At 38.9% G+C, this 54,487-nt stretch overlaps 9 protein-coding genes across 9 annotated transcripts; 4 read left to right on the plus strand and 5 right to left on the minus strand.

The window, feature by feature from the left end:
• Positions 1–4,295: 4,295 nt before the first annotated feature.
• Positions 4,296–6,960, plus strand: LOC101292114. The gene is made up of 4 exons (XM_004298079.1): positions 4,296–5,391; positions 5,465–5,730; positions 6,057–6,260; positions 6,372–6,960. The coding sequence occupies exons 1-4, from the start codon at positions 4,296–4,298 to the stop codon at positions 6,501–6,503; spliced, it is 1,698 nt and encodes a 565-aa protein (XP_004298127.1). The 3' UTR covers positions 6,504–6,960.
• A 113-nt stretch (positions 6,961–7,073) lies between these two features.
• Positions 7,074–8,536, minus strand: LOC101309722 (protein FAM179B-like). The gene is made up of 5 exons (XM_004296793.1): positions 8,327–8,536; positions 8,132–8,238; positions 7,891–8,038; positions 7,609–7,803; positions 7,074–7,519 (listed from the first exon to the last, which is right to left on the minus strand). The coding sequence occupies exons 1-5, from the start codon at positions 8,534–8,536 to the stop codon at positions 7,286–7,288; spliced, it is 894 nt and encodes a 297-aa protein (XP_004296841.1). The 3' UTR covers positions 7,074–7,285.
• Positions 8,537–9,246: 710 nt separating this feature from the next.
• Positions 9,247–12,998, minus strand: LOC101310018 (pentatricopeptide repeat-containing protein At3g06920-like). The gene is made up of 3 exons (XM_004296794.1): positions 12,963–12,998; positions 9,999–12,841; positions 9,247–9,513 (listed from the first exon to the last, which is right to left on the minus strand). Exons 1-2 carry the CDS (start codon positions 12,979–12,981, stop codon positions 10,170–10,172), a joined length of 2,691 nt encoding a protein of 896 aa, XP_004296842.1. The 5' UTR covers positions 12,982–12,998; the 3' UTR covers positions 9,247–9,513; positions 9,999–10,169.
• Positions 12,999–13,867: 869 nt separating this feature from the next.
• Positions 13,868–18,929, plus strand: LOC101292406. Its single transcript, XM_004298080.1, has 13 exons — positions 13,868–14,073; positions 14,177–14,360; positions 14,446–14,514; positions 14,607–14,705; positions 15,061–15,140; positions 15,230–16,061; positions 16,483–17,162; positions 17,488–17,572; positions 17,693–17,744; positions 17,861–17,910; positions 18,200–18,247; positions 18,362–18,549; positions 18,643–18,929. Exons 1-12 carry the CDS (start codon positions 13,868–13,870, stop codon positions 18,536–18,538), a joined length of 2,562 nt encoding a protein of 853 aa, XP_004298128.1. The 3' UTR covers positions 18,539–18,549; positions 18,643–18,929.
• A 1,328-nt stretch (positions 18,930–20,257) lies between these two features.
• On the plus strand, positions 20,258–24,330 carry LOC101310309 (ubiquitin-like-specific protease ESD4-like). The gene is made up of 9 exons (XM_004296795.1): positions 20,258–21,142; positions 21,234–21,313; positions 21,394–21,487; positions 21,635–21,733; positions 21,899–21,991; positions 22,072–22,191; positions 22,863–22,966; positions 23,069–23,141; positions 23,917–24,330. The coding sequence occupies exons 1-9, from the start codon at positions 20,327–20,329 to the stop codon at positions 23,977–23,979; spliced, it is 1,542 nt and encodes a 513-aa protein (XP_004296843.1). The 5' UTR covers positions 20,258–20,326; the 3' UTR covers positions 23,980–24,330.
• A 1,400-nt stretch (positions 24,331–25,730) lies between these two features.
• On the minus strand, positions 25,731–31,832 carry LOC101310597. The gene is made up of 14 exons (XM_004296796.1): positions 31,496–31,832; positions 31,148–31,405; positions 30,857–31,075; positions 29,584–29,772; positions 29,293–29,397; positions 29,128–29,205; positions 28,873–28,954; positions 28,450–28,612; positions 27,988–28,323; positions 27,500–27,718; positions 27,211–27,371; positions 26,705–27,135; positions 26,539–26,604; positions 25,731–26,253 (listed from the first exon to the last, which is right to left on the minus strand). The coding sequence occupies exons 2-14, from the start codon at positions 31,346–31,348 to the stop codon at positions 26,071–26,073; spliced, it is 2,433 nt and encodes an 810-aa protein (XP_004296844.1). The 5' UTR covers positions 31,349–31,405; positions 31,496–31,832; the 3' UTR covers positions 25,731–26,070.
• A 5,106-nt stretch (positions 31,833–36,938) lies between these two features.
• On the plus strand, positions 36,939–37,896 carry LOC101292697 (universal stress protein YxiE-like). Its single transcript, XM_004298081.1, has 4 exons — positions 36,939–37,116; positions 37,208–37,302; positions 37,379–37,500; positions 37,609–37,896. The coding sequence occupies exons 1-4, from the start codon at positions 36,939–36,941 to the stop codon at positions 37,703–37,705; spliced, it is 492 nt and encodes a 163-aa protein (XP_004298129.1). The 3' UTR covers positions 37,706–37,896.
• Positions 37,897–42,680: 4,784 nt separating this feature from the next.
• On the minus strand, positions 42,681–44,361 carry LOC101310889 (probable disease resistance protein At5g66900-like). The gene is made up of 4 exons (XM_004296797.1): positions 43,567–44,361; positions 43,295–43,379; positions 43,095–43,178; positions 42,681–42,740 (listed from the first exon to the last, which is right to left on the minus strand). Exons 1-2 carry the CDS (start codon positions 44,102–44,104, stop codon positions 43,354–43,356), a joined length of 564 nt encoding a protein of 187 aa, XP_004296845.1. The 5' UTR covers positions 44,105–44,361; the 3' UTR covers positions 42,681–42,740; positions 43,095–43,178; positions 43,295–43,353.
• Positions 44,191–45,565, minus strand: LOC101292995 (putative disease resistance protein RGA3-like). The gene is made up of 2 exons (XM_004298082.1): positions 44,303–45,565; positions 44,191–44,238 (listed from the first exon to the last, which is right to left on the minus strand). Exons 1-2 carry the CDS (start codon positions 45,563–45,565, stop codon positions 44,191–44,193), a joined length of 1,311 nt encoding a protein of 436 aa, XP_004298130.1.
• Between the last annotated feature and the right edge of the window lie 8,922 nt (positions 45,566–54,487).

The raw sequence follows: 54,487 nt of genomic DNA on the forward strand, positions 1-54,487 counted from the left end.
CTAGAGCACACATTCACGAAACCTATATTTTCTACACAGCTTTTTCTTCTTCTCTCTACCATATATATATAACCCAAACCTTAGCACCTTGAATCATTAAATCAGCCGAACCTAGCTGCCCTCTTTTTCATCTAGATCCGAATCACCTCAATGCCATAACAACTTTCTAAATCTAAATTGTATAGAAAAGGAACTAACCTTAAACAGCCTATATCCTAATAAACTGAAAATATATTTGAAAATACATTCCAAATATATCTAGAACTAACCATATAAAAGATGAGAAATATAGAAGGAAATCCCAACCTATATGGCAAGAGACCTTCCGAATAGGAAACTTCAATATCTTCTCTTTGTCACTAGCTTGGAAATCTTTGAACTCCATCAACTCATGAAGGCCAATATATCTTCACATTATGTATATAGTAATAGGGTTTCCATAGTAATAATCTGATATCTTTGTTTGGTATCCATTTGTTTCCAAATATCCACTGCTGAACCTGACCCAATTCTCCACCTTAATCCTTGTAATAACCTCCCGAGCTGTCAGGAGTGCTCCACCATGAAAGAGATGGGAGTGGTACCCATTTCAGTAGAAAAGAAGTCCCCATCTGCAAGTAGAGGGCATAAAGCTTTGCAATCAAAGAGCTCGGATTCTGTCTCAAACGCCAACCCTGCTTAGCCAGCATAGTTAAGTTGAGCTAATGCAGATTCTTGAATCCCAAACCACCTTATTCTTGAGGCGTGCCATATTTTAAATGTGCACGAAAAGTGATTTACATTATATTGGCATGGCCAAGATATAATTAGTGTACCCGAAGGCACAACAATGGTCATGTGGCTTTAGCATGTAGAAATTAACCAAACCAACTCAGACAATGAGAGGAATGTAAGTTAGATAGATTTTGAGATGAAATGCCAGTGATTTTAGTAAGCAAATAAATTTTTCACTATACTATTGGATTGGATGCAAAGTTGGATCCAATAGTATAACCACGGTTAGTCACACATGTTTGAAAAATAAAGGTTGTCTATTACGGACACACAACAAATTTTCCAGTCTTTGCTAAATGTTCATTGATTCTAGTAGGGTAGATGATCAGGGTTTATTAAAACTAAAATGGTATCTTCTCGCCACGAGCCACTGCTTCATAAGCAGTGACATCAAATGGCAACAACCCTACTCAAAGCTTGTTGCCTAATGTGCAGTTATCCGAGGCATGTTAGCCAGTTGTAAATCCAGCTGGAACTTGGTTTAGGGATGCAAATAAGAAAAAACCATTGAAAAGAGAATTGTATATATATAGATCTCCTGTGAGTCACCTGAGTTTAGCACCACTGCACTCAATACATTGCTGAAAGTGGTTTGTTACAAGTAACTAATGAAGAACTGACCATTCTATTAGTTCATGACCTTGACTATAGAATCTGCTACATGTAGTGAAACGAAAGGATGACGAATATGTAAGAACCATTGTTCTTCCTTCTTTCCTCCTTTTTTTTCTTTTATCACTTGAAACTATGAAAAGTAGTTTCGTTACTTGTCATCTCAAAGCCATTCTATAATATAATCATGTATGATCGAAGTAATTACCAGAATAACAGACAGCAACCAAAGAGCACCTTACACATCAAAGATTCATAACAATATATTTCTTATTACCTGATCACAATTATCGAAGCTCTAGTACCACTTCAATGTCAAAATACTTTTACATAGAATCCTAGTAATCCTAGGATGGCATGAGGCCGAGGTAACAATCACCATAGATCTAACTACAACTCCAACTCGGGTTCATCGGCACCCTCCTCCTCATCATTATAATCATCTTCATCATCGTCTGCCTTCAGATGTTCAGTATAATCATCGTCAAATTCAAATATATTCTCTTCGTCTTCCTCATCACCATCACTTTCATCTTCATCCTCACCCTTTTCAGGTTTCATCTTTCCTTGGCATCCCTTTCCTGTTCCATCTTCTCGATCCGATCCAAGTACAGCTCTTCCTTCTTCCTGTCCCACTCAACTTTGTCCCTGCTTACCTCCCTCACGTTCGAACCGCTAGTCAGTTCTCTAGGAAACATACTCGGCACCAAGTACTGTGAGAAAGAGTTGATTTATTTGTTACCCTTTCGCCTCTTATCTTTCCCTGCAGTCTGGTCAAGATAATACTCTGTCGTCTCCTCCAGCCACCCCAGGCTCTCTTTGATCAACAAAATCTCTTCCTCGTTGTTTTTCCTCTTATTTGACAAGGATGTTAAAATCGGAGGCATCAGGTAGGTTAATATCAGGAAACAACACAAAGGGTTCCTCTTTAGCACGTCCAAAGCCACCTCGTCCAAAACCACCTCGACCTCTAAATGCCATTTGAGCAGCTTGTGAAGGTTGGAGGAGATTCCGGCAAATTGGGTAGTTGATAGCCGGGTTTTAATCGTGGCGGCGTTACTTCGGCCAAGAAATTGGAATACGTGTGATTGAGTACGTGCGGTTCTGTAAAGAAGGAAGTCATAGAAGCTGACCTCGTTTACATATTAGGGCGACATTCACTATACTTTTTCCCAAAAGATGATGTGGGAGTGTCGATGTCGTTAAAGATAGCAAAGTCATAAAGTCTCTAGCCAGTAACATACACCATCCAATGAAAAAAGAACTTCAAGATGAGATAACAAAAGAGAAATTGGAAGCAACAAACCAATGTCAGAGAATATTGGCAGAGCCAGAACTTGTCTTTTGTTATTTCATCTTCAATTTGTTAATCCTTAACTATGATCCTCTTCAACTCGTAAAACGAAACAAGTTTTATAAAAACAAGTAGAATTGAATGTTTATAAAGTTGTTTTTTTCGATGAAGATGTTTATAAAGTTGTTACTATAAAAGGAAGGTCACGTTCTAGCTTTGCATTTTAAATAAAAATGTCTTGCGGTTTAGAAACTTGTGGCACTATGAGGTGCTCAAGCTGGTGATGAATCTTGGGGACTGTGATGTGTATGTAACTTTAGTGTATGTAACTACTGGTTAGTTGCGCCGTTACAAAATTTGACATGATCGTGGACGAATGATCGAGATGGTTTATGTTAAGAATTTGGAATCACATGGTGAAAATTTTAGATGTTTGGTGCATAACGAAATCTTAGCTTTGCCAAGATCATTGCTTCATCCGTATATTGTCTTCTCTCTGCTTATCCAGGTCTGTACCTGAGGGCCTGAGAGGCCACCGCCTCAGGCATCACAAATTCGAGGGCACCAAAAAAAATTATATATATGTATATATATAATTTTTATAAAAATCTTAGATTTTTTCTTCTTTCTTGATTTCTCGTGTTCATTATACTTGACTGATATTAGAATACTTTATAATTTCATATTCAAGATTGTAAATTTACTGTTTATACGTATCTTGTAATCGGTGAAATTTCTTTTTACAATGGTCATTGTTTTTTTTTTTTTTTTTCGTATGACCATTAGAGGGTACCATTAATTCTCAAGATTCGTCTCAGGTTTTCAAATCCAAGTCCGGCTCTGTGCTTATCTACCTTATCATAACTTCTGATGCAGCGGAAATATAAACGTTGGAATCCACCAACGGCGACTTGAATCCACAAGTCGAGTTTTCCCGAATCCACAAGAAAGTTTTCTGGAATCCACTATAAAGATTGAGAAAGAAAGATTGAGAAAATCTCAAAGGTTTTTATTAATATCAAAAAGCTGACGACTACAACTGATAAATGCTCCTTATATATGAGCAAATAAACTGTAGGACAACTAATAACAAAGCCTAAAAGCCTATGGATTAAAAGAAAACCAAATCCAAAACAAACTATTAAAAATAATTACTGAAAACAAGTAAATCTGCATTTTTGAAGCCTAAACAGACTCGGATGGCCTAAAAAGCCCATACGTCATGGCGAAGCGACGAGTTTGGTTCGTTGGGCCGTTCCGCTTCCAGAAATGTATCATAATGGTCAATCAGACACCAAACACCAAATCTGGAGCAAACCGAGTTTAGACTTGTTTCGATCGATTTGCTCTTCAATCTTTATCGTCATCTGTTCTATGTCAACTTCAAATACCTAACGCTATTCTCATAGATCCCAAAATGTCTTGTAACTCTTTACTTATTCTTTTAGACACAACTTGTAAACGGAAATTCTTCGGTACATGGTCATATTTTACACATTTTACATTAGAGGATTTACCCAATAACAAAAATGTGAAAAATATTAACAGCGACACCGTTGCCACGATGCATAAATACAAATCAAGACGAAAGATTCGAACCTTCATTTCATCTCCAATGGCGGGTGCGCGTCTTTGCGCCACCTTCCCTTCTCTCGCACACCCCATCTTACCCGCCATCGCGCCGCCCAAAATTCCGTTATCCGCCTCCGTTTCCCTACCATCCAAACCCACTCGCCGCAAGAACTACTTACGCCCCAAAATTCTCAAAACCCTAAACCCTAAACCCGACCCGAAACCCGCAACCCCTATCCATCCCGAACACCCCATAGCTGAATCTCCGGTAAACCAGTCCCAGGACAGCCACGAGCGAGGCGACGTCGTTTTGGGAGGAGGAGGAGCTGAAGTTGAGGAATTAACGGCGTCGGAGACGACGGCGGAGCTCAGTGGCATTATTGGTAAATTTTCTGCGAGAGATGTGCTAAAATATGGGGGCTATTTTGTTGGGCTGTTTGTGATACAGACTGTTGTGTCTGTTTTGTTATTGGGAGATAGTGATCCTGATGAGGATAGGAAGTCTAAGAGTTTAGGCAAATCGAATTTGAATTCGAGTTCCGGGGATGAAATCGGCAATGTGGTTGGGTTTGATGAGTCTAAATTGGGAGAGAAGATTGAAGAGATTAGAGCAATGGCGAGGAAAGCGCGGAAGATTGAGAAGAATGAGGCCAAGGGAAGTGATGGTGGTGAAGATGATGTGTTTTCGGTGTCGAAGAACAAAATGGGGATTGAAAAGGAGGTTGGGAATAAGTTGGTTAGCTTGCAGAAGAGGTTGGGTAAGAAAAGGGAGAAGCTGCCGGATTCGTTTGTGAATTTTATGGAAATGGCTGCGAGGTTTGAAGATGGGGCGAGGAAGGGTAATGAGAATGGGAAAGAGGGGAATGGGGCGTTGATGTTTAAAAAGAAGCTGAAGTTTAAGACTCCGACTGCTGAGGTGAATAGGGATCCGAAGGGTTTTGGAGGTGAGAAAGAGGATGATGGTGCTGTTAAGAATAAGAGAGGTTCTGGTGGCGTAGATGAAGTTGGGAGAAATGCAAGTGTTGGTATTGATGGTATGGAATTGCTGGAAGCTGAAGGTAAGCAGAATTTGGAGAAAGAAACTGGGAGGTTAGGTGAAGGACATGACAGAGAAGCTGGAGATATGGAACCACAAAATGGTAAAGCTGTTAAATTGCATAAATACACAATCTGTTCTTAGTTTGGTTTGGTTATTGATTTGTTGAATTTTAGGTACCATCCACAGGACAATACAAGAGAGGTCATCTTCAGAACATGTAAAATCAATCAAACCAAGAGGATTCGGGAAGAAAAACCCTGCAAGCTTCAAGAAAAAAATTCAGGGAACTACAGTAAAGTCTGATGGTCCTGCTGTGCTGAGTTTGAATAGTGGCTCAAAACAGAAAGAAATCGAAAAACAAGCACTGGCTAACAAAGCCAGCAGCAAGAAATCAAACAATGAAACTGATCCCTGGTGGTTGCATCTTCCTTATGTTCTAGTATGTAGTCAACTTCTCTTAGTCTTTACTATACTGTTTTTCCTACATGTACTATTTTAGAAATTGTCTTCACAATCATGGTTAACGTTTTAGCAATTGGACTTTGTTACATTTAACCAAGTTGTCATGGCCAGCCATTTCACTTCACTTAGTCATTACTCATTACTGACTCAATTTTTGGTTTATGCATCAATTCTTTGCTTATTTTCGTAATCTTTTCACTCCTTCCAGCCGCTACTCTATTCATTGAATTTTTTTTTTGTGTGCTTGGTATAAGCATTTTATGTCTCCAACTAACCATCAGAATGTCCTGTATCCTATGTCAGGTAATTTTTATGCGTAGAGGTTCTGATGGGCAAGGAGGGCTTTTTAGCATAGAACTCAATTCTCAGTCCCCAAAAGGGAGTGATGCTTCCTACACTGTTGCTTTTGAGGACCGTGGTGATGCCCATAACTTCTGTTTCCTATTGGAATCCTGTTTTGAAGATCAAGATGATTTCACGGCCAATGCTGCTCCTTTACCAAATAAAGTAAGAATTTCTGAACATAAGATCAGTATGCGCAACACTTGAGCATGCTTTGTTACATTTATTAAGAATCATCAGTGCCTAGATGAGTAAGGGACTTTTTTATTTTTTCAGGAACTTCATAAGGCTATAAAATCAGATGGCATGAAGGTAATTGTTGTAAAGAAGGGGCAGCTTAAGCTGTATGCCGGGCAACCTTTTGCTGAAGTTGAAATTGCTTTGCGCTCTTTGGTCATACAAAACTGAAGTGCTTGCAATTTTTTTTGTTCCTCCGTCTAGTTCTTCTCCAATCAGGATGGCTTTTGATTATAGAGTTCCTATCATTCTTGATGTCAAAATGCCCTTGGTCAAAGTTCCACAATATCAAGTGAAGGATGATCAGATTAAACCAAGAGTGCATCGTTTCTGTGTGGTTATGGATATACAAAGAATATATGATGAACCCCAGTTGCAGCAAAGATATCACGAAGGGTGCAGTTGTGGCTCATAGAGATCTTCCCATAAATGTTTCCTCTTATTTTATATGATCTCAGTAGGGAAATATTTCTAACATAGAATTAGTGTGTTCATCATATAGTTGGGAATAGAGATTTACTTAGAGTTAGATGAGTTCAATTTGTCATTGTACATTGTTCTACTCTTGTAGAGATGGAGAAACACTGCGGCCTTTTGGGGATGAAGATTTTGGACTACAGTTTTGATGAATGTTATGGCTGTTTTATGGGTCTGATTTTGTTGGTGAAATGCTACAATGTCTCTTATTATTCTTTTTATTCAGTTAATTCAAGTAGCATCTTTTTGGGTAAGATGAATATTGCAAACATTGAAATCTACTGATTGTATTTGTTGAGTGCACACAAAAACAGTACATTCAAACTTCACAAGACCAAAACAACTTCATTATAAAAAAAGAAATCCATCCACTTGAAATGTGTGAAAACAGCTTCTATATGAAACTGGAAATAGCACTCCTCTATTATAGCTGGCTGCTACCACCAGAATAACCACTTCACACTGGAAACTTGAAGTCACTGAGAAGAAGTAAACTTGACCATGGCATGAGCATGAATTGGTGTCAAATTTAATTCACAAAAGCTCAGCCATACCTCCTGCTTCTCCTCTTCATTCTCAGTGTAGGCATTGTAGACCGAAGTCATAATACTCCTTGCTGCTTCTCTTGCCTCAGGCAGCCTATCATTCAGGGAATCTGCCCCCATTTTAACTAGAGCAGCCAGCCCATAATCTTTCATTCCTTCCAGCCCCTGAAATCAATAGAACAATCCTATTTGTTTTAGAAGAAAGATATGCTTAAAGTGACAATTGCACAATTCTAATCTCTTAGTATTATTACCATCTTAGAGACACAGGTTGAGATGGATATGGCAGCTTTGGCCCTGACTTTGAGGTGAGCATGGGTGACATAGGCTTTAAGCCTATTAAGCAGAGGCAGAGGAGTCAAGGACTTCACCATTGTGATTAGCGCCTTGTCTGCCTCTTCACAAACAAACCTCTTATCTTGTGAAGCTTTCAGCAGCAACTGCAGAAGCTGCAATCAAGCAAATCGAAATGTTATCAGAACACAATAGTAATACGATCAAAACTGAGAAAGTAAAACAAAAGTTTTGGTACACACCAATTGATCAAATGCATCAGAGGTGGTGGAGTCAAGCAATCTGTCACCGAAGGCATTGAAGATATCGGCCGAAGCCATGATGGAGGTCTTGATCAGAGCACTCCTCGGATTCTTCATGGACTTAACCAACACCACCATCACTTTCTCTCTGCATATAATCATCATACATATGTCAACAAAACCATAAATCTCAAAATCTCAAATATACAATAGAACAGGAAACAAAGAAAGAAACACTTACAGGGTAGGCACCAAAAGATCAGAGTGAAACAGAGCAAAACGCCTAGCATTGTTCAGGGACTCGCAGACTTTAATCCAATCCTTCGAGTCCAGTCCTCCAATCAAGCTCTGGTATTCATTGCAAAATCAATTGGGTATGCTCTAAATATTGGACAAGGGTCTAAATAAAAATGGAAACCCCAAAATTATAACATACCTGAATGTTGGAATCAGGGTCTGAAATGGGTTTGAGATTCTCAGAGGAGATGTAGTCAATGGTGGCTTCAGCGGCTACCGGAAGCGGAGCCTTGTTTTCGTCATTGAGGCCCAAATCAGATTTCTTTTGGGTGGGAACAGCAACTTTGGTTGGCTTTATGGGTCTATCCGGTGTGGTTGGGAGAGCATTGTCGATGGGTCTGAGCGCCATTGCCATGAGATCAGAGACAAACAGAGAAAAGAGGCAAAGTGTAAGAGATGGGGATGCGAATGTGTTTGGGTTTTGATAATGAAGAGAGGGATTGATTGATGGAGAATTGCAGATAAAGAAAGTGAATTTATGTCGTTGCTGCTATGTTTGAAATTTTTGAATTTTGAAAAAGAGGGAGAGAGACCCGTTGAGACATTCTCTTCTCTTTTGTAACGGTTACATAAGAAACCCGGACGCGTGGCATTATAACATTTACTGTTAAGATTTTACCATTGAAATTTGATGTCAATGAATTGCTCCAAAGTTACTCTCCACAGTTGCTAAAACTTCTTTTTTGGTTCTTCTAAAAAAAAAAAATAAGGTCTGAACAGTTGCTATACCTTCAGTAAAACGAGTAGCTATATTTAGCAACGAATTTTGAGTAGGAATTTGTACCTCTTACTAATGTCACTGATTATGTTCATTGTTGTAACTTGGTATGTATCCAATTGAAATTTCTGAGAGTTTGGGGAGACGAAACCCTTTCCACCGGAAAAGAGTAAAATGTCGCGCGCAGTTGCAGATTAAAGACTTCGGTTCAACAGCTGTATATGGAATACTAGTGTGATGATACTGAAGATTATTGTTCATGGTAATGGGAAAGGAAACTGGCTTTGCAGATGAGCATATCACTTGTGACTTATCTATGCTAAAGATTACAAAAAGATTGTAAAGAATATATATATAAATACAAAATTGTCCTGCATGGTTGGGAGGAAGTTCTACATTTACAGTTGCTTCAGAGCACTTCATGTTGCTACCAGCTATTCTCAAATAATATCCAGAATTAGTAGAAAGGCTCTGAAATCAAGCACCACTGGTTCTCGTCTTCTGGACACAAACTCATGTCCATGGAATAAGGGTTGCAGCTGTTATCTGCAACTGCAGTTCTTACTGTCAATACTCAGATTCCTGGAATCCAGCAACTGAAAGTCTACCTGCATTCACCAGTGTTTGGTCAATACACGTATCAGGGGATCTTGAGAAAATAAAAAAAAAACTCCCGATACAATATCAACACTAGAGACCACGTAGGTTTCTTGAGAAATTATTACCAGTTGAAAAAATAAAAATATATCTACCAGACCAATGCCAAACCGCTTTTACTGATACTATGGGTCACTTTATGAATCAAACAAAAAAGGGATAGGTTTGATCAGCCTGGTCTTGACTGGTGAATCCAATGAAAAAAAAAAAAAACCTTACTGTGTGCCTGTGCCAATAGACATCAATCATTGATCAAACATACACTTGACACACAGTATCCTACAGTTTTAAAGGTTACACACGACTGGAACATTCATCTACTAAGAGCATTGTCATCAACTATAATTCAAGGAATGACATAATGATATCCCCGAAAGTAAATTATACTGCAGTTATATGATTTCGACAACGCCATTCTAAATCCAAAAGGAGTTACCTTTGCAGGGAGTCGCTCCAATCTGTTTTTGAGTTGATGGAATGGAGACTTCAGACAAGATATCTTTCATTTCCTAGTATCTGCCCATCAGCATGAAGGAGAAGACCCTTTTTACCACCAAGTGAGACACAACTAGTGACCCCACTCCAGTAAATTGCAGAATATCCAATGTCACCATGATCTTGATGAATGCTGAGACTTTGCAGTTTCCCTCAGTACAGCACCCACTATTGCTGCTTGTTCAAGGCATTCAGCTTTGTGCAGCGCATCCAATAGAACAACACATGTCTTGGTATTAATAGTACAGCCTTTCCGCCGGGTTTCCTCAAAAAGTGCATATGCTTCCATTGCCTTATCTCCACTGCTTAAACCTTCTATCATAGCATTATAACAAACAGAATCTGGAATACCACCACTAGCCTTAAACCTCTCAAAAAGCCCAGTAGCATCCCTTATGTTCCCAGCGTTTGCAAGTCCAGAGATCATGGTAGCGTAGGTGACTGCGTTGGGATCTATTCCCTGTTTCTTCATTTCTTGCCAGTACACAAAAGCCTTGTTGAATTTTCTAACTCGACAAAGACCGTTTATGAGAATATTATAAGTATAACGGTTGGGTGTACAGTTCATATTTTTCATAGATTGAAAGGATACAATTGCTTCATCAATTTCACCAGCTTTAACAAGTGCATCGAGCAAGCAATTATAGGTATACACGTTAGGTGACAAACCTTTTTGCATCAACTCTTCCATGATTAGATATGCTTCATCAATTCTCCCCACCTTCCCAAACCCATCGACAAGACTAGTATAAACAACAACATTCAATTCTATTCCTTTCGACTTTGCTTCTTCAAAAAGCATGTACGCTTCATCAAGTCTATCAATCTTGGCAAGCCCATCAATCACAGAACCATAAGTTACAACAGTGGGTTGCTGACCCTTACTTTTCATTTCCTCCAGAAGCTGATATGCTTTATTCACCTTTCCACATTTGCAGAATCCATCAATGATGGCATTGTAAGCTCGAGTGTCCAATTCACAACCTTGTTCTTTCATCGCATGAAATAATTTATAGGTTTCATTTGCAAAACCCGCTTTGACAAGGCCATGAATTAAGATTGAATAGCTCCTCACATCAGGAATGAATCCTCTAGCCTTAATCTCCTCAAATACAGATCTACCTTTCTCTGTTTCACCAGCCTTGAAAACACAATCCATGTAGGTATTAAGGAGCATCAGGTCGGGAGAGCAGCCCCTACGCACCATTTCTTTATATATTTTGTGACCATCCTCCTTCCTCCCACACTTGAAGAAGTTCCTGATGAGGGATGTGTAAGCTATAGCATTTGGAATCTGATCAGAATCTAGCATCTTCTCATAAAGTCTATAAGCATCATTCACTCTTCCACGTCTTCCCAAGCCATCTATAAGAGAACAAAATGTCACTGCATCTGGCATGAAAACTTTATGATCCATTCCTTCAAATATAGAACATGCTTCATCAAGTTTCTGTGCTTTACAGAGTCGGTCAATCATTATGTTTGCAGTCATCACATTAGGATATAAGCCAGCTTCTTTCATATCATCCTGAACCTGCAGAGCGGCCTCAACATTACCTGCCCTGCAAAGCATGTCTACTAAAATGTTATATGTTGAAATATTGGGTGCTGCATCTGTCTTCATCTCATTAAAAACCCTCAACGCTTCTTCAGATCTCCCCTTCTTCCCTAGGCAAGTGAGAACACAATTATACGCAATTACACTCGGAATGCACCCCTTCTTTTTTTGCCTCTCAAATAAGCTGTATGCTTCATCAAACTTTCCAACAGAGCCATAGCCCATGATCATGGTGTTATAAGCATACACACAAGGTACTTTCCTGTTGGCATCCATCTCCTCAAACAGCTCTACAGCCTCATTTAGTTTCTCAGCTTTGCAGAGCACACCTATCATGCTCGTATATGTCACATCATCGGGCATCAAACCATTCATTCTCATTTCATGAAAAAATTTCCAGGCCATATCCACCTTACCCACCTTGCCAAAGCAGTCTATGCAAACATTATAAAGAACAATGTCTGCATTACAAGAGTTGCTCTTCATCTCATCCAACAAGGAGAGGGCAGCGTCAACTCGGCCTTCCTTGGCAAAGACACGAATAAGAGTTGTAAATAAATGCACAGTAACTTCATAGCCTAGCTCCTGCATTTGATGAAAGAGCTTCAGCATTAGATCAGATTCAGGAATTGTCGACAGAGCTCCAATCAGAGTTGTATAGGCTGAAAATGCCGGGCAGAATTTGAACTTCCTCATGGTTTGCAGTAGATCAAAAGCTTCTCTCAGTTTCTGTGACCTGACACAGCTTGAAACTAACTCTATACATGCATTATTTGATGGACCAATTCCGGCAATACTCATTTCTTCCAGAACTTGATCCAAGCTCTTAAAATTCCTACTCCTGGCCATGACCAGGAGAAGTGAGTTGTACACTTCTGGACAGTGTGCTTGATCTGTTTGTTTCTCACACCAGCGGAAATAATTAATTGCTTGACCGACATCTTTCAGCCTCCTTAAGACTCCAATAACTAATTCTGGTTGAGGTTTTTCGTCAAGTGCAGACAGAGCATTCTCAAGGGCAGGTCCCCAAGGACCACCCTCCAGGACTTGGCACACAACATCAACTACTTGTCTCACACCCTCCACTTTCCCAGAATTATCATGATTAACCCCACCAACCGAGGAACCAACTTTCCCATCAACTCCAGAAGAAGTCCCATTTGGCAAGGACGAAAACCTCTTGGAAAAATTGTAAATGCTACAGAATCCATCTAAATGACGTATTCCTGCATAAAAGAAATGTGTTATACATGTCACCAGAATAAGAAAAACGAAGAGCATCAAAACACAAAGAAACTTGAGATCTTACTAAACAGAACATAAAGCATCCCAACACGTCAAAGTTACCTTGGTTTCTTAGGAGCATCTTCACTAATTCATCCCCAAATCTGATACAATGCCCCCTTTCCTTCCAAATCTACATTGAGAATCAACACAAATTAGCCATGTCAGAGGAAAGCTACTTAAGTAACACACAGCAAGCCACTCCCTTTAATTTGTTTATACACCTTTAGACACAAACAATAAACACTAAAACCAAAAGAAAAAGGCAAACCATGAATACAATACGAACTACAAAAGCACTGCAATGGCAAATGCACCATTTCAAAAATCAAAAACAAAATTTAAACTGATGGGCATTTCTAATTCATACCCAATTAACCTCCAGTCATTTCCTCTTCCTATTTCATGAGAAATTGTGGGGAAAAAAAAAAAAAACTTTAATTCCAAAAAACACGAAATTCTAACCATTTCAATTTCTAAAACTATATCCCAGCTATAGAAACGTCTGAAAAGAATATTTAAGGACTTGAAAATTTCACATACCAGACAATCCTGAGGCGAAAGGGGTTTAGGGTTTAACCAGTCTGATGAGAGTGATAGAGTTCCTCTAGTTTCCAAGAACAAAGACGATGACGACTTTCAACTTTGAAAGCAGGATCGAAACGGCGTCGTATCGCCTACGCGGATTAATAAAACTTCGGGTCGGGTCGGGCCGGTTTAAACCCAGGCCCGGATCCAGTTTCCGGAGAGGTGGTTTTGTTCTGGTTTTACCAACTGGTCCTGACTCCTGAAGAAGAAGAAACAGAAACGGCTTCTCTGATCTTCACCATCATCACTCACTAGTATCACATTCTCTCTCATGAAATTCATATAATCTCCGATTGGGGGCAAAATTGGAAGCAAAATACCCTAGCAGCAGCACCAGCAACGCGGCGGCGGCGACGCGGTGCTTCGGGCCGCAGATGAAAATGACGATACAGCCCTCGCAGCAGCACTCGGACAACGACCGGAGCAGCGGCGAGCTCCGCGCCCTGGACTGCAACCTCACCTCCCTTTGCGACCACATCCAGACCGACGGTTTCAACTCCGGCGCCTTCTCCGACGTCCTCGTCCTGGCCTTGGGCTCCACCTACCACCTCCACCGCCTCATCCTCTCCCGCAGCCCCTACTTCAGGTCTCAATTTACCTAAATGCCCTTTCCGTCACTGGTTTCTGTGATTTTGGCTCTGTTTTGTTTTGAAAATAGTGTCAGATTCTTGTGATATTATTATTGATAGGAAGATGCTTCATGGACCTTGGAAAGAAGCCAATGCTCCGGTTGTGACATTGCACGTGGATGACAAGAATATCAATGCGGAGGCGATCACGACGGCTCTGGCTTACTTGTATGGCCACCACCCCAAGCTGAGCGACACCAATGCGTTTCGAGTACTAGCTGCTGCTTCTTTTCTTGATCTTCAGGTATCACATTATGGTTACGACTGCGCTTCCTGATGAGTTGTGATGCCTGGAATTTGTGTGTGATTGGTTTGTATTTTGGATGCAGGATTTGTGTGCAATATGCACTGACTTTATTATATCGGAACTGTGGACTTCGAACTTCTTAGCATATCAGGTTTTGAAAATTCTTGTGCTGCCAGTCTTTGTGATCGAGCTACACAGTATGTATCTCTATTATGTTAACAGTGAGTTTCCTGATGCTTTCAGGTGTTTGCGGAGGGGCAAGATTATGGCATACATGGAGAACGAGTAAGAAATGCTTGCTGGGGGTACCTTTGTCAAAGCGGGGCCATGGAGTTGAAAGAGGTAAAAGAACATTTCTGCATAGTTGTATCTTGTGGGTATTAGTAGTCGTCTGCTTCTCTTTTTCATGTTTTCTTCAGTTTTAATGCAATAATTTGAGCAAAGTTGAGAGAAAGATCGCACACAAAAAAAATGAGAGAGAGAAGGACAATTAAGAATACTGGGAAACACATTCTCTTCATTTCATAAGCATATTTATCATTTTCCTCATGCTTACAGAGATATGGTTTATGTTCTCTCAGTTTGCTCTTTATGTGATTCATGTTGTTAGTTATTGTTGTTTTCCTAGGGTTAATGTATGTATCGAGTGTCTTCATGCATACTAATGCTCTGCATTTGTATTTCCTATCATGGACAGGTGCTTCCAAGACTTTCTTCTCAAACATTGCTTGCATTGCTCACCTCTGACGAGCTCTGGGTACCCAGTGAAGAGAAACGGTAGGGAGCATTGATGGTTTCGAACCGGATTTAATTGTTCACAGCTTGAATTCCTATTAAAATTTATATGTTTTCTTTTTCATGAAAAGGTTTGAACTGGCTCTATGCACATTTCTTTCAAAGGGTGCTCAATGCAAACAGGAAGACTATGATCATGGAAGTTCCGGTTCAGAGACAGGGACGGATGCTCATTCTGATTCCTCTAAAGCAAAGGGAAAGAATCTGACTGATAGCTTCACTAGTAAAAGGTTGGAGTCTGAATTGGGGCGCTTAACTCTAAAAGATAATTTAGAGGGACATAATACAGCTCGTAAACTTCTGATAGAGCTTGCAGACTGTGTAGTTGACTTCCAAACAGGAAGTTCAAATGCCAAACAGCAAGTGCAACAAGTTTGTTACCCTCAGTCAAATTTCGAGCCAGGATACAACTGCAGCATGGGAGGTCCTTCATCATTTAATACATTTTCCGACATGGATGCAATGAGAACATCATGTTATGCGGAAGTGCCTATTGGTATTGGAGTAAGTAGATTGGGGGAAAATGGAGGAGCTATGGAGGGGCCATCTGATGAAGGGTCATGCTACCATTTGAATAACAATAATTGGCTTGGCAGGGACCAGTCAAGGCAATGCTCGTCAATGAACTCTTCAAGTAGTGAGCTAATGCCAAATGATTGGGGAAGATGTGGCATGCCTCCTCTTTCATGGGGTGGCAGGGTTGTAGGCAGAAGACAGCTTAAAGGTTACGGTAAACGTGACTTTGGGGTTGGTGGGGAGGAGTATGATGCATTTGTAAATATATTTGAAGGAGGTTCTCTTCTATACTGCAACATGTCTTTTGAGGCACTATTGAATGTAAGAAAGCAACTTGAGGAAATGGGTTTCCCTTGCAAAGCTGTGAATGATAGTCTTTGGCTGCAGGTATATTTCTGCTCACTGTGTTTACTTTTGTTTTTCTTATTGCGATAGAAAGAATATGCTAATGAAAAGAGGTCGTACTTCCTTTTGTTCACTTTGCACTAGAAATGGCTCGGTGTCAATCTATTTCATAAAGCAGCTGTAGTTACGTATTTTCAATATTCCTCACCTCGTATTCATATTGCCTGGTCTAGTAGGCCATTCAAACTCTTATATAAACTATTGTACTTAGAAATCACTTCAGCAAATATAATGTCTAATGGGCCTGCAGAGTAGCCCCAAGGACTCTCTGGCCATCACCACATTCAAACATCTTGTTTGTTAGGTTTTTGCATGCTTTTCACGTGGTTGGATTACTTATATGTCCAGTAGTATAATACCTATTGCTTCCTTGATTACTTATAGTTGGTATGTTATCATATAGATGCTATTGAGCCAGAGAGTTCAAGAAATTGGCGCTGATACACGCAAAAGTTGCTGTCTTACAAGCGTAGCATGCAGTTGCAGACAGCAATTTTCTTTCCCACATGGAGGTACCACCGGGTACTATATGCAAGAGCATAATCAGAGTAACTCTTCCGGTGTATATGTCGCCGAGTCTGCTTCAGGTGAAGGAAATGGCCTCTTCAGGCCTGTACGTGTGCATGTCAGGGGTCCTATTGATGGCCTTGCAGGTATTGGACGTGGAACCACATTTGTCCCAACAGCCACTTGGCCTCCAACTCGATTCGTCTTTTCTCGTGTGCCATTTGGCATAGGCAACAGAAACGGCCAGCAGTCTCTTGCCAATGATGACTCAGAGGCTAGAGCTGATCACAATGCAGAGCTGTCAGGAGATGGATTGACAGCTTTGGTTGGGCTAAGCCAAGGAGGTAACAGTGCAGGTAATGCTCATGTAGAGCAAACAGAGACAGGCTATGAGATGGATATGCAAAGCCGAATGCCTGGAACCTCCATGTCAGTGCCAAGTTCTAGTGGTCCACCTGTGCAGATGGTAGAGCCATCAGACCAAGCACTTGGAATTGAGTGGGATAATGCAAACAGTTCCTCCATTTCATTGGATATGAAAACACCCTTAAGTCACTTCCCTCCGTTCCGCTTTGGGTATGTGCTCCTTTCTATTTGTGTTACAGTTTCTGCAGATACAATATTCTTGCTTAGGTGACCCATGCCAGATCTTCACTCTTGAAACATTGTAATATAAATTCTTTTGGGTGTCTAGGTTGCTTTCATATAATCTCCTAGCTCAGATAGCTTGTTGTATTCATTATGCTTAGGATTGGATTGTGTGTAATGGCAGTGTGTCTGCTCAATTCCTAAGTATGATCAGTCATCATGTTATATTATCCATCGTACTACTCAAAAACCAATCCCTCTTTATGCCTCTACCCTACCTTGCCACTTCACTTCTTGCTCCCATGTTCTGCAGGGTGCAATTTGAGGATGTACACAGACTCAGTGATGGCCAAGTCAAGCACTCATCAGAAGTCTTTTATGCTGGTTCTCTATGGAAGGTGTGTGTATACAAACATTTGTCTTTCACTATGAGCTGGTTAAGATCTACTATGTTATGACTTTTTAAATCTCGTTTTTCATGATCTAAGAGAGATTGGATTTGTTGTTCAAATTTATAGATTAGTGTTCAGGCTTTTAATGACGAGGACCCTCAAGGACGCCGAACACTTGGTACTGTTCTAAGCATTGATATACATCAGCAGCATTTTTTGCTCACCTGTCTAAGTTTTATATGAATAAATTTGCTTAAGTGAGCTGAATGAAGTCTGTATAATATGTTGTTTCAGGATTATTTATCCACCGACGTAAAGCTGAGATTACTGATCCGTATAGAAAGGTTAGCTTAGTCTTGATTGTTTTAGCATATGGGTTAATTAGAGAGATGAGTGCTGCTTCCTATCTACTTATATGTGCATTACTGGCAAAGAAGTAGATTGTATTCTTCTCACATTACAATCATGATCAATCTACTTCTGTATATCACTGGCAAATAAATAGGACTTTGAGAGGAGCCACCAAGGAAATTGCTGGCTATTATAGTGTCAATCTATTATATACGTTTATTTGACATTCAATATCTGATTATAAAGTTGCTGATTGAGGTTTTTAATGGTGTGCCAAAACAGGTGCAGATGTATGTCGATTCTCGTGAAAAGGTTACTGCCCGCTACCAGGTAATATCTGGTAGTGAACAAAATGATTGTCGGTCTTATACCTGTTCTTGTTATGCCAGACTATAGTATATACTGACTCTGTTCTTCTTTTGGCCTCTGTAACATATAATGCAGCTAATATGTCCATCAAAGAGGGAAGTCATGGTGTTTGGAAGCTTCAAGCAAACAGGCACACTTTTACCAAAGGCTCCAAAGGGCTGGGGCTGGCGAACAGCTCTGTTATTTGATGAGCTCGCCGATCTTCTCCAAAATGGGGCCTTAAGAGTGGCTGCAGTGGTGCAGCTTTTATGAAATTAAACTAGGTATTTCATTAGAAAAATCATCCGGAATGAGATTTAAACTATCTCCTTGCAAGGTGAGTTTTTTACTGATACCTTTTTATTTTTGTGTTTCAGTCCTAGCTAAATAACTCGGCTTCACTACACTGGCAGATGGATGGCCCTTTATGGCCTTGAATAGTTTTGGTTTGCTATTATGCTCTATATGCACAGTTATCACCAAATAGGCTTTTCATGTAGTAGATGTAGTTCTGTAAATTAACATCATATAGACGGAAGGACCATTACCTCTGTATTAGTTTCATAATGTTCGAGTAAACAAGTTATGTATGTATTTGCTTTGGTGTGTCATGAACTCTAGTGATGGTCTTAAGAAGATTCAAGTGGAAGGAGATTTTAAAGTCCCTATCGATGTCAATAACAATTATACGACCTTTTTTTCTGGGACAATCTTGATGTCAATAACAAGAGAAGAACTGTGATATGAAAATAGTGGTTGAAAAATCGAAAGCGGCAACTAAATTCATGAAAAGTGTTGAGTATAGAGACTATCGAAATTTCTCACCGTATAACAAGTAATGGTAACTCAGCTTACTGAAATGTTTCGACATTTGTTTCGCAACAAAATCATCATAATCCAATCACCCAAACTTTAAGATGTGCTTGATTGTAATGTGTTCTTCTAATGCTATTGAATAACTGCATTAAGAGAGCGCACTACAAATCTAAACACAGCCTAAAGCTCTCGAGTGCTTTTGCGAAGGTCGAGTCTTCATGAACCTCTTCGAGATGTTGAATCTTAACAACACCACCAAACAAATCATAGGCACAGTGACTGCAGGTAATTTACACATGTTTTGTTGGTCTGATAAGTTAGTTCTAGCAGGATGTTATATGCTTGGTATTCACACAAAAAGAAAAACTATCTTCATGTGGTTAGAATGTAAGTAGAACACATCAATATTGTGATATGCAAAAGAGTAAAATCTAAATATGTGAAGTGGAAATTTTATAGAAACACATAATGAGTAATTTCGAACTAATATTAATTTTACGTATTTGATCTTAAAAAACAATAGATAATCTTTTAGATTTGATCATTGTTTAACTGGTTGAGTTTACGGTCGTTTAATTCCTAACATGATTTTTTTAGGTGTTCAATTAATTGAGGTGGCTATCTAAACATGTTTCTAAAACTATAACACCGCCTATGTATATGATCTATCTTCCGTACACTTTCTATAAAGAAAACAAATGTACGACATTTGCATTAACGTTATGTATATTATATTTCCGGCTATAAATGTGAGATTAGTTTTGCTCAGTCCCACACCTTTTGATCCCTGTAACATCTCTTTATGGACATGATCCACGACTAGAAGGACACAATTGATCATATTTGCTAGAAACAAAGAACAACAAATTGATCATGTTCTTCATGAACTGTACTCACTGCAAATTACGATAAGGACCAAAACTACAAGCCCAAAACATAAAGACTTGGGAAAGCAAACTTCAATGAACTGAGGTCAAAGTTGTAATCCCACTCATGCATAAGAGCGTTACAATTATTATACTGGGTTCCTATCACAACCCCTAAAAATCAAGTCCTTGACAACTCTCTCTCTCTCTCTCTCTCTCAATTCGAACCATTTCTCTCTGTTCTTTTCCATTTGCAAAACCTTAGGGTTTGGTTCTTCCCCCAATTCGCGTCACATTTAGGGTTTAGCTTCCTCCGATCAAACTCATCCAAACCCCACCGGCAGATGAGCCTTTCAATTTCTAGGGTTTTCGAGTTCCAATGGGAGCCCTAGCCAGAAATCGCACACGCATAGACGAGTGTCTGACCTCGAATTGCACCCAACCTTCTCCCTTTTCCCCCAATTCCCGCATTTCAAAGCGACCCAGGTTATTCTCCTCCTTCTCCTCCTCCTCTCCGCCGACCCAAACTCCGACCCGACCCGTTTCCAACAGCGCCGTCGCCAGAGTCTCTCGCTACCCGGCCGCGCAACCGTTGCGGCGAGTTCTCGCGCCGTGTCCCGGAAAGTTCAGCTCTTCCTTGAGCCGAGTGGTTTATGCACCGGAGGAGCATTATTCCGGCGACGACGAAGCCATGGGCAATGTTTTGGACCGGAATCTGTTGAGCCGTTATAACAATGCGAAAAAAGAGGCGCTGGCTACGATTCTGAGCCGGAATAAGGAGAAGGAGAAGGAGGTGATTCGATTGGATGAGGAAGAGGATGAGCAACAGAATCGGGTTTCGGATGATTCGAGCATTGAGGAAGTGGTGGATTTAGGGGAGGATGATGAGCCGGATGTGCAGGAATTGGAGAGGAAGACGGCGGTGGTGAAGCAGCAGCCGTCGGCTTCTTCTGTGGCTTCGGATTTTACTACATTGACGATGAATGGTTCGAGTTTGAGAGTGGAGGAGAGTGCGGAGAAGATGAGGGAGTTGCTGTCCCTTGATCCCGAGGATTTGCCGAGGTATAAGAAGATGATTGAGGAGTTAGAGAGGCAGAGGGCGCCGAAATTGAAACAGTTGGGGTTTGAGATTCAGGTTACTGAGAGTAAGAGGGCCCTGTTTGAGTCTTTGCGGCCGAAGAAGAAACCGGTGGAGGTGAGTTTCTGTTTGTTTTCGTGTTCAGTAAGGTTTTTGTGGTTTGAAGATTGTATGTAGGTTTTGATTTGATAATGTGTGATTGTATCAGGAGGCGCCTCTCGAACCTTTTATCCCTCTCAAAGAGGAGGAAAAGGCTGTGGTGGATCGAGCATTTTCTCCTGCAAATCGGTATGAATCAGTGTATACATGGTTTCTTGTTACGAGTGGTGTGTATGTAACTGTAAGTGTCTGTTTATTACTTAATGCAGGAGGAAGATCCTTGTAACTCATGAGAACTCAAACATACAAATTACTGGGGAACTTTTGCAGTGCCTTAGACCATGTGCATGGTTGAATGATGAGGTGATTGTTTAGGTTACAGTCTTACGAACTGTTATTGATTATGTCAAAAAAGTTTCTGTCTTCGTTAGTCTTGGTTTTGATGTAGTGGACTTTATTGGCAAGCTAATCTGGTTATTTAATTAATGGTGTGCATTCTCTGCTTTCTAGGTCATAAACGTCTACCTTGAGTTGCTGAAGGAGAGGGAAAAGAGAGATCCAAAGAAGTTCTTGAAATGTCATTTTTTCAACACATTTTTCTACAAAAAGGTTTGTGATTTGCACTCTGCCTCTTTGTCGTGTGTTTATAATTAGTTTCTGTAAGTTCATTTGTTACTTGATTCATTCTCCTTTTTATATATCAAATTGGTTTTATTGGTAGTGATTGGATAGTGATGTGTACTGAATAACTTTTCACTGGATTGTATGATGCAGTTAATAGGTGGAAGAAGTGGCTATGATTATAAAGCTGTCAGAAGATGGACTACCCAAAGAAAGCTAGGATACAGCCTCATTGACTGTGACAAAGTATATTCATTTTAGACCCTCTTCCTTGCTCATATATTCAAGTTGAGTGTCCTGTTTATGTCTGAAGTGATTTCTTGCAGATATTTGTCCCCATTCACAAAGAAATACATTGGTGCTTGGCTGTGATCAACAAAGCAGATCAGAAGTTCCAGTATTTGGATTCGCTCAGAGGGCGTGATACAAAAGTGATGCAACTATTGGTATGCATTGAAGCTTTTGTTCGGCTTTTGGTGTGATTATTGAGTCCTTGACACCTTTTTGGTGGGTGTGGGTGTGGGTGTGGGGATGTCATTGTTGCTTTATCTGTGTTGGTATTTTTCACTTCCATGACTCCAATATTGACTGAGTTTGCAAATATAAAAGATAAACTTTTATGTCGACGCCCTGCATGTAGACTTTGGGAAGACATGACTCCCCGTTGCATATGAATCTTTACATAGGACAATGAAACTGATTAAAGCATAAAAACTTTGTCTTTGTGCTGTCTAGGAAAGTAGATTAATTGACCACTTGATTTCTTACTGAAACAAAGTATATCCTTGTCAGGATTTTCTCTATGTATGAATAACATGATGACCGTCCCTTTGACTCCTCATTTTTGATAGCCTTGTCAAGATCATATTTAATGCTTTCGTAGTCAGAATTTCTTCCTTGTTGTTCATGTTCATTTGTTTACTTAGTTTGACAGTTTGTTAGGGGGCTCATTTAGCAAGGTTGTGTACAGTTTGAACCTGTACATAAGAACCCTTTATGTCTCCTTGTTTTTTTTTTCTCTAATTCCAAAGAAATAGTATTTTGATATGGAGTTCCAAATGGTTATAGTTTAGCTTATAACGTAGTGAGATTGATGTTGACTGTTTATGCTTGGCAGGCTAAATACTACGTTGATGAAGTGAAGGACAAGAGTGGGAAAGACATTGATGTGAGTTCTTGGAAATTTGAATGTATCGAGGACCTTCCCGAGCAGGAGAATGGGTAGGCATCCTTTTGAAACTTAAATACCAAAATTCTTTGTGAAGTTGATAATTGAGCAAAAGAGACTTCTGCCTGATGAAATATTTTTCATGATTTTAACAGGTTTGATTGTGGCGTATTTATGATCAAGTATGCTGACTTTTACAGCAGGGGCTTGGATCTGTGTTTCCACCAGGTAAGGCACACGTAAAGATGCTTTAGTTGCCCGGAAACTTACATGTGTATATGCTTTTCTCTCTCGCATAAAATATCTGTTTTGTTTTGGTAGTATTCATGTATTTTCCTGCACTAGCTCTTAAACATTACCAAGGTTCTAAAAATCGGTCTGGGTGGCCGCCTAGGCGGTGCCTAGACGCTCGACGGTGGCTGCCCGTCTTGATTTCAAGCAAATCGTGTGGTCTGGGCGGCTGTCCGATTTTCGATTGATTACTCGGGCTGGGCGGCGATTACTCGGGCTGGGCGGGTGGGCGGGCTGGCGGGACGGGATTCTCTCAACTGGAAATCGTCTTCGATATTGTCCATGTCCATGAGAGATAGGAACCTTTGGAGCCTGAGTTGAAGACGATAGAGAAGAAGATGAAGGACAAGGTTTAGGATATAGTTTATTAGGTGATTAAAAATTATTTAATATTATATTAAATGATTATTTAAGTAAATAATTGCTTGTTATAATAATTATAGGCATTATTTATATAATTATCTATTATTAAAAATAAAATAAATACAAAAATATAAATCCGATTAATCCCCGATTAATCTTTTGGGCGCTGTCCGCCCGACTAGCGCCTAGCGTTTTTTAGAACCTTGAACATTACTAATGGCTGATTACATGTTGACCGTTTTCCTAGGGCGAAAACACTGTCTTTGTTTCCTTAACTTATATTGATGAGCCGTATTATATTATCAAATCTCATTTAGTATGATTTATCTTTCTACTCTTGTCCTTGCAGAAACACATGCCATATTTTCGATTGAGGACAGCCAAGGAGGTTCTACAATTAAGAGCCGACTGATTTGTCAAGGAGGTTCATTGTCAAATAGGTTAATGACGGATGCCTGCATCTTCTTCACAATGTTGATGCTGCTAAAGTGGGAGCTTCAGCGTTTGTTTGCATGATTTTGAGATTTGCCCTTGTGGAGGTGATTGCTGTCAAGACATTGTTAGTAGAGTACAAAGCAAATTGCATATAGCCTAGGTATACAAGTGCGCGAGCCATGATGTGTCAGTGTCCCGAGTTGCAAGTGTTTGGAATTGTATCTTGTCACTTGTAAAGTGTTGGATTTGATCTAACAATGTAACACAAGTTTTTTGAGGGAATGCCTATTCTATAAAAAAAAAAAAAGGTGGTAAGATTTGAACATTTATCTTTATGTTGTCAATCTGTGTTAAAATTCCATTGGTCCTCTAAATTGAGTTGCTTGACACAAATAACTAGTTTTTACACCACCAATTTTTGCCAGTGTATTCTCCTTCAAAGCACTATGAAGGGAAAACCAACGAAATATGCCAATCCTGAAAACTAATTGAGCTCTCCGGTCTCTCCCAGAAGCAAGGCACAAGAGAATTTGACCTTCAGGATTACTCAGCCACGCCACCAAAGTCTATTTAAGAAGGCAAAGGCAAGGAAATATGCTAACCCTGAAAACTTAAGGCTTAAACAATTGAACTCTCCCAGAAGCAAAGGCACAAGAGAATCTGACCTTCACCAAAGGTTGGTTAGCTTACTACACACAAAACAAAAAAATCAGGAGTGAAAAAAGATTGGGAACCTGTCAGACAGCCAAGTGACCACCCCAGACTTGGTTGAACAAGGTTTAGATTCCTGTTTCCTTAGAAGTCAAGGATACAGAGGTACGATCCTATAGAACAGATCCTGTTCAAGTAAGGTCGTGAACGTTCTACACAGGCTTGCATATTTGAACAGCCTCAATTTTCACTTCTTTCTGATGTGGGTCGAGAGCACGCTCATTCACAACACACTTGCGGGGACACCCGAACTAGTTGTTGGTTTATTGTTTCTTTAGAGGTAAGGCAACCCTATTCATCCTACTGGCCTCTACACAATCTCAGACGAAGACATAAACCCGAGATGAAGCATAGTGAATTGGGTTAGTTATAGCTCAATGTAAGAGCTGATTTGCCAACACGAACATAAATGAGGTGGATACCCTAGTAAGCCATGAAAAAATGTCTAAATAATATCGTATAAAATAGTTTGGTGTCTATTGAGAATTTACTTAGTGAAACGAAGAGGGGAGAGGCAACCCCTGACAAAATTTGAGATGGGATTTAGTTAGTAGATCTGCAATCGGTTGAAGCCAGAAGATGAACTTGAGCTACTTTTATTGCTTTAAATAGTAAGTGTGCAGTCCAACCTCAAGGTCATATGCAGCCTTCACCATTTCGCATTCCCGTTAGCTTTGCAGCATGGAAGTTGTAGTGTGAGAGAGAGCTTGCATCTGTTGAAGAGAGGCAGAGGGAGAGAATGCGAAGTCCATGTTTATATCAGAAATCAGAATCCAAGTACCAAAACCATATAGATTTGTGAAAGACGATAGAACATATAAATAACTCAATTGAGCGAAGACGACACTTCAATAAGTTCAATCCACCTTTGATTTCGGTTGCTTAACCTGATACAACGTGTCTTTCATTGGCCTAAATTTGTGAAAGACTCTACATGAAACCATCACCCTTGGAAATATTACCATAGCGCTTAAGGCGCCAATTGCAAAAACGAAAATGAAAAGATACAGTCATGATAACTGAGTAATGAACATTCTATTTCATTTTTTTTTCTTTACTAGAAATATATTGTTGCAAATTTCAAATTTCAGTCACCATTACACAACAGCCAAAAGCCACAACCCATGAAAACCCAGCAAGAACACATCGACTTATCTACCGAATTACAATGAGATACAAGCATTGGCAACAGACATGAATTTCCCCATTCTTGTCCTTTAAGCCAGAAGTCTGGATTGTGAACAGCCAGGAAGGAGTCAGTGACCCCTCAAATCTTCTCCCACAGCTCATGCCTTAAACGTAACTACAAGTTTAGGTGCCACCATTAGAGCAGCGAAACACAGTGACTGCCTCTTCCTTAACGAGGTACTCTTTTCCGACTTAGAATCTCCTGTTCTTTTAGTCTATGCTGAAACCTTGCGAGGCGCGCTTGGAGACTCACCAGACTAGCTGCCTTGCGAGAAAGCACAAAGCTCAACTGAGTCACATAGTTGTCTATGAGGCTCCCTGGTCGGTCCACTTCTGCCAACAGTTTCATTTCCTGGTCAAAAAGACAACAGTAGATTAACATATGTACCAAAATATACATCATCAGCACAACAAGGCAGGCAAACACAGCAAATGTGGCAGGCATAGAGAAAATTTAACTGAGGTGCATCTTTTCATGCTAAGCCTACAAAGTGAGCCTGTGCAGTTTGTTTAATCTGCCCCACAAAAGGAATCAGGACCTATTCATTCAAAGTTCATGAACAGCCAAAAGCATCAAAATAACTTAGAACAGGAGGAAGTCAAGATTACAGCATAAAAGAAGAAACTTTTTACTTACTTCACGAACTATTTCCATTGTATCCTCGATTTCTTTTCGGTGGGCAGCAATTAGGGCCTCTTCTTCCTAAAAAAATCCATCGGGCCCAAGAAATTAACAAGGGGTGCACAAAAAATTATACACCAACAACACAATTACAATAAATGAAGCCAAATAGTTTACCAACCTCAAGAATTGCATTGATATTCCCATCAGGAACTTCAGGCTCAGACTGTCTAGATCCAACATTGCTTGTGTTAAAATTCCCAGAATTCTGCTGCATAGAGCTGGTGGTGGACAGATCAGAACCACCTCCTTTCTTCAGCCAGTTGCCCAACTTTTCTGATTTTTCGTCTTTAGTTAGTTTCCGGCGAGGTGGTGATACCTTTTGCACTTTTTCTTCTGCATCAACTGAATTTTGAGAATGATACGACATCTTCTGACTGTAAGAATCACTGTAAGAATTATTCCCTTCAAACCTCTCCCTATCTATTGAACTAGAAGTTATCCCTTTTCCTTCTCGAATACTAATGGGATTACTCGATGAATTTGCTGGACGCTTCTCAAAATCAGGAGTAGGGATATATGAAATACTTTCTTTCTCTGCAGCTCTTCTGCCTGTATCAGTTGGTTTAACTTCTTGGCGTTGCTCATGGATATATGAAAAACTATCTTTTTCTATAACTCTTCTACCTGTATCGGTTGTTTTAACTTCTTGACGTTGTTCATGGATATCCTCTACACCAGAAGAAGCTAGAGTAGACGATGATGAGGAAAAATCCTTATTAGTTGGAGGTAATGAATTTGCAGGTTGATCCTTCCGAGAATTGCCACCTTTCGAAAGACTTTTGACCCTGTTCATTAAAAAGTCATTTTTTAGTTTGTAACAGAAAGGACAAATATTAAGTGTATGCTCGCATGACCCAATCAGACATTTTTTAGTGAAGTAATGAGATTTGCTTCACAATAGCATAAACCATACCTATCAGCATATCTCAAAGTATTCAGTGTATGCTCACATGACCCTGCATTTGGAGATATACAAGATATCATTACTGTCCTTGAATTTCCGACGAAAGAGTCACGAAGCACTTCCGTGAGTTTGCTTCCCCGAAAAGGTATATGGATCTGGTCATTGTCCAGAGCACGAATGCACTCCTTTAGGGCCAAAAGGCTCTTGTTGATTTCTGCTCCTTCAATTCTGCAGTTTATTTGAGAAATTGTAATTTTCAGTATGACGGTACCAAACTACCAATACAAGTAAAAGAATAATCATGATGAAAAACAAACAGCTAAAACAAGGTACACTGAGAAGTTTTATCAATCATTGTGTATCTAGTATGAACCAGAAGTTCAATCAATTCATCGACCTGCCTCTCCCTTCGCAATTAAGTTCAATAACCAAGGTGATAGCAGATAAGTCAAAAACAATACATACTTAGAAATCAGTTAATAAAGGGAACAGATTACCTTGTTTGTCGGTCATTATCAGTGGTGTCAGCACCTCTTTCACTACCAGCAAGATCAATAAAAGAAATCTTTCCCACAACCTTCCCACTTCTGGGTTCATTTACATCAATGTTAATCCGGCCCCTGGAATCTTTTACCTCAGTGTGCTTTTTAACCACAAGTTGTAAAATAGCATGAGACCTAGACGACTCCTCATTAGCACCAGTTGACCCAGTACTTCTAGTAGCGTTCCCCCTCTCAATATATTCTTTAACAATCTGTACATCTGACACCTCAAACTCTTGCAGTCCAACAATGCAAACTTGTTGCCGTCCATCTTCTCTCATACAAAGTTTCCTTTAACAAACAAATGAAATCAGTCTTCAGAACAAAACTACAGGCTATAGTAGTAGACAGGAATAATAGAATCATCTAATCATGGTAGACATAGAATAAGAGAATTCATGAGACCAAGAGACATACTTCCTCTCGCTGAGAAGATCAAAGAGCTTTCCACCATAGATCTCAAAGTAGCTTAGCCATAATTTGAATCTCTGGTTACGGTAAACTGGCTGGTGCAACAATCTGACAAGATCTTCAGCAGCTCTGATAGGTAACGGTTGCATCGTGAATGTCTTGCCACTACCTGATTCAAATCTTATTAGAATATTGAATAATAAAATGGGTGTTTAGTCTTTATAGAACATGACATACAAGGCAACAGGTAAAACAACAAATATATTGGATTAAGTACATATTACATCAAGGTCATATATAAATTATCATTCAATGACAATTCATTTTCATGACTTCCAGATAGTTGTAGGTGAAAAGTGTGAAATTTAAACAAGGAAAAACTGATCACAACGTAGACTATTACATGTAAAGCTCATAAACAGCACCTACCTGTCTGACCATAAGCAAAACATGTAGCCTTTGTTCGCTCAAAAATGAGGGGAATAATTGGTTCTACAGTGGCCCAATATACCTGTTACAGAAAGCATTTCAAGTTATCAGACCTCTTTTAATAAATAATCAAAAGGAAACAAGCACACAAGTTTCACCTGAGTGACTTCATATGAAAATCAACGGAACAATAAATCAAGATTAACAGACTACCCAGGTGCACAAGATATCCGATCTCTACCAAGAAGATCTTACCTCATCATTGCGAACATGCTCATCCAGAACCGCATCAAAACAGAACTCATGCTTCTCCACATATGCAGTCAAGTCTACCTATGACATGACAAAGATACAACTTCAACTTCCACGATGCAGTTCAGCTAAAAAGTTAGAGCAGGATCTGCTGAGCTAAGAACAAACCTTCACTCTAGGTTCATGAACTGTCAGATAAGACTTGTCATACACAGTGACAATGTCATCCTCCTTCCGAGAAAGTTCCTTCTTGTTTAAAGGTCTTTTGCGTACCTATTATGACCATAAGAACAAGACTACTTCAAAAAGACTTCATAACATGTAATATGCATTGATAATCTATCAGTCTCCCCAAAAGTCCAAAACATACAAGCCAAAAGTGAGATACGAATCATAAACATTCATACAAAAAGAAGGGACCAGGTCATCAAACAACATAATTTAGCCACTACTACATACCACAACTTTTATTTTAGCCACATTATTCTCCCGTGTGCTCTCCTTCTCATTCTGCACTAATGGAACTGATGCATCTTGGTCAGGTAGCACACTTTGCTGTCCACCACTTGTCAAATTCAATTCATCTTCGAAAGTTTTCATACCACCAGGCATAAATGGAGATGGCTCAAACGGTTCGGACATAACATGCTGAACATGAAAACAACACAGCACTTCATTAACAAAGAGAGAAAACAAAAAAGGATATTAAACATATCCAACAGACAGATAAGGTAGTCTGAAATTTCTTACGACTCAAGAAAAAAGAAAGAATAGAAATTAGAGTTCTTCATTTGTGCCCATAACAGAATTACTTAGCACAACATAACCGAATTAAATAAAAAGCCAACTCCTCTACATCCCAGCAACTATTAAAACAAATAAAATAAATAAAGACTATTATATATTACACGAAAACAATATTTGATGTCAACAAGCAAATCTAAACATATGATGGAACTGTACTTAGCTATAGAATCTAATATTCTAGAGAGAAAAAATAAGTTGTCCAAAATAAAGTTAATTTAGAAGCCAATTCACAACTAATAACATATAGAAGCTTTGACCAGCAGTCCAATAGAAACAACCTACCAGTAGAAAGAACTTTCTTATGTGACAAAATCTGCTTCTTCTGGATTTCTATTATTTAGGTCATAAACTAAATTCAGATCCAACAGACATCTATCTACTCTACGAATTTCCAGGGTACCTCTCAACTAGGTTCTGTTTTTCCATAAACTAATTTATGTCTTATGACTTAACAATTACTAACTGCTTATCGCCTAAGAAACGTCTGTTTAACTTGGATCCCACATCCGGTTTAACATAAATATATGGAATCTACGCTTAGACTTGAACTTAGTCAGGTACATTTGCTCATTCAACTTGGGCCATTGATACAGACAATATTATTTTAAGAATGAGTCGGTGGAATAGCTAACAATTGCCAGAGCATCTAGTGAGATATCACCAAATAAACAGGACCTTGTAGGTGAATTTCAGCAAGAGATAAGTAATGACTGAATGCCATATATTAATAATATATCTAGTCTTTAAGAGTAGACATTAGGCAAGAAACAAATAAGATGGGTTTCTGTTATTAATTTTATAAAAACAAATTCATGTAGAACTTTCCAGCTAAGATTTCTGTTATTAATTTTATAAAAACAAATTCATGTAGAACTTTCCAGCTAAGATGACCACAGAACATTAAGATTGGTGTGAACAACCATACCTCAGAAAGAAGCTCTGTATCATCCATTGCATGAAGATCCAACAGCCCAGCTCCGAAATCCCCCCTGAAGTCCGGAGAGTGAAAACCCTCCGATGCAGGCCCTCCAGATGTTTGGGCAGTAGGTGTGTACGGCTCTGAACCCGACTCCCCGTTGAAATTCAGGTTCCGCATTAATTTCAACAGCCTCTGCTTCTCTTCAGCCGACTGCGCTCCGTAACCCTACAACAACCAATGCTTACTCCTCATGCATTCAAACCCAGTAATTCCAAATATAAACAAGAATATGAATACCTGCATGAGAAGGTTAGGGAGTAGCCGGTTATCGACGGCGGTGGAAGCCAGAGGTGAGGCCAGATGCTGGAGACCAGCGGACTGGAGCCAGCGGGCCATGACGGCGTCGCTGGCGTCGTTGGTGGGACCCGCATTGCCGGCATGGTGGTCATACAGAGCAGTAGCCGCGGCGGCATTGCTCTGCTGCATCTGCCCACCCATGTGGCGCTGCGACCTTCTTTGAGGAGCCAATTTTCAAGATCTAATTTTCAACAACCGCTTCAAATCCCACACACACAATCAAAATATAATTAAAAAATAAAAAATAAAAACTAAAAAACTGATCTGGGTTGGTTTATATATACTCACGAGGTTTGGGAAGCTTGAAATTGAGAGCAGAGCATGAAAGAAACAACCCCAAACGAAAATGGGATTCAACAACCCAAGTAAAATCTGGAAATTCCAATCAAGACCCGATTATCAAAATCTGAAATTTCAGACACCCAGCAATGTAAAATAGCCAATCAATCGATCACATTTTCCGATTGAACCTTCAAGAACGAACCCAGAACGAAACAAAGATCGCGCCTTTCGGAACCGATCAGAGAAGAATGAGCATTGGGATCAGATCTGGGAAAGCAAAAAAAACCCTAATTTGGATTGGAAAAGTTGCGATTTTTGGTTTTCTGAGAAAATGGGATTGGAGATTATGGCAGGGGCTCCACGGTAGATAGAAGAGAGAAGAGAGAGAGAAATGGTTGCTTGGATTATAAAATAAACTTTGTGAAATGAGAGAGAGAGAAGAGAGATGTCGTCGTTATAATTTGGTATTTTGGTAGATTGTAAATTTTGAAATTTTTACTGAACGGCTATTTTCAATTTATTTGATTTGGTGAAAAGGACGGGTTTGTCCTTGTGTTGGTTTCTAATTTTCGGATGCGTCGTTTCTGTTTCGGGGGAATGGAGGGTTCAAAGTCGTCGATGACAAACGGGGGAGGTCCGTCTGACCAGATTGTCCTTTGGGTTGAGGTCATTCAAGGCTGTGTTTGGTTATTGGGTAAAATTACACCAACTTACTGCGATTTGGTTTTCTTATGTGCTTTTCAGTTTTCATAGCAAAAGAAAAACAAGACATATAGAGCACATCATCCTCTGTTAAAAAATTTGAAAAGCAAGAAATAATCTAATAATCAGGAGTATTCATCGGTTGTGTATGTTTCTCTGCCTCCATTCAATCAATTGTTAGCCCTTTTGTTACTTTAGCTCATTCATATCACTCGTGTGTTATAAGATGAATCCCTCATTCTTGATAGTTTGCCAAACTCAACTTTGATGGGTCAGTGATCAATAACAAGAATGTTGCTACTGGTTTTGTCATCTTATATCATGAATGTTACCCTATCTTTGCTGCAACTCGAAATGTTGGCTATACTATTGTTCCATTTGCAAAAGGCAATGCAGGTCAAAAAGGCCTTTACCATGCTCTTTGCAACAACTGCCGACAAGTTTGTGTTGAAGGATAGCCAAGCTAATAATAGACTCGATCAATCAAGTTTGTGCTCCCCCTTTAGGAATGTGATCCCTTGTTATAGGCATTCAGAGCTTGGCGTCTAAATTTAAAGAAATAAGTTTTAACTTTTAAGCATGTTTCCCATGAAGCCAATTTGTTGCATATACGATTACTAAATTAGAGTATAGTTTTGGTTGTTCCAGTTGTAACTTTGTTTATCTTTACAAAAGAAACTATCAAGTCTTAATAACCTTATGTAATCAAATTTTGAATTTACTCAAGAATTTTTGTTCGTTATTATTTATAAGGAGTTAGAAACATACGTAATATATTAATTTAACGCTAGTCTGGGAGAAACATGATGAAGTCAATATCTAAAATCATATTATGAAATGAAAAAAAAACTAATTAAAAAATAATTATTACCTTAAGACTTATGGTAAGTCGATAAAAAATGAAGTATGTTATAGATTTAAATCTCACGGGTAAAAATATATCAAATATATCGAGCAATCAAGCTCATATAAGTCGAAAAACTCTATCAACAACACTAAGATGACAATACATAACTCATATAAGTCGAAAGACTCTATCAACAACAACTAAGATGATCATACATAACAAGTAGTGCAGTCTTTTTTACATTGATATAGTTATATCGACCACACCAGATTATGCGGCCGCCACCTCGACCACCTAGAGAAGTGGACTTGAGAATTCGGATACCCAAGGGCTATAACTAATAGCCAATCAAACAAACCAACACTGATGAAGAAAACTTTGCTCGGACTAATATTCATTCATTATTGTCATCAATACATAATCAAAAACAACTATCGATGACACATAATTAAAGAGTGTAATGTAAATTATGAAACGTGTGTGTGTTCAATTCTCTTCCAATACCCATTTTTTTTGCATCTTAAGGGCCCAAAATATAATAATCGACACTAGATACAAAGTGCTACTTCATACAATTAAACTCACATATTGCATCATCTTAGACTACCACCCTAACTCTCTAAGTTGTGTATCGTCGAGCCGACCCAACCACCTAGCAGGCTGCTGCACCGTTTAGCTAGCCTCCAAGTGTAGGTTTAACTTTTTATTTGTCTTGTGTCTCCTCTCTTAAGTTGCTTTATTTATTTATTTGTTATAAATTTTGGTGAAAAGAAATTAAAATTAACTGCATTAGCTAAAAACCATTTTCGTCTAATCCAAAAAAAATCATATGAGGGACATTGGGATTACTGACCTGCGGCTCTGAAAATGATGACTCAGGAGTAGAATAATCAGCCACATGTGCTCAGTTTCCCGATGTCCCTTACAAGAACTGCAACAGAATTAGTCGTCATGCCAACGATTCTGAACTTTACCCCATTTGGCATTTGCACAGTTGCACTCCCGGTTAAGACTCGAATTGACCCATCAACCTCTATAATTTATGTACCTTCGTCTGGGTTTTTGGTAGGGATCAAAAAACCCAGAAGGTCATACTTGGCATTTATGATTTCAATATGGGGATGTCAAAATCACCATGGCAGTAATTAAGCATGGTAATTCCACAATACCCAGAAAGGGAGCCATTTGGTGCCAGAACGTTATTAGGATGATTAATTAAGGGTGTACGTGTTAATTATGTGTTTAATCCATGCTTAAACAATACCATAAGCCTAAAATGAGGGATAAATAAATGAGAAAAAAGAGGAACCTTGTTGTCTTTTTGGTGGAACTTTGTGGGAGGTCTGTATCTCATTCTTCTAACTTCTTTCATCTATTGGATTCCTTTCTGCGCATTTGCTGTTTTGTAAAGATTAAATATGCTTTGGTTGAACAAGATAAAATTAGTGGGATAGGGATCCAGGGTTGGTATTAAAAATGATACTCTTTGAGCTAAACTATAGAAATGAAATCACTATAAACATTGTGAACATGTGACAAAATTAGCTACTGATATATGATTTCCGGAAAAGTTCATAATGATATAACAGATAAACATCAAATTAACTTGCATCATTGTTTGATGGCATTGTTGGATATTTGCATCCTAGTTATCTATGACCAAAGATTAGTTCGGAACTCGTTATCGCCGATAGTTATTTTTGTGGAAATGATGTTTTCCTTTGTGTATATTGATGTTGTTATGAAGTTGTTACATAGGCCAAAGAAGTATAAGTCATCCTAGATATTGAGGGGCAAATCTAATCATGCTTCACTCATTTATCAGACTTTACCTTCATATGCTAGGTTTTGAGCCTTTATATGACTAAAATGTCTTATCACTAGTTGCTGTTAATTGCTAATAACGGGCCTTGTTGCTAAGTGTATAGTGTTGTTGAAATTTCTCTCTCTTGCCTATATATGAATGATAGTTTGGCAATCTTTGTGGTTCCTATATTGAGAAAATACTTGTCTCTAGATTAGTGATTGCACATACTTAATCATATACATATATGTTAAGATTGATTTGTACTCAACATGGTCTAAAATGTCATAACCCAAAAACGTACACACATTCGTCTATTGTCACCCTTTGCCTGCTTGGGATTAAACAAAGGGGGGCAATGAAAGTGATCATCAAGCATACTTTTGGCTCCATACTATACTTTATAATTTGAGTTCATATCAACAACTAATTTGGTCATTGCTTTGTCTAATCTCCCTTCAAAAGTGGTGTCATTCTGGTAATTGGAATGACTCATGCTGGTGGATCTCCCCAGTGGACCAAACTTAGCTATCATTCTTGTAGTACACTTCTTTTGCCAAAAGCCTTGCTTTTCCTTAAAGCAAGTGAGGTTGAGATCCCATATCGATTAGATTTATGGTGTACTGATTTGAATTAAAGGTTAAACATTTACAGGGAAGATATAATCAGCTCCACCGTCCCTTTTGGTATCCATGGCCTTTTTTTGCAGAACTGAGAATTGATGAAGAGGCTCTTGTAGACCCTTTACAATGGAGGTGATATAAAGAATTCAACCTACATTGTCAAAGTAATGAATATACGTAAATGGAAAGTGACCCACCAGTAAACAAACACTTAGGTTTCTTTGTACAGCTGAATTTTGAGGCTCTATTGGAAATATCACACAAATTCATATAATGCCATTTTTATATCGTTTCGATGAGATATCTTTTCTCAAACAACTCAAAATGTTCTTGATGTAATTTTCTTCATTTAATTTGATTGTAGGCCTTCTTAGATTGATGGTTATATATTAAGTTTTAAAACATTTTTGCTGTCTTGATGAAGATCGAAGGCCTATTAAGATTAGGTTGTATTGAATTCGAATTTAATTAATTAGGCATTGTATTGTTATGAATTACGTTTCACCACTCTACACCATAGTGACCAAACCTAAAAACATTGCTCTAGAACGTTCAAATTTTGATCTTCAAATCTCCAACTTACACAATTGAGCACGAAGTCTTCTTCAAATTAAATGTCACTTATAACCTAATAGGTCTAAACCCAAACTCTCTAGACATGGTGCAGGATTGATTGATATGAAAACTTCCATCATAAAATCTATTTGTGCCGTTGTGAAAACATATCTATAGGTCTAGAAACTCAAAATCATCATATATTTGGCTTGAAACACACAAGATCATTGTTTTTTGTGGTTTGCCAACACTTACGTTCCAAGGCGTGGACAACTAATGTCATCGATGTAATTTGCTAGTAGAGCTGAAAGCCCAATTCAATGAGACCAAGTCCACTCGTAATAGAAGCTACATTCATGCCTTCAGGCATGATCGAGTATATAAGGTAACGGATGAAGTTCAAGCTAGCTAGTGATCGAAATGGAAAAAATAAATAAATTGAGATGAACGGTGTTCTTCATTTATACAAATCAAGATTATTGGGAGCCATAACCTTAAAAATCAAATAGATTGGCCTGTTGTGCTCGATCAATATTATTTTTATGTTACAGGTCCATATAAACTTCGTCAGAATTTTAAGCACGAGGCTCGTATAGAAAGTACTAAACATAATATCGATCGGATCACAAATTAAGTTCAACTATTTTTGGTAAATAAGAGAGGAGAATCTCCCGCCATATAACCCAAGTCCAGATCGAGGCGCAAAGACCTCGGAGCAGTTACCAGAAGTCCTACTCATGATCACTCAAACAGTGACACCCAGCACTCGCAACAGCCACAATCTTCTACATCCCCTACAGCCACAACACGTACTCCATCAAACCCTCAATCCAAGAACACAAACTATAAATAAGACTTGTCCTTGCCTGGTTATCGTCGTTGAGATCATATAACTATATCAGCACAAGTTATTTAGCAATGGCGGAAAGCGCAAAGCCACTGATGCTAGTTGCTATCGACGACAGTGAGCACAGCTACTATGCATTGGACTGGACTCTGGACCATTTCTTTGTCGACGGGGCCAGCCATCTTTTCCGGCTCGCCCTCGTTCACGCCAGGGCATCTCCGGCTTCTGCTCTTGGAGTCGCCGGAGTTGGTAACCAGTTCTACCGATCACTTAGCTTAACAAGTTCGTTTGTGGCGTATGTGTCTATGTGTTAATGCATATGCATGTCGATCATTTGCAGGCTCTGGCGACTTCCTGAATTCGTTGATTTCTGATATGAAGAAATCGGCTAATAAGACCGTCGAAAAGGCCAAGGAATTGTGCACCAAGAAAAAGGTATTTCATTGATGCAGGTAGACATGTTTGCAGTATATATGATCGGAAAATGAGATATTATTTGAATGTTAAACAGGTGGAGAATGTGCAAGTGGAAGTTATGGAAGGTGATCCAAGAAACGTTATGCCTGAAGCCGTGGATAAACACGGTGCAGCTCTCTTGGTTCTCGGCAGTCATGGTTATGGAGCGGTAAAGAGGTATGCATAATGCTTTATTTCAATACGTGACAATATGCGACACATATGATTCAATTCATACGAAGAATAACTATTAGTATGTAACAACTTTCAACACTGTTTTTACAGGGCAGTTCTGGGGAGTGTAAGCGACCACTGTGCTCATCATGCTAACTGTTCAGTGATGATTGTGAAGAGGCCAATGAACAAGCCTGCTGCCAAGTAGTGATTGATATTGGACTAGGCTTGAACCGTTAAAATAAAGATGGATGTGGCTCTAGCTAGAGTAGTACTATTGTGTGGACCTTTTCATACTCGTTCTCTCATCATCATAAAATTACGAACTAGATTCTATGTCGATTTTGTTTTGTAATGTAAATTTCAGGGTAATATTGGAATGGATTGCATTCTTGCAATAATCTTGTTTCAAACTGATTGGCTTAGGTGATTTATCTTTCACCTTCGTCTGTTATGATACTGCACGCATAGAATCATCAAGCTAGCTAGCCGATCCCCACATTAGTCGCAAGCTTTATGCCTATATATATATACACACACACAGGCGAAGCGGAAGTCCGCACTCCGGCTTAAAGTGCGACGTCGTCTGTTTTCCGCCGTCTCATGCCGACGACAGCTTCTCTCCTTCCCGAACGACAGCACAGGCTTCCAGGACGGTTTCTCTTCTTACAGGACTGGCCGACGACAAGTTTTCCGGCCGGATTGAAGCTCTGGACTGAAAACACCATGATTGATCAAGGTTGGCCGGAAAACTTGTCGCCGGCTAGTCCTGGAAGGAGAGAAACCGTCCTAGAAGCCTGTGCTGTCGTCCGGGAAGGAGAGAAGTTGTCGCCGGCGTGAGATGGCGGAGAACAGACGACATCCGCACTTTAAGCCGGAGTGCGGACGTCCGCTTCATATCCTCTTTGTGTGTGTGTATATATATATAAATAAGAAGCACAACAAAGACAAAGCGCTAACGCTATTTCAATGAATAATCAATGTTTTATGTCATATTAGTTACCACCTTCCCAGTTTGTGCAGATCATAGCACATCCAAATCATTGTTTACCATCCACCTGCAATAATAATCCCAGCTGAAATTTTTGTAGGATGAGCTGATCCAATCATTCTGTCAATGTCCTTTCCAATCATGTAAAACAGCACTCCATGTATTTATTTTGTTCAGGCCTTCCGTGGCTTCTCATTCTCATTGCCACAGATGTCTATTTGAGTTGTTCTTGGCAGATGATACAGATGGCTCATAAGTTCGGAATTTTTTAAAATTATTAGTGTAGGATGGACAAGATTACTAGTTGAATTAAATGTGATGTTTTGGATTTGTGTTGGTGTTAATACGAGGCACAAAGCCATCGGTATAAAGACCCTGCAGGAGTCCCACATCGCTGTATGACGGAAGAACCAAAGTGAATAGGAGTATAAAAAGCGAAGCACGAGAAGGTTATAAGCATACCTTTCTCGGCCTTTTGGCTAAGATCAAGTGTAGTATCTGTTCTTATCAGTTTAATATCTGATATGTGGATCAATGGTTCACACGATATTAAATTAATTTTTTAAAAAGGGTGAGTTTATCATAATAGCTTGCTATTAGGGCTCGCATGTGTCATCTTTGCGTTGCACTACCGCAAAGCTTGGCGCACCCTACCAAATCAAGTAAACTGTTATACAGCCCTGTTAGTTTTAGCTGTGAAGAGGTTTGTGGTATGTATACAGATGCCAAATCACCAGAACGAGTTGCACTACTGCTCTTAAGAGGCTTGTATGAAGATACAGAAGTTGTGTTTCTTCCACCAGGAAGGAAGCAGCCTAAAATACTACTGGAATGTGTTGTTGGTCTTGCACGGAAATATCGAAACAATAGTCATTGTAATAACTCTTCTGTTTTCCTTTCTTTTCCCTGAGCATATGCAAACTTATTAGTCACATTGGTTACATGAATCTTTGTATCTGTAGTAGTGAAGACTTTGCCCTTTATGTCATTGATTTGATAGGAGGAAGAGGTTGCATGATCGTTTGTATATTTTAATTATCTTCTGATTATAACATGAGCAGCCAGCATAATCAGGCATGTGGGAAAGGATTCTCACTTCTCAAAGTATAAATCACCTTAGTTCCAATTGTACATGCTGGGTGGAGTGATGGTTAGTGACCCGGAAACCAATGAATAACTAGCAGATCGGTAGTACTACCCTAGCAGTCGACATAGTTGCATCCAAGCAAAACTAGTTAGCAGGTGCCAATATCAGGATTGATATTGTCAACAGAAGCTGTTATGAGTTGCCTAAAAGAAGAAATGAGCAAGGTTAAAAGAATTGTTGGTTAGTGCTTTATTACCAGAAGAAACCCCTACCTCAAACATTCAGCAATGAATTATGCTAGGAGAATAATATCTGTTTTTTTTTTTTTTTTTTACTTCTTCTTACTTTTTGTGAAGCCTAATACCAAAACTTATGGAAATCTATCAGATGTGACGGTTATGGATAATTTGATTTACAAAATGTATTTGAGAGTCATTGTAATATAACATCGTTCATACAAAAGTTCCTTAATTTGACTGCTGATGTAGAGAAGAATACTGCACTTAGAATATATATTAAGGGGTCTCAGTGCTAGAAAATGCTGATCAATGGCAGTTGTGATGTGGTTATTAATCATGGAAACATGGTCTGGATCTATATATGGCAAGCAAAGATACTTTGGGATTTCGTGTTTGACAACATTTTAATGGTGAATGCCTCAAATACCATACTAACGGAGTAATGGATCAAGCAGATTATTTCAGTTAAAGGTTTAGGACTATGGTTCCCTACTTTAACAAGGTACAAATATCTAGTTCTAATATTTTTGTAATCTATTGCCGATACTTATACCGACGGTTTGTTGTTTGTGCTTGTTGTTAGCCATCTCTATTCTCTAGTGAAGCTAAACGAAGAACATGAGTCGATGTCTGCTCCGAAGTTCCCTGGGGAACTTGGACGTGCAGCTTCATTGTAATGAGCAGCAGCCTCCATGCTTTGGAAGTTCTAAATTGACTTCATAGCCGGAGGTAGGAGCTTGATGATTAGTCATACCATCAAATGTTATCCAGAAAACCGGACCTTCCATCTATCAACAACTCAATTACAGAATGGGGTTCCAGTATTGATAGACCTGTGGACCTGAAATAAGACTTAACTAAGGCGAGGCTGATCTTTTTGATGGGTGAAAATAATTAAAGTATGAGTAATAAAGTAACAACAAGTAATCAATATACCAAGAGTCCCACATCAAGTGAGAGCAAGATACTGAGATAAATATGATATAAATGTAGAAAAAATTCAACTATAGAACGTATAAACATTGTTTTGAGAAGTACGTGGACAAACAGAACTCAATCTTGAGAAGTGGTATGTGGACAAACACAGAACTCAAAATTTCGGATTAAAAAACCACAGAAGAAACTGGGAAAAAAGGGAAGAGGATTAAACTGGCCTCTCTTTGCTTCATGTTGAACTTGTTATACCGCTATCTAGACTATTCACACATTCAGACAATGAATCTATGATCGAATAAATATGGTTTAATTACACTACATGATGGTTTAGCTGTATAAACTATAAAGTATGCAACTAGATGGAGAGTGATTCAAACATATTGTCCCATAAAGGCATCGAAATGAAGATCCTTTAGTATGTAAGTTGCAAGGCATGGCATGCATGGGCAGACGTCTCACCATGTGTGAATTTGAAGCTCCTTTGATATCAGATCCAAAAAAAGAGAGCCTCTAGATAAGTTCTCCGAGCTGAAGTGGAGCATATTGGCCACCTGTTCAGTCCTGATCGGTTGTTTCTGCTTGGACAGAAAGAAGTATACACGAGCACAATGAGCCTGTTTCCGAGCTTTAGCAAAAGTGACTCAAACAACGATGGCATCCGTACGTACTCCCAACTCTGGTGGAACATCTCAGCTTGGCTGGCAGTCCCTGGCACTGAAGGGACCAACACCATCTCAGACTAATATTTGAATGTTCAGATCAACACTGGCTTCATCTTGATTGTTTTCTTTTTTCCATCTCAAATTATGATTAACATCCAAAGTTGCTTTAGAGAAACCAATTAAATCCCCAATATTGACAATAATAGGAGAAAGTCTTGGCTCGCTGAAGAAGGATAGGAAGAGTTGGTATGCATATTCTCGGATATATTTACAAAGACTGCAACACTAAAGAGAGGGTACCATATACCTGCATTGTGAAAGCGATTAAGAAATGTCAATGATCAGCACCTTCCAAACGAGTAATGATTTGGAAGACGATCTGGAGGCACAAGCTGAAAGCTTCTTTTGGTTACAGGAAACCTGTGGATGAGCCAACGAGTCATTAAGTCATGGATTTGCTCAATTTTTTTTCTTTTTCTTTCACATATAACATATGAATAACCAATAATTTGAAAAGCTTAATTACCTTGCTTTGGTGCGGAACTGCATGAAGTTGAGGATTGCTTAGTTAATAACGGAATGCATGTAACTGACCCGCCGCAGGGACACGCCTTCTTCTGTGTGTGACAATGAACTAATCAATGCAAGAGAAAGAAGAAAAAGAAAAGTAAACTTTTATCTAATTGATGCCTCAAGGACAAGTGACAGGTTCATATGCCTCGGAAAACTGAGGATGGCAACTTTGTTACTTGGATATCTTATGGAAGAGAAATAACTTATAACGTACAGAGCTGTAAAAGCTCTTTCGAAATCCACCTTTGAATTCTTTTAGCTCCGAGAATGCTTTTGTCAGCACAAAATGACTGCTTATGATTACATGACAGCCATAATGAAAAGTACATGCAACAGAGCATCTGGCCACGTCCAATCCTATATTGTTTTTTACAATCTCGTCATTTTTGTGAAGTTTAACAAACAAATGGAGGATTGCAGAGCGCCAACTCTTGAATCCGAAGACAAATAAGCGAAAGATAGATACCTGCTTCACCAATTAGCTTGAATCCTATTATGCATCCGACATCACACACTGTTGCTAGGTAGATGTCCAATAACTTGATGGCTACCAATAAATTGCTTTTAGTACAAGAGAGACGAAAATGACGAAAAACCAAATCTTGCTGCAAAGGGTCAGGATAAGAAGATTTGATTTAAATATTCAGTTCTATCACAACGAGAGCAACACAGAAGAGGGGCTAGAAGAGTTCACCTGTACACTGCAATCTGTTGAGAGATTTTCCATGCAACAGATTCCACGGTAACAACGATTTCTATAAGAAAAACAGAGTTGGCCACACAATGTTACACCACTAATGACGATCATAATCTATTGCTTTCAAGTAATAATGATGAATACCAAAAACTTCACCAACTTGTAGGAAGTCTGTATCTTCTTGATTTCTTATAATCTCAATCCCCAATTACACCGACTTAAACTATTCTATAGCTTCACCCAGTAATAAATTTTTTGTATTGATGTTCAATCCGTGCTTGATACTAATGTTTTTACACAATCCAGTCAGATGAAGTGTCCGCAAACATGGATGTAGCAGTGTTGACATACGTCTCCATAGAAAAAATGAATAAATAATAACCAAAGAGAAATAATGGATCAGCAGACGTACCAGGACTCTAATTGCACAACAAGTAACTTCTCAAATTTAGTAAGAACCTCGAGAAATTGTTTGCCAAACACAAATTAGATACCCCTGCAGAAACAATGTACCATTTTTTCATTAACTTTGCTTGTAACATGGACAGAGCAGAGGAAAGGAAAGGGTTTAATTCATTGAAAGGCTGGTGGTAGCATGCTGGGAGAACATACCTTGATTGCCTCAATGTGAGCACTTTCAGCAATTAGGAATTACTTGTACTCTGCGTTGGTCAATTCTTGATAGTTTTATCATCAACTGATAGAAAACAAGTTTGGTCAGTGCTATACCATTGGATTTGCATCTAAGAGTGGTTCAACATCAATAACTGATTAGATGAACATTTCTGTTCAAGCTAATAGACAAAAAACAAATTATCTAAAATTAGAAGAGAAAAGAATAATTTAATAGCAATTGATCTAGAATATGAAAAAGGAAGTCTTACTCGTGATGAATGGAAGATGACGAATCTTAGGCCACTCAGGGCCAGTCTCCTCCGTGCATCTTTCTTCTAGAAGGGGACAGAAGGAGATCTTTATCTCTTTCAATTTGGTGAGGCGTTGCATTGCTTCCACAGAAGGCAGATACTTTAGACTCTCGCAACCCCAAACAGACAGGTCCTCGAGAGACGCAAGGTTTCCCAACCACTCTGGAATTGCATCCACTCCGTTAAAGGATTCTATCTCCAAATGTCTTAAAGAAGGCAAGTGTTGAGTTTGTTCAGGGAGAGACTTGAGCTTATTCCACCCTTCCAGTTCTAATGTTTCAAGTTGTGGTATTGCCTGAAAAGCTGGGAATGCATCGAGCTCCTCGCAGAAACCACCAATTCTCAATTCCTTCAAATGGGTGAGGCTGCAGGGCTGTGACGATGCTGCTAACCCCTTTGGCAGACTTGTTAATTTATAACACCGCATAATCACCAAACTGCGGAGGGATGTGAGCTTGTCTGAACTTGGAATACTCTCTAGATTTTCGCAACACATAATCGTCAATGTTTGAAGCGAGACAAGGTTTTGAAGAAAGGCACTAAATTCTGGCCCAATTTGGGAACTTTCGCAATATAGGATTTTCAATTCACGGAGTGATGTGAAGCCTCCTCGTGAAATTGGAAGAGCGTCTACATTACTTACACACAAGTATTTGAGGGATGCACTCAGACTTCCGATTAAAACGGATGGTACCTTGGGGCAAGCTGCTATTTTCAAACTCCGAAGAGAGGTACAGTATTCTAGTCCACCCGGTAGGCTTGATAGTTCCGGACACTGGTCTATGTCCAATTTACGAAGAGATGGCAGGCCTTGTGAGAATGGAATGGAAGTTATTTTATAGCACATTGACAAAGACAACCTTTCCAGGGATGTGAGACCACCGTGTGTAGCATCTGGGATGTACTCTAGATTCTCACAAGCATACAACGTCATCTCTTTAAGAGAAGGAGTGAGTATCCCATCAGGTAAATATCTGAGATTGTCACAAATATATAGCCGCAAATATGAAAGAGATGCACAGCAGTAAGCAAATCCTTGTGATTGGGGAGAAATACAAGTTAACTCTCGACACTGCACTATGTTTAAATGTGCAAGATTCTTGTTGCTTTCTAACATTCCTTCCGGCAGACAAGTAAGTCTCCCCACTTTAAATAAGTTGAGATCAGTGAGAGTGGTGAGTTTATTGCTTAGAATACTTGCTATTGGCATGCCTCCGCTATCCATGCATTGTATATCTAACTTCTTGAGGGATGGGAAATGACTAGGAGCACTTGTCAGTCTGTTACATTTAATCAAGGTCAGCTCCTCAAGGCAAGGAAACACCCAATTTGCTCTCTCAATTGGCGCTTCCATCCATTCAATCAGGTTCGGGGACTCCTCAATATGCAATTTTTTCAGAGCTGGGAACAAAGGCCGCGCCTGCTCAATTGTTCCATTTCCCCAATTGACATGGTCATCACCATAGAACTCAGATCCTATACGAGTTAGGTTCTCCATTCCACTTATCTTAAGACAACTAAGATTGGGCAAATGACCGAGTGTTGGGAGTGCTTCACATTTGTTGCAGCCCAAAAATTCAATCTCTTTCAAATTGTGGGCTAGCAATAACCATGATGGATGTTTACCACCCATGAATCCCTGAATCTGTAGATATTCCAAAGTAGAATGTGGCCGGAGGCCTTCTAGTACATCAACATCATTCGCGACATTGTGGCTTGGCCTAATAAGCTTCCAACCAAGGATTAACTTGCGTATATGTTTCTTCTCCGATAAGTTTGCTTTCAGGGCTTTTTCTCCATCTACCACATTTTCCAGTCCATATATAGACAAGGTGTCATGCAACTGGTTCAAACAACCCAATTCCTCAATTCCAGGACCTGTCTCGTTACCCACCTTGAGAAAGGGTAATGACCGGAGATTGGTCAGCTGTCCCAATATCCCACCAGGAACTTTCATATATCTACCAAAATAAATGTGCCGCAGGTTGATCAAATTTGCAACTTCCGTTGGAAATTCTTCAAGCTGATAAGGAATTTTCAAGGTTTGCAGATTATAAAGCTGACCAATTGATTTGGGAAATGTTTTGATTCTTGTTTTCAAAACATTTAAATACCTCAAGTGTTTCAACTTCCCAATTGATATTGGCAACTCTACAATGTCTGCTTTGTATAAATTTAACACACGTAGCAATTTAAAGTTAAGTAAGTTGCTCTCAAGGGCTTCTCCGTGTGAAAAAAGTGAGCGTAAGTTCCTTGATTTTGATACATGTTCTGCGAGATCATGCACAAGATCATGCATCTTACATTTGGTAACATTACCACCATAATCCTTTGTAACGTCTTGAAAAAAAGACTTAGCCAAGAGGATATTGAAATATTCATTACCTCTCTGCTCCATCTCTAGGATTTTCTCAGAACAAGGGTGAAGCCATCCCTGAGCCATCCAAAGTTGGATCAAGTCATTCTTTTCAAAATCAAAATCTTTGGGGAACATCGAACAATATGCAAAACATTGTTTTAATGAAGGAGGCTTCAATTCATCAAAACTCAGCTTCAAAATCGAAACTATTCTCTTTTCTCCTTCTGAATCCCAGGTTTTACTTTTTAAAATTGATCGCCAATTATCAATTGTATTGGAGCGCATCACACCTCCCAAAACCTATTATCAATTGGTTACATGTTAGATTCATATTAGATAGCAGCGTCAATATAGTAATAGCTATTTATCATACACTGTATGACAATTAACTTTTCTAACAATAAAAATGATGCTATTTATTTTCTTTCTTTTGAACAATGATAAACATATTGGTTAAACATAACCAGAAAGCTGGCAAAAGGCCAAGGCCAATGACAGCAGGCCAAGGCCCTGAAATTTTGTTCATGAAAAGTGGAGAAGGTTTGGACTACGTTCAATCCCTAGCTGCTAGAGAGAAAACACGATAGAGAGATATTTCCTAAACTTTTATATACATAAAAGTTTTTGTCCTTTGTCAAAACATACTATTTATTTCTTAATGAAAACTTACTTTATCTAATTACATAAAAATAAACAACTTGTCCACCTTCTTGTTCTTGTTCTTGTTCTTGTTCTTTGCTTTTTGTTTCAATAAAAAGCTGTTTCTTAAAAAAAAAATAAATAAATAAACAACTTGTAAACACTTTTTAAGGACAACAAAACACTACATAGGGTGATTTTTTAAAGAAATTTTGAAATCGATCTCATATTTTGGTTGAGTCTTCTATTTTTGTGATTTCTTCTTTCAGTTTTGAAATGTAGAAAGTTATATAAAAAAATGAAATTACGAGATACCGAGTCCAAAAGGTAATAAAAAAAAAAAAAAAAAAACAACCTACGGGTTTACAAACTCAAATCTCAGTCCACCTCAAGAACCCCTGCCGCCCTCGAGATACGTCCTCGAAAACAGCCTCCTTCACACATTTACTTGTGGATTCCATCTTAGGAGCTAATTTTTGAATTTTTTCAGGATATTTCCTAAATGTTGTTTATTTTCGTTTCGTTTACTTTTGGCAAGTTACCTTTCAATTATAGCGTTTCAGAACCTCTCTGAGTGAGGTACATAAGCTTGATTATGTGAGTCAATGATCATCAGCAAAGAAAGTTTTCAGGTCATAAAGGTGGAGTACATACCTCTATATATGTTGGTACTGGAAACCGGACTCTAATTTTCTTCTCTTCTTTTCTGCAGGTTGTCGTTGCTTTCATTTTGTTTATGGGACTTGGAAGGTATATTTGTTTCTTCGTTTACTTAAGAACATGTACATTAGGAAAACACACAAATAGTGAGTTTGATTTTAGTTTCGTGTACATTTGGTAATTGATCGCTCTATATAATTTTCTTGTCATCTTCTTAGGTTGTCGGTGCTTTCATTTTGTGTTGGGACTTTTAGAGGGGGTATATTTGTTTCTTCTTTTGTTTAACACACATTAGGACAACACAGACAAAGTAAGTTTGCATCCTTTATTAGTTAGTCCACCGAACTCTTAGTCCAAAATCATTGAGCTTGTCACCTTATTATCAGTTTTGAATATCTTATCTTCCTGTTTGTTGCTGTGGGGGCTAAACCTTTTCATCATTTATGTGGTTTATTAGATGAAAAGCTTTGTGATTACTTAAAATGACATAGAATGCTAGCATATTATGTATCTTACGTCCAGTGAGTCTGAATTAGAAGTTATGCGTCTTGAAATTGGCTTTCTAACAAATGAAGAGGATATGAAACTAAACAGAAAGATCAAACTAAAGTAATAAGGTTAACAATGATATATATGATTACGTACGTACCTTTGCCACTAGTGGTACACCTCCACATCTTTTAGCGATCTCTCTACCAATAGTCTCCTGCTCTTTAGATATAGGAGGACTCCCAACTGGAATGGCTTTATCCTTCATTATGAGCCAGCATTCATCATCTGATAATTTTCCCAAATCACATCTAGGAAGAGTTTCCATGACTTGTGCAACTCCGCCACTACGGGTAGTGACAATGATGCTGCTTCCTTGAGTATCGTTAAATGTTGACAAACAACTTCGTAACTCCTTCCATTTTTCTGGATCTTCGCTCCAAACATCATCTAGTACGAGAAGGTATCTTTTTCCTTTTACCTCTTCTCGAATGAATTTACATATCACGTCCTTGCTTTGAATTGATGCTTTCTCTGGTTTCAGAGATTCCAGGATCCCTCTTAAGATCGTCTTGACTTCAAAAGGGTCGATACACAAACCCAAATTTTTAGAGGGAAGTTTTTATCGATCTCAGAGTCGTGATATATTGATTTAGCTGAAGTTGTCTTGCCAAGACCTGGCATTCCCACGATAGCCAAAACTGGAAGATAATTTTCTTCATTATAGTGTGACTTGAGTAAGGTTTTGACTATACCTGACACGACCTCCTCTCTTCCAATGATGAGGTTCTCATCGCTATCAAAGCTGGAGATTGTCTCCCTGTCTAGTACTTCAACATCTTGTGAGGTTGCATCTGCTAATGTCCTAGCAACTAACCCAATAGGGCCAGCTGCCTCATTGAATAGTTTCACTAAACATGTGTTGATTTTCTTGATTTTATGTGCCATTTGTGAGCGAAAGACAATGGGATTGGAGTGGGAGAAGAAATTTTTCACCTTTTTCTTCATCTGGTCTCGGAGTTCTACTTTGCGCCGGAGAACTTCATACACAATTTCGTCTAGTACATCATCTGCTTCAATAGCTATGTCTTCAAGATCCTTCACCCACATTTCCACAGCCTCCCCTCTAACTTGTGAATGGTCGACATCTCGTAACATAGCTTGAATCTTGAGGAACGAGTCACGAAGCTGTGCTAGATCTCCCTTGAAACCCAACACGAGACTGAATTCTTGAGCAGCAAGGGAAGTCACCTTGGTCAGTATTCCCTCGGCAGCAAAAGTGAGCAGAAATTCTGCCATTTCTTCAGAACTCAAAGGCAACCAAAAGAGTGTTTTAGAAAGAAGTCAAAGAACGAGATGTAGATTTGAGGTGTATCACTCCTCAAGTTTAGTTGTGTATTTATAAAATTAATTAGCAGAGGTGGAGCAGCATGTATGGAAATGGGCTAGAGCCTAGAGGCAAATGATTCATCCATACTATATTAATTAAAGTTTATTGGTTGAAGTTTCTACAAAAAAAAAAAAAAAAAACTAACGTTTATTGGTTGATGATATAAATAACTGGAATTTGCTAGAGTCTTTGTAGGACTGGAAAATTGCTTGTTTTACAACAATTTTGTATATTGACGATGGCCTGGAAGTTGTAACTTGAAACATGGAAATGTACATGTTTAGATCTTCTTTCATGGATTTCCAAAAAAAAANAAAAAAACATTATCTTCTCAGGTCTACTGGTGTTCCCTCTTGTTTTTTAATCTCTCGCATGCAGTTAGTCACGCATGGCGTACGTCTTTGGCAAATACAATGGAATACTGAAACTAAATTGTCCAAAAGGTGAAACTAGAAAGCCAATTTACAAAAGAAAAGGAAAGCTAATTCAAGAGGCGTTGATTTGGTCCGCGTACAGATGTGCACAGCAGTGACAGCATACCCAGCAGCGGCAAACCACCAACAATACCAACCACAACCTCAGCGTTGGTGCAGTACCGTAATTTGGAAATGAGTTTTTTGATGAAGTGATCAGCCTTTATAGAGTACATAAAGCAGTAATGTTGAGAACACAATCAATACAATGTTGATCGTTCTTGTCAGGTTCTTAACTAAATTTCTGGAGCTTGTGGGAGATGATCAATATACAATAAAGCAGCAACGGTTGATAGAAGATATTTTGTGTTTTTCGAAACCAGGGTTCAACAAGCCTGCTCATTTGTTCAATTAATATATACCCAGTATTGAAAATCAGGAGAATCAAACTGACAAAAATAAAAAGGTATATATATTCATGCCACAATTAATATGAGTGTTTTAGAAAGAACAAGATGTAGATATGAGGTGTATCTCTTCTCTAGTTTAGTTGTGAATTTATAGCTAGGCAGAGCTGGAGCAGCTTGGGAAGAGGCTAGAGTACGTTAAACACGGCTGACTGTAATGCATTAGGTAGAGGTAAAAAATTCATCCATGCGTTAGGTATAGATTCTTTTACTTTTTGGTAATATTATTAGTTTTCATTACTTCCATTATTGATGTTTTGGTATCATCTGGCCGGCGGGCAAATATAAAAAGACTTGTATCATATACTGTTGGTACAAAAATTGTTGGCTATCCTTTTATGATCAAAACACAAGGATACATGCTACATGTTGTAACCTGGTAGCAAGGACCGCTCAAGTGAAGTATGAAGAACCTGACAGATCTCATGTGTATCAGGTAGTTCATGCATGTGCATCACATTCACTAAAGATGGCAGCCGTGCTTGCCATCCCGATTAGACGGATATCCCTGCTGTATCTGATCTATTTACTGGGTTTGACCATGTGCATATTCAAATGTGTTTGCTTCAGTTTTTAAGTGTTTGAATTTCAAATACCTTTTAGCAAACATTAGTCTATTCATGTTTGAGCTCCAAGTTAGTCTAGGGTGGTGTGGCAAACCAACCCGTGACCACATAACTTGAGCCTTTGGGAACTAGCTGGGATTTGTGATACACAAACCAAGTTAGCAGCTGCCCATGTGATGCACCACCTAAGCTATCAGCTGTCCTAAGTGTTCTCTTAGGTAAAGTGGTTTTGTAGAGCCTTTATGCTTGACTAAATCTGATCTAGTTTTCCCAAAACCATTTGTCTTATCCTTTTGGCTTTAGTCTTTCCTAAGAAAGTCTATTCTCAGCTTTTGTCTTGTGAGTGGAGGGATCCCTAGGGTCCTATTTGTCCTAGTATTTCAGACAAGCAGCTAGAGTCCAAAAGAACCTTGCTGATGTGGCAAACGTGCTTGCTTCCTCCTAGCTGTGCACTTTGCCTATAAATAGAGAGCAAGACCTCTCTCTTTGGTTGTTGAAAATAGTCTTGTTTGTTTTCTTCCATTGAGTCTAGCATTTGCTAACTGCTCATATATCTCTAAGTCTTCCCTGTGATTGTCAATCTTAGAGCTGAGCACCAAAACCTTTACAACTTATATCATTGTGCATTTGCATACCTTGAGATTTGTCTAGGTGATGCAACAACCCCGACGAAGCTGTCTTTGAGAAGCTAAAGGTGTTAGTTGAATTCTGCATAGAAGCTTAGATTCGTGCTATGTGTAAAACACTTGAGTGACAAGAGAGCAAGTTCAGTTGAGTGCTGGTAGTTAGACTAGGCAGGATAGCTAGGTGTTGTGCCATCCTCTGAGTTGTGAGTCTTGTAAGAAGTGTCTTTACAATAGTGGAATAGTTTGTCTCTCAAGAGTTAGAGGCACGTAGTTTTTCTCCCTGGTTGTAGGGTTTATGCGTATAAAAAACGTACTGGTGTTATATCTTTTACTTTCAGTACTTGCTTTTTTATTTACACAACTTAGTCTCACAGCAAACAGGATAGTACAATCTTTGCTTTCCTTGTGTGCGGGATAGAGCAAAAAGTTGTCAGGGTCTATTCACCCCCCCTCTAGGACCTTCATATACTCGTCATTTTCAGGTTTCCTCTGTCAACTCTCACATGCAGTCAGTCATGCTTGTCTTCTTTGACAAATATAATAGAATTCTAAAATTTTTTTTTTTTTTCAGCCATTAGCTTTACTATGTGGTCAATTTGGAAATGTAGGTGTGATGGGATTTACAAGAATTACATACCTTGTCCAAGCATCACTCTGCAACAAAGCTTGATACTAACAGGGGATTTTCTGGGCTGCAAATGTGAAGCCTGCCGAGATTGAAGGGGATTGATCTCGCAATTGAAATCCAGTTAAAGAAAGTGAAATAGAGTCAGACTCTTTGACATGCATTGATATAATCCTAGCTAGTTGTAGAAATTGGAGTATTTATCCTCAATCAGTGAAATCAGAAGAAGAAGAAGTACCGGGTTTGAAGAAATTTCATGGGATTGGTTCCCTCGCAAAGTGAATCAGGCAGCCGATGCAGCAGCCACCACCTTCCATGATTTGTGTCTTTCAGAAACGATGGCTTACCTTGCGCGCCCTCCAGTTTGATCGGTGGACTTGGTTCACTCGGAGTGTTCATTTCTCCTAATCCCGTTTTTGTTCAAGTTGTTATGCCTTTGGGCTTGCTGGGCTGGACCCTTAATGAGAATTTATCCATTCCCAAAATAAGAAAATATGGCCCACGGTGAAACTAGATATCTAATTTACCTAAGAAAAAGAGACAATACCAACCAAAACCTAAAATTAATCTCAGAGCAATGCAATTTTGGAAAAGAGATTCTGATGAAGTGAGTCTTTTTAGTAGGGCTGGGCATTTAACCGAATGTGTGCAAAAAACCGACCGAACCGAACCAAAAAATGGATCGGATAACCGAATCAAAATATTTGGGTCAAAACAAGTAGTGAACTGAACCGAACCGGTTTAAATCGGATTGGATCTGGTTCAAGCTCTTCAACAAACTGAAAATAACCGAACCGACCCGAATTATATAATGTGTAAATATATATAATTTATATACGTGGAATGCTATTATTATTAGTTGATTTCATCTCTACTTATAGTGTGCTCTCCATATAAAAGACAATTTTTCATTCAACTCATTTATTAGAAAAATCTGTTAGTGTAGAAAAGATTGGGAGTGCATTGGATTGCTTGTTGTACTTTGAGTTTATATTTTTCCTTAAAAAAAAACATGTTACTCAAGTCAAAAACTTGGAGTTCAACTTTACAATGAGATAGGAGATGGGCCAAACGTTTTTCAAATATATATGGACCAAAACCGAAATCGACCCGAACTGATCCGAAAATTCGGATGAGCCGAATATTTAGGTCAAAGGTTTTAAAATCCGGATTTGGTTGGAAAAACCCTTAAACCGAATAATTCAGATTGGTTTTGGTTTCATCCTAAAATCGACCCGAACCGAAGATGGCTACCCCTACTTTTTAGTACATAAATCAATAATGTCAAAAATAAGATTCATCGTTCTTGTCAGGTTCATAACTAATGTATTCTCAAAAAATAAATAAATTCATAACTAATTTTCTAGAGCTAGCCTGTGGAAGATGAGAACTATATACATAAAGCAGAAAAGGTTGATAGAAGCTATTTTGTGTTTTACAAAACCAGGGTTCAACAAGTCTGCAGCTCATTTGTTCAATATTGAAAATCAGGACAATTAAACTGAAAAAATAGAAAGGTAAACCCAATGCCACAATAATCACAACAAAGGGAAGTGGAAGCAAATTAAGATAATTAATCTCAGCAAGCAAGGCCGGGACACCAACCCGTCCAACCGAACTACTGATAATGTGAATATATTAATGGTTGTGATTTGTTATTTGTAGATTGAAGCTCAAATTTCTAATATACAACACCAGTGATTATGAGTGATTGGTTCTTTCTTAGACGCGCGACTTGAGGTGATATGTGATATAAAGTCCCAAACAGCAACTATCTGAGTCAAGCTCCGTCATATTCCTACTTAAAGTTTCAAGTCTGAAGACATTGATAAGTGTCACAATATATCTTTCCCTTAACTTGCAACCTTGTTGCTGCTAGGCTTTTAGTTTCTTCGATATCAAAATACTACAGGTCCTGATGTTACTTAAATCGTATACTCCCACCGTACTTGGTGGTGAATTAGTTGATTTTGCGTGTGCAAATTTCGAACATATATAGTATACTTCCTAACGTTTTGCAGCCATTTTAGTCTTGCCGGAATATTATAGGAAAAAAAAAAAAAACCACAAAATAAAAGTATCAAAGTTATGGTTAATCCATAGTCCAGAAGGAGACAGAACAAACCAAGCCATTATGATATTGGCTTCTCCCAAACAGGTCATGCATGACTAGGCACTACCAGGACAAGCACTTTAGCCGACGAAAGATTTTCGTCGATCTGTCAGCTTAATTCGTCGGCTAAGATTTTAGCCGACGACCTTTCGTCGGCTAAAATTTCTTCGGGAAAAGGTCGTCTGTGGTGACTTTAGCCGACGACACATGTAGAAGTCGTCGGCTATAGTCCAGAGTTTAGCCGACGAAGAAAATGTCGTCGGCTATAATCCAGACTTTAGACGACGAAAAAATGTCGTCGGTTATAGTCCAAACTTTAGCCAACGAAAAAAATTTAAGGTATTCGTCGGCTATAGTCTAGAGTTTAGCCGACGAAAAACATGTCGTCGGTTATTTCTCCGACTTTAGCCGACGAATAATTTGAAATATTCGTCGGCTAAAGTTTGTAATAAAAAAATAAAAACATCTATAGCCGACGAAATATAGTCTATTTCGTCGGCTTTATAGGGATTTAGCCGACGAATTAAAGCGT

The sequence above is a fragment of the Fragaria vesca genome, linkage group LG4 (assembly GCF_000184155.1).
Source record: "Fragaria vesca subsp. vesca linkage group LG4, FraVesHawaii_1.0, whole genome shotgun sequence".
Lineage (NCBI taxonomy): Eukaryota > Viridiplantae > Streptophyta > Magnoliopsida > Rosales > Rosaceae > Fragaria > Fragaria vesca.

What these genes read in the sequence shown, in the direction of transcription:
- LOC101310597 (XM_004296796.1), bottom strand. Translation starts at nt 31,348, where the DNA reads ATGGGTGGGCAGATGCAGCAGAGCAATGCCGCCGCGGCTACTGCTCTG. An exon ending in TGGCTAAAATAAAAGTTGTG is followed by an intron (nt 29,398 to 29,583) that starts GTATGTAGTAGT and finishes TGGTCATAATAG; the next exon opens with GTACGCAAAAGACCTTTAAA. An exon ending in ATATCAATGCAATTCTTGAG is followed by an intron (nt 26,605 to 26,704) that starts GTTGGTAAACTA and finishes GGATTTTTTTAG; the next exon opens with GAAGAAGAGGCCCTAATTGC.
- LOC101292995 (XM_004298082.1), bottom strand. Translation starts at nt 45,565, where the DNA reads ATGAAAGTTCCTGGTGGGATATTGGGACAGCTGACCAATCTCCGGTCA. An exon ending in AAATAGCAGCTTGCCCCAAG is followed by an intron (nt 44,239 to 44,302) that starts GTACCATCCGTT and finishes TAAGTAATGTAG; the next exon opens with ACGCTCTTCCAATTTCACGA.
- LOC101292697 (XM_004298081.1), top strand. Translation starts at nt 36,939, where the DNA reads ATGGCGGAAAGCGCAAAGCCACTGATGCTAGTTGCTATCGACGACAGT. An exon ending in AATTGTGCACCAAGAAAAAG is followed by an intron (nt 37,303 to 37,378) that starts GTATTTCATTGA and finishes AATGTTAAACAG; the next exon opens with GTGGAGAATGTGCAAGTGGA. An exon ending in GGTTATGGAGCGGTAAAGAG is followed by an intron (nt 37,501 to 37,608) that starts GTATGCATAATG and finishes CTGTTTTTACAG; the next exon opens with GGCAGTTCTGGGGAGTGTAA.
- LOC101292114 (XM_004298079.1), top strand. Translation starts at nt 4,296, where the DNA reads ATGGCGGGTGCGCGTCTTTGCGCCACCTTCCCTTCTCTCGCACACCCC. An exon ending in AGATATGGAACCACAAAATG is followed by an intron (nt 5,392 to 5,464) that starts GTAAAGCTGTTA and finishes GTTGAATTTTAG; the next exon opens with GTACCATCCACAGGACAATA. An exon ending in TGCATCTTCCTTATGTTCTA is followed by an intron (nt 5,731 to 6,056) that starts GTATGTAGTCAA and finishes ATCCTATGTCAG; the next exon opens with GTAATTTTTATGCGTAGAGG.
- LOC101310309 (XM_004296795.1), top strand. Translation starts at nt 20,327, where the DNA reads ATGGGAGCCCTAGCCAGAAATCGCACACGCATAGACGAGTGTCTGACC. An exon ending in GTGCATGGTTGAATGATGAG is followed by an intron (nt 21,488 to 21,634) that starts GTGATTGTTTAG and finishes TCTGCTTTCTAG; the next exon opens with GTCATAAACGTCTACCTTGA. An exon ending in TGGATCTGTGTTTCCACCAG is followed by an intron (nt 23,142 to 23,916) that starts GTAAGGCACACG and finishes TTGTCCTTGCAG; the next exon opens with AAACACATGCCATATTTTCG.
- LOC101292406 (XM_004298080.1), top strand. Translation starts at nt 13,868, where the DNA reads ATGACGATACAGCCCTCGCAGCAGCACTCGGACAACGACCGGAGCAGC. An exon ending in GTACCCAGTGAAGAGAAACG is followed by an intron (nt 15,141 to 15,229) that starts GTAGGGAGCATT and finishes TTTCATGAAAAG; the next exon opens with GTTTGAACTGGCTCTATGCA. An exon ending in ATGATAGTCTTTGGCTGCAG is followed by an intron (nt 16,062 to 16,482) that starts GTATATTTCTGC and finishes GTTATCATATAG; the next exon opens with ATGCTATTGAGCCAGAGAGT.
- LOC101310889 (XM_004296797.1), bottom strand. Translation starts at nt 44,104, where the DNA reads ATGTGTTGCGAAAATCTAGAGAGTATTCCAAGTTCAGACAAGCTCACA. An exon ending in TCATCTTCCATTCATCACGA is followed by an intron (nt 43,380 to 43,566) that starts GTAAGACTTCCT and finishes GTTTTCTATCAG; the next exon opens with TTGATGATAAAACTATCAAG.
- LOC101309722 (XM_004296793.1), bottom strand. Translation starts at nt 8,536, where the DNA reads ATGGCGCTCAGACCCATCGACAATGCTCTCCCAACCACACCGGATAGA. An exon ending in CTGATGCATTTGATCAATTG is followed by an intron (nt 7,804 to 7,890) that starts GTGTGTACCAAA and finishes GCTTGATTGCAG; the next exon opens with CTTCTGCAGTTGCTGCTGAA. An exon ending in CAACCTGTGTCTCTAAGATG is followed by an intron (nt 7,520 to 7,608) that starts GTAATAATACTA and finishes TATTGATTTCAG; the next exon opens with GGGCTGGAAGGAATGAAAGA.